At 46.1% G+C, this 72,089-nt stretch overlaps 1 long non-coding RNA gene across 1 annotated transcript; it reads left to right on the top strand.

Moving 5' to 3' along the window:
• Positions 1-5,019: 5,019 nt before the first annotated feature.
• Positions 5,020-35,817, top strand: LOC141082211 (uncharacterized). The gene is made up of 3 exons (XR_012230461.1): positions 5,020-5,080; positions 7,026-7,107; positions 35,446-35,817. It is a non-coding gene; the product is annotated as an uncharacterized lncRNA (long non-coding RNA).
• Positions 35,818-72,089: the final 36,272 nt, after the last annotated feature.

Here is a 72,089-nt window from a genome sequence, read left to right on the forward strand (position 1 = left end):
ACCTCATGGTGGAGCAAACTAATTTTTACGCTCGTCAATTTTTGGAGCAAAACCCGCGTTCAACATTTTCAAACTGGTCTCCTGTAGACACAGTTGAAATGACGCAGTTTTGGGGCCTGGTCCTCCATATGGGGATACTGAAGAAACCGGAAATTCGGCAATATTGGAGTGTTGATATTTTATACAACACTCCAGTGTTCCGAATGGTCATGGCCCGGACGCGGTTTGAGGCCATGCACAAGTTTCTGCATTATACTGATAATGCAGAGTGTCCCGCACAAGATGACCCCAACTTTGACCGTCTGTTCAAAGTTCGGCCGGTCATCGAACACTTCAACAAAAAGTTTGCTGAAGTGTACGTGCCCCAAAGGGACATCTGCGTGGATGAGTCCTTGGTTCACTTCAAGGGAAGGCTGCGATTCCGTCAATACCTGCCCAGTAAGAGGGCCAGGTACGGAATCAAACTCTATAAGTTGTGTGAGAGTACCTCAGGGTACACCCACAAGTTTAGAGTTTACGAAGGGAAGGACACCCGGATTGAACCCCCTGAGTGTCCTCCTTTCCTGGGAGTGAGTGGGAAAATTGTGTGGGATTTGGTGCACCCACTGCTGGATAAAGGTTATCACCTCTACACTGATAACTTTTATACCAGCATCCCACTCTACAAATCCCTCTCTGAGCGACGTACCGCAGCCTGCGGTACTGTCCGCAAAAATCAGAGAGGCCTCCCGAAGACGCTACTTGGGCAGATGCTCCGAAAAGGTGAGAGCAGAGCCCAATGTAGCGACCACCTGCTGGTGGTCAAGTACAAGGACAAGAGAGATGTCCATCTCTTGACCACCATACACGGTGATGGCAGTACCCTCTGCACTGTACGGGGTACCTCTACAAAGGTCCTCAAACCGACATGTGTAGTGGGGTACAACAAAAAAATGGGGGGAGTTGATCTCTCTGATCAACTCCTCCAACCGTACAATGCATTGAGGAAGGCCAAGGTGTGGTACAAAAAGCTGGCCATGCACATCATCCAAATGGCAATGCTCAACGCATTCCTGCTGTCACAATGTGCATGCCCCAGCGATACCTTCATTTCCAGGAGGTAGTGGTTAAGGCCATGATGTTTGGCGCTCAGGAAGGAGCGGGCCCCAGTACTTCAGGAACTGAAGGTGCTCGTATTGTCCCAGGTCAGCATTTTCCGGGGGTGGTCCCGCCAACCCCAAGAAAAGGTAAGCCGCAAAAAAGGTGTCGAGTGTGTTACAAAAAAGGAATACGCAGGGACACCATTTACCAGTGCGACACCTGCCCCGAAAAACCTGGCCTGTGCATGAAGGATTGCTTCAAATTGTACCACACCTCCATGCACTACTAATTTACATTAGATTAGTTGGGGGCACATCTAGATTTGTTCATTGGGGGTCTAGTATCCAAAATGATGTCATATGTGGGTTTTTTTCCTGTTTAGGCACATCAGGGACTCTGCAAATGGAACATGACGCCAGCAGACCATCAAAGTCTGCATTCCAAAACAACACTACTTCCCTTTCGAGCCCCAACGTGTGCCTAAACAGTTTTTTCCCACATGTGGGGTACCAGAGTACCCAGGACAAATTGGACAACGACTTTTGGGGTCCAATTTCTCCTGTTACTCTTGGGAAAATTAAAAATTGGGGACTAAATGATCATTTATGTGGGAACAAAACAGGATTTTATATTTTCACGCCTGGGCATTATAATCTTTAGTGAAACACTTGGGGGTTCAAAGTGCTCACCACACATCTAGATAAGTTCCTTAGGGGGTCTAGTTTCCAAAATGGGGTCACTTATGGGGGGTTTCTACTGTTTAGGAACATCAAGGGCTCTGCAAATAGAACATGACGCCCGCAGACCATTCCATCAAAGTCTGCTTTCCAAAACGTCATTACTTCCCTTTCGAGCCCTGACGTGTGCCCAAACAGTAGATTTCTCCCACATGTGGGGTATCAGGGTACTCAGGACAAATTGGACAACAACTTTTGGGGTCCAATTTCTCCTGTTACTCTTGGGAAAATTGGGGACTAAATGATTATTTATGTGGGAACAAAACAGGATTTTATATTTTCACGCCTGGGCATTATAATCTTTAGTGAAACACTTGGGGGTTCAAAGTGCTCACCACACATCTAGATAAGTTCCTTAGGGGGTCTAGTTTCCAAAATGGGGTCACTTATGGGGGGTTTCTACTGTTTAGGAATATCAAGGGCTCTGCAAATAGAACATGACGCCCGCAGACCATTCCATCAAAGTCTGCTTTCCAAAACGTCATTACTTCCCTTTCGAGCCCTGACGTGTGCCCAAACAGTAGTTTTCTCCCACATGTGGGGTATCAGGGTACTCAGGACAAATTGGACAACAACTTTTGGGGTCCAATTTCTCCTGTTACTCTTGGGAAAATTAAAAATTGGGGACTAAATGATCATTTATGTGGGAACAAAACAGGATTTTATATTTTCACGCCTGGGCATTATAATCTTTAGTGAAACACTTGGGGGTTCAAAGTGCTCACCACAAATTTGACAACAACCTTTGGGGTCCAATTTCTCCTGATACCCTTGGGAAAACAAAATATTGGGGACTAAATGATCATGCTTGTGGAAAAAATATGATTTTTTATTTTCACGCCCGGGTGTTATAAACTTCTGTGAAGCCCTTGGGGGTTCAAAGTGGTCACCACACATCTAGATAAGTTCCTTAGGGGGTCTAGTTTCCAAAATGGGGTCACTTGTGGGGGGTTTCCACTGTTTAGGCACATCAGACGCTCGTCAAACGGGGCTCCTTCCCTTCTGAGCCCTTGGGGGTTCAAAGTGGTCACCACACATCTAGATAAGTTCCTTAGGGGGTCTAGTTTCCAAAATGGGGTCACTTATGGGGGGTTTCCACTGTTTAGGCACATCAGACGCTCATCAAACGTGACATGGCGTCCAATCTCAATTCCAGCCAATTTTAGGTTGAAAAAGTCAAACGGGGCTCCTTCCCTTCTGAGCTCTGCCATGTGCCTAAATAGTGGTTCCCCCCCACATATTGGGTATCAGCGTACTCAGGACAAATTTGACAACAACCTTTGGGGTCCAATTTCTCCTGTTACCCTTGGGAAAACAAAATATTGGGGACTAAATGATCATGTTTGTGGAAAAAATATGATTTTTTATTTTCACGCCCGGGTGTTATAAACTTCTGTGAAGCCCTTGGGGGTTCAAAGTGGTCACCACACATCTAGATAAGTTCCTTAGGGGATCTAGTTTCCAAAATGGGGTCACTTGTAGGGGTTTTCCACTGTTTAGGCACATCAGACGCTAGTCAAACGTGACATGGCGTCCGATCTCAATTCCAGCCAATTTTAGGTTGAAAAAGTCAAACTGGGCTCCTTCGCTTCTGAGCCCTGCCATGTGCCTAAACAGTGGTTCCCCCCCCACATATTGGGTATTAGCGTACTCAGGACAAATTTGACAACAACCTTTGGGGTCCAATTTCTCCTATTACCCTTGGGAAAACAAAATATTGGGGACTAAATGATCATGTTTGTGGAAAAAATATGATTTTTTATTTTCACGCCCGGGTGTTATAAACTTCTGTGAAGCCCTTGGGGGTTCAAAGTGGTCACCACACATCTAGATAAGTTCCTTAGGGGGTCTAGTTTCCAAAATGGGGTCACTTGTGGGGGGGTTTCCACTGTTTAGGCACATCAGACACTCGTCAAACGCGACATGGCGTCCGATCTCAATTCCAGTCAATTTTAGGTTGAAAAAGTCAAACGGGGCTCCTTCCATTTTGAGCCCTGCCTTGTGCCCAAACAGTGGTTCCCCCCATATATTGGGTATCAGCGTACTCAGGACAAATTTGACAACAACTTTTGGGGTCCAATTTCTCCTGTTACCCTTGGGAAAATAAAAAAATTGTTGCTAAAATATTATTTTTGTGACTAAAAAGTTAAATGTTCATTTTTTCCTTCCACGTTGCTTCTGCTCCTGTGAAGCACCTGAAGGGTTAATAATCTTCTTGAATGTAGTTTTGAGTAGCTTCAGGGGTGCAGTTTTTAGAATGGTGTCACTTTTGGGTATTTTCTGCCATATAGACCCCTCAAAGTGACTTCAAATGTGAGGTGGTCCCTAAAAAAAATGGTTTTGTAAGTTTTGTTGTAAAAATTAGAAATCGCTTGTCAAATTTTAACCCTTATAACTTCCTAACAAAAAAAAATGTTGTTTCCCAAATTGTGCTGATGTAAAGTAGACATGTGGGAAATGTTATTTAGTAACTATTTTGTGTCACATATTTCTCTGTTTTAAGGGCATACAAATTCAAAGTTTGAAAATTGCAAAATTTTCAAAATTTTTGCCATATTTCTGTTTTTTTCATAAATAAACGCAAGTTATAGCGAAAAATTTTTACCACTAAAGTGAAGTACAATATGTCACGAGAAAACAATCTCAGAATCGCCTAGATCCGTTGAAGCGTTCCAGAGTTATAACCTCATAAAGGGACAGTGGTCAGAATTGTAAAAATTGGCCTGGTCATGAACGTGCAAACCACCCTTGGGGGTGAAGGGGTTAACTCCCGGTACACCACGATCGTGTTTGATCATGGTGTGCAAGGGGTTAACGTGTCGGGGGTGGTCCGTGACCGCCCCTGACACATTGTGCCGGGTGTCAGCTGTGATAATCAGCTGACACCCGGCCGCGATCAGCGGCGCTCACCACGTGGGCGCCGCTGATCGCTGTGACGTACTATCCCGTCCCTGGGAATTAAGTCCCAGGGCACATGGACGGGATAGTACGTCACATGGCAGAAAGGGGTTAAACACGGAGGTATGAATAAGGCCTTATTCAGAGACTGGGCAGTAAAATCCATCCAGTGATCCTCCAATGTCTGCTGGACATGGGATGGGGAGAGTTTCTAGTTCTGTTAGAACATAGACACCAGACTTCTTGCTGTTAACCAGTTAATGCTTTCTTGTCCACCGCACTGCAGTGTCCAAAGAGGAAGACAGTGAGACAGGCAGCGACATCGCATCAGAGAGCTCGTGACCTCAGAAGATCCCCAGATCCTGGTATTGTGACATAATATTAAGAGCAATATTCATTCATTGATATTACTCTATAGAAGGGAACCTGTCGCCTGGTTTTGCCGCTGTAAGATGCGGCCACCGCCTTTAGGGGCTTATCTACAGCATTCTATAACGCTGCAGATAAACCCCCGATCTAACCTGAAAGGTGAGAAAAAGAAGTTTTCTTACACTCACCCGGGGGCGGTCCGGTCCGATGGATGCCGCAGAGATTTTTGCCGGCAGTTTTTCCGCCTCTGCCCCGTAACGGATCACTTATGGCCACACTGCGTTCGGCCTCATTCATTCCCTGTGGGAATTATGAACATGTGCTGCACTTGCGGTTTTGAACTTGCAGTGAAACAAAAAAATCACAGCTAGCAGCGTTGTTTTCCGTTGCTGCAAGTACAGCATTTGCCGGATCTGCCGCGAATGGCAAAAATGGCTGATGTGACAGTAGCCTAAGTCCCTGACGACAGTGTCTGCATTAGTCATCCTCATCAATGGGGGGGCAGCACTAAAAGTGCCCAGGGCAGCACAAACTCTAAATACGGCCCTGAGCAGAGGCTCCTGTTTAGGATAATAAGCCAACATGATCACAGCTGCTCCAAATGAAAAGAAAATTAGTTTATTACAATGAGAGTTCGTTCACATAACTATATGATATGGTGGAGAACTATCCGATGTCTTATCAGATCGCGCTAGACCCAATATTATACCATGGGGCAGAGCAGAGCTGTACTCTGTATCTCATACTAATTCAGCATGAGAAAGAAAATCACAGCCACTGGCCACCTCCTGATGGGCACCATGAAGAATGTGACGTGACCAGATAAAGTCCATCATCACCCTGCACCTTGGCTCAGCCGGACGCGGCTCTTCTCTAGCACATGATGCTCACGAAGGAGTCACAAAAGCATTTTTTTACCAGGCAGATATTCTATATCCTGTTCAAATTGTTTTTATTGAAAATGTCCTAATTATTATACAATCCAGGTAATGACGGTCACAGAGGAGCGCCAGCTGTGCCTTCTCTGGGGAGATCAATGCAGCTCCAGCCGGGTGCCTCCAAAGAGGAAGGAGGTTGCGATGCTGGATGAACCCGGTCGGACGGAGCTCAAAGAGAGGGGAATGTAGATTTAGAATCTTCTTTTACTAATCACATTGGACTACATTAATAAAAGAAGATTGTAAATCTACATTCCCCTCTCTTTGCGCTCCGTCCGACCAGGTTCATCCAGCATCGCTAATTATTATACAAAATAGAGTTAAACAAAATAAAGGAAAAGAAAAGGAAAAAAAAGGGGAAACAAGGGAAAATAAAGGAAAATGGGAGAAGGAACTATCGCAAAGCAACAACAGTTATTCTATCTCTGATACATGTACCAAGAGATACTAAGATCAAGGGTAAGACAATGGAGTTATCATTTCTTTCACATTATCTCACCATTTTGATAATGAAACTATCACATATTATGTAAGCTATGTTCCTGATCAGGGCTGCCAAAAGGAATTTCAGGGCCCCATACTGGCAAAATTTTTGGGCTCCCTTGAGACTCCGTCCAGGCTCCACCCCAGTTCTGCCTCCACTCAAACCCCGCCTATACCCCTCAAACTTTCCACAGTCCCACCACCCACTCTTGGAAAAACTCTTCTGCCCCATCCTCACCAATCACACACTAACTGTTCCCATGGAACCATATCACATACATAACCATCAGCTTTTGTTTTGACCAACGGATTTTTTAAGCCTGCCACCACGACAAGGTAGACTCTTCTGGCAGGGCCCTACTCTACTCTAACCTATTAAACGTTTCTTAAAATATCCAATCATCTTATTAGGAATATTTTCTATTTATTTTTCTTTAAGAGAATGTGTCACATACATTTTTTAAACTAATTGAAATCCTATTGTTATAATCTTTTGTATAATCTGTATTTCTGATTGCAGATTATTGTATGCTGTTTCCTGAACATTTATGGAAGCTGCTCTCTTGCCTGTTTGGAGATATGGATATTGGACATATACATGTGTATATATATCATAACACATTATAAGGGACTCTATTTCTTTGGGAGAGTTTTCTATTCATGTTCTTACGTTTAGTGACATTACATGCAGATGTCATTGTGCAGGAAGGGGGAAGAGGTGAGCTGTGACATTACCTACTGGGAATGATGGATTCTGTTATCTCTCATTGTAATCCTGCTTGTTATGATAATGAGGTGACTGCTAATAAGGGATCTCTTCTGGAAGTGCCAGTCTATTAGAAAAGTCGTTTCTGTTTATTATTTTATGATATAAGGGGTTACATACTTTAAACTGAATTCTTGCAAAACTTTATTAACTATGAAGGATTGGCCATGTTCTGGTTATTGGTCACGAATGTGTTTGAGATGATAGGGCTCTTACTAATATGGCCTTTCTTGAATTACAGCAACAAATATGGAATATGGGAAATAGAAATATAGGCTATGCGGAATTTCTGCACTAAATGCCTTTTAATCATCTCATATAATTGTAGATTGTGAGCCCTCGCGGGCAGGGTCCTCGCTCCTCCTGTGCCAGTCGTGACTTGTATTGTTTAAGATTATTCTACTTGTTTTTATTATGTATACCCCTCCTCACATGTAAAGCGCCATGGAATAAATGGTGCTATAATAATAAATAATAATAATATACTCATTGGTTAATAATAATAACTAGAGAGTGGACAATGCCCAAAACATAAAAGCTTCATAACACATTCCCACTAAATATTTTGCTAACTAAATCTATTTTCATAAGAGTCATTTAGTTAAATCCTTTGGTCAATTACATAAAGTGCAAAATTACAGTGCCAATAACAAAAGAGAAAACAAAGAAAACAGACAAAACAAAAACAACACATATAACAATAACATATAACACAATGAAAATAAGGTCATTTTGTGAGATCAGAGAAACATAATATAAAAACAACAAAGAGTATTGCACACAATCTAAGGAACTGAAGCAGGTCCGACCCCCCCCTCTTTGCTTCTGCTCACCGGGCACCATACAGTAGTAAGGGCAGTAATGCCCTGATGGCGGCCCTGTCCCTGCCTACATGAAGTATGTAGCTAGTCTACATAGATCAAGGGATGTCAGACATCCATTCCTGGCTACCTACAGTTGCCATTTCATCTAAGTATTCAGTCAATCTATATTAAAAGGAAACTGTCACCCCCCCGCCAAGGTCATATATGACCTACTAATATGGGCACACAGGTAATAGGTACTAGTCTTACCTGTATGCCTCATATTAACGGTCTTGTTGTGGAGAAATGTTATATTCTGCCTTTACGTTAATGATTTCTTCCTGGCTCCGGGGCATTCTCTGCCTGGAAGAAATCCCTGCCCTCTCTCCTCATTACAATATTACCCTCCTCCCATCAGCGCCAGTAATAGCCCCAGAATCCTGCGCCTCTGCCATGCACCTTGTCGGCGCGCACACCAGAGATTACTGGAGCGGAAGGCGCCGGTACCTGTGCAGAAGATCCCTGAGTGCAGTACCCATAGAAGGGAGGATGAGATATGTATTTCTGGGGGAGTGCAGGGCGCAGGAGTGGGATTCCAGGGCCAAAACTGCCGTGCATGAGAGGGTGTTAGTATTACAATGAAGAGAGAAGGCAGGGATTTCTTCCAGGCAATGCAAGCCCCAGTGCCTGGAAGAACTCATTAACTTAAAAAAAATGTAACATTTCTCCATAACAAGACCATTAATATGAGGCATACAGGTAGGACTAGTGTAACATTTCTATTACCTGTATGCCCAAATTAATAGGTCATATACGTCTCGGGGGGTGACAGATTACCTTTAAAGCATAAATACACATAGATAAGAATTAATATATATAATATGATGACGACAGCCGTCCAGACCTGCATCCCACCACAAGAAACAGTCCAGAGTAATCCCTGGAGAATGCTATCATCCTCAGTGACACAGTGAGGGGCTATGCGCCCCCTTCTGAGTCTCAGGCTATTTACTCATTTAGGAGTGTCTGCTCAAACTGTTGGGGTACAGCTGTGGGACCCTATTTTCAGAGATGATGTCCTCCACCCAAGTCTCAAAAAGCTGAAAGGGTCTTCAGGAGAGGTGGGTAGTCGAGCTAGGCTATCAGACGGTCACCTCTGTAGCTGCAGTCATCCTTCCTATGGTACTATTCAGGGGTGGACATATTATTGGTACAAATTGTGAAATTGCACACGGGCCAAGAGGTAAGGGGACCCATTTCCACCTCCAAAGCAGATAAAATTGTGCATTATGATGAGTTATTGGGCTGATCTTTAGCATAAAGACATAATATATCCACAAGACCATTAATATGAGGCATACAGGTAGGTCTAGCGTAACATTTCTATTACCTGCATGCCCATATTAATAGGTCATATACGTCTCGGGGGGTGACAGATTACCTTTAAAGCATAAACACACATAGATAAGAATTAATATATATAATATGATGACGACAGCCGTCCAGACCTGCATCCCACCACAAGAAACAGTCCAGAGTAATCCCTGGAGAATGCTATCATCCTCAGTGACACAGTGAGGGGCTATGCGCCCCCTTCTGATCTCAGGCTATTTACTCATCTAGGAGTGTCTGCTCAAACTGTTGGGGTGCAGCTGTGGGACCCTATTTTCAGAGATGATGTCCTCCACCCAAGTCTCAAAAAGCTGAAAGGGTCTTCAGGAGAGGTGGGTAGTCGAGCTAGGCTATCAGACGTTCACCTCTGTAGCTGCAGTCATCCTTCCTATGGTACTATTCAGGGGTGGACATGTTATTGGTACAAATTGTGAAATTGCACACGGGCCAAGAGGTAAGGGGACCCATTTCCACCTCCAAAGCAGATACAATTGTGCATTATGATGAGTTATTGAGCTGATCTTTGGCATAAAGACATAATATATCCACAAGACCATTAATATGAGTCATACAGGTAGGTCTAGCATAACATTTCTATTACCTGTATGCCCATATTAATAGGTCATATACGTCTCGGGGGGGTGACAGATTACCTTTAAAGCATAAACACACATACATTAATTCTTATCTATCTAATAGGATGACGACAGCTGTCCAGACCTGCATCCCACCACAAGAAACAGTCCAGAGTAATCCCTGGAGAATGCTATCATCCTCAGTGACACAGTGAGGGGCTATGCGCCCCCTTCTGATCTCAGGCTATTTACTCATTTAGGAGTGTCTGCTCAAACTGTTGGGGTGCAGCTGTGGGACCCTATTTTCAGAGATGATGTCCTCCACCCAAGTCTCAAAAAGCTGAAAGGGTCTTCAGGAGAGGTGGGTAGTCGAGCTAGGCTATCAGACGGTCACCTCTGTAGCTGTGGTTCCATTCAGGGGTGGACAGGGTTGGACATGTTATTGGTGCAAATTCTGCAACTGCCCATGGGCCAAGAGGTAAGGGGACCCATTTCCACCTCCAAAGCAGATGAAATTGGGCATTATGATGAGTTATTGGGCTGCAAAGGATCCATATATTGTTCATGCACAGTGTCCCTTTTCCGCCTGTGTCTTCCAGTGGCTCCAATATATAATTAATTTCCTGCACATTAATAATTTCGAGGCTATCAAGCTCAATACAATCAATCCTATCACTACCAATACTGTGTGGGCTTTTGAAAAGTTGAGAGTAAATTATTTAACCCAACTCTGATAGACCCCATCCAGAAAAAGGGATTCCATCCCTCCTTGGATATATCTCCAGCTTTTTGCTGCAGCTCCTTTACTTTATCCATTATTGAATCATGTGCATCTTCTAGGAGCAGCATTGCTCACCTATAACAGCGCAAGTGCCCCCTTCACCTGCTAACAGGCAGTCAAGCGCCATTGTCTTCTGAAGGGCTACTATCCTCAATAGTGACATCACAAGTAGAAGCTAATGGAGGTGACGCCAACAACCAAAACATTTGGTGATATCACAAGTAGCAGCTTATGGGGGCAAAACTAACCACCAAAACATTCCGTGAAATGACAAATAAGAGCTAAAGTGGGCGGAGCCAAGAACCTCACTTCCATTGAAGTGCATTGCCCAATATACTAGAGATCAAACGCAATGAATCCTCCAGTGTGGGGGAAGATTTGACTTGCTTCACTGCATATGGAGCTAATATGTATATACATCGGTGTTGTACAAGGATTTCCCAATATTGGTTGGATTTATATTTTTGATCTGGACTGTATATTACTATATGTCTCAATAACATCCGACAATTACATAGTTATCTTCATGTTACACGTGTTCCCTTTACAGGATATAACGTTAATCTCCCAGATTTGGATGATTCTCTAACAATACATGGCCTAAAAATCGAGAAGTCGTCATGTTCCAGTTCTGGCTGAGGGGATCCTCTCAATTATAACTAATCTATGGAGCTGATGAGCAAGAAAGTCAGAAGCCAGAATCATGTGATGGATAATCGGTAAATCGCTGTCATTTCTGGGCTTGTAGATAAATCCCGTCACACCCTATACATCTCCCTTTACTATTGGTAGAAGTGCTGTAATGCTTGGACATCTCCTAATCTGAGGGGTTCACTAATTATTTTGGACCTGCTTGTATTATATAGAATAAAGACTCCATAATGAATACAAAATAAATGAGAAATAGATGATAGAAGAGAATGAAAGACACAACAAGAGACGACATAGAGCCGACTTACCGCTCTCTCCACCGTCTGCAACTGTCAGACGGAATGTTGGCTCTGCAGCTCCATACACAATGTGTGTGATGTCATAAGGCAAGGGGGCGGAGCCAGAAACCTCAACATTCCGTGACATCAGCAGCAGGAGCAGCAGTTATTTAAAGAGACCTGAGCAGGCCATACAACCCATTCATTACCATATAAATGAAATTGACTCTAATTATCCATCTTGACCTCTTAAAACTTTCAAAAAATGCCACAATGTCATTATTACCATACATTGTAATTCCGGAGTAGTTTCCACTGATGTGAGCAGTGATAAATCAACAATAATAACCCATATATCCCAGTATTACAGAAGATTAGATGATATGGATGGTTGGATGTGGAGGCGGACATGCTACTGTAGGATAAATGGCCAGTAAATAGGGGAGGACACTATAGACAATGTTACTATATACCAGGATTGGGCTATTTTCCCAAGGGGCTATATGAGAGACCATAACATATTAATTACAATTATTATTTTATATTAATAATAATTGTATAACTTAATATTGAGTAGAATTAAATATGCTGACACCCCCTACATACCATATGAACCCATATACAGCCCCCTTTATACCTCTATATACTGTAAGAGCTCACACCTAGCTTCCTACATACAGTATGAGCCCTTACATAGCCCCTCCACATACATTGTAAGAACCCACCTAGCCTCTCTATATATAGTATGAGCCCCCACATATCCTCTCTATATTCAGTATCAGTCCTCACATAGCGCTTTGTATATACAGTCATATGTTAAAGTTTGGGCACCCCTATTAATGTTAGCCTTTTTTCTTCATAACAATTTTGGTTTTTGCAACAGCTATTTCAGTTTCATATATCTAATAACTGATGGACTCAGTTATATTTCTGGATTCAAATGAGGTTTATTGTACTAACAGAAAATGTGCAATCTGCATTTAAACAAAATTTGACTGGTGCAAAAGTATGGGCACCCTTATCATTTTCATGTTTTGAACATTCCTAACTACTTTTTACTGACTTCCTGAAGCACTAAATTGGTTTTGTAACCTCATTGAGCTTTGAACTTCATAGGTGTATCAAATCATGAGAAAAGTTATTTCAGGTGGCCACTTGCAAGTAGTTCTCCTATTTGATTCTCCTATGAAGAGTGGCATCATGGGCGCCTCAAAACAACTCTCAAATGATCTGAAAACCAAGATTATTCAACATAGCTTTTCAGGGGAAGGATACAAAAAGTTGCCTCAGAGATTTAACCTGTCAGTTTCCACTGTGAGGAACATAGTAAGGAAATGGAAGAACACAGGTACAGTTCTTGTTAAGCCCAGAAGTGGCAGGCCAAGAAAAATATCAGAAAGGCAGAGAAGAAGAATGGTGAGAAGAGTCAAGGACAATCCACAGACCACCTCCAAAGACCGGCAGCATCATCTTGCTGCAGATGGTGTCACTGTGCATCGGTCAACAATACAGCGCACTTTGCACAAGGAGAAGCTGTATGGGAGAGTGATGCGAAAGAAGCCGTTTCTGCAAGCACGCCACAAACAGAGTCGCCTGAGGTATGCAAAAGCACATTGGGACAAGCCAGTTACATTTTGGAAGAAGGTCCTGTGGACTGATGAAACAAAGATTGAGTTGTTTGGTCATACAAAAAGGCGTTATGCATGGAGGCTAAAAAACACAGCATTCCAAGAAAAACACCTGCTACCCACAGTAAAATTTGGTGGAGGTTCCATCATGCTTTGGGGCTGTGTGGCCAATGCCGGCACCGGGAATCTTGTTAAAGTTGAGGGTCGCATGGATTCAACTCAGTATCAGCAGATTCTTGACAATAATGTGCAAGAATCAGTGACAAAGTTGAAGTTACGCAGGGGATGGATATTTCAGCAAGACAATGATCCAAAACACCGCTCCAAATCTACTCAGGCATTCATGCAGAGGAACAATTACAATGTTCTGGAATGGCCATCCCAGTCCCCAGACCTGAATATCATTGAACATCTGTGGGATGATTTGAAGAGGGCTGTCCATGCTCGGCGACCATCAAACTGAACTGGATTTGTTTTGTAAACAGGAATGGTCACAAATACCTTCATCCAGGATCCAGGAACTCATTAATAGCTACAGGAAGCGACTAGAGGCTGTTATTTTTGCAAAAGGAGGATCTACGAAATATTAATGTCACTTTTATGTTGAGGTGCCCATACTTTTGCACCGGTCAAATTTTGTTTAAATGCAGATTGCACATTTTCTGTTAGTACAATAAACCTCATTTGAATCCAGAAATATAATTGAGTCCATCAGTTATTAGATATATGAAACTGAAATAGCTGTTGCAAAAACCAAAATTGTTATAAAGAAAAAAGGTTAACATTAATAGGGGTGCCCAAACTTTTATATATGACTGTAGTATGAGACCAACGCTAACCAAGAAAAGGGTACACTAATGTCAATAATAATCCCAAATAGAGTGCAGCACCTAGCCTATAAACTAATGAAGCCAAAAGACACGGAGAAAAAGAAAAGGCAAATAACACGGTATACACCTCCGTATATACAAAAGTGAAAAAACCTTTATTTCATCATGGACATGGTAACTTTAAAAACATTTAAAATACACAACAAACCAATAGCCCAAAACTCCCCAAAAGGCCCAAAAGCCTTAAATACAACCCATGTAATGGGTGAATGGCAGCCCCCAGCATATGCAGAAAGAAAATACATGTGTCATACGGTCATAATGATAAATGAACCTATAACTACAAATATAAACAGAATGGGTGATGGTACATGCAGGATGCGACTAATCAACATCATTTCCCATTGCACAGGTATAAACAGTCAAAAAATAGAGTCTCCCACATATACCAAAGCATGTATGCAAAGAAGTCACCCTAAAATAGTTGTAACAATACAGATGACGTCAAAAAATGGGCATAACTGACTGAGAATGCTATAATGAAATAAAAGTATGATCACCCAAAATGAGAAAGCCAGACACTGACATGGGGGCGGCAAGAAGTCCCGAGGGGGACAAGAAGGGAGAGTGGGAAGAGGCCCCACGCGTATCGCCGCTTCGTCAGTCAGTTATGACTAAATCCAGTAACTGCTGACTACTGGTGATAGATACATAAGAAAAGAAGGAAGCGCATCACAGAAGAATATACAATTCAAGTCACCTTTATTCCATCCAGGTTAAAAATTAGAACATTCATGGTACAAGATTATTTTACGACTAAGGTCTTCAGCCAGAAACGCGTCAGAATGAACATGTTTTTAATATTGTACCATGGATGTTCTAATATTTAATCTGGAAGGAATAACTACTTGAATTCACATTCTGCTCTGCCCTCCAGTTCTTTAGAAGGAACGTGAAGCAATTCGACAGCCTTTTAGGCAGATAGGTCCAAGTTGCCATCCACTAGTCTGTGGTTAGGCTAGCTCTGCCCTGTAGGCACCACTAGGGACTGCGGTGCCAAGAGATCTATTCTGTATAAGAACCATCAGGGTCAGTTGCAGCTATTTAGTGTATAACCTATTTTCCCAAGTGAGTTACCACACAGGCATAACACCCCGATTTGCCTGAGCGACTTGTGAAGGAACGCCTCGTGTGCGCCCATTTCCACAAGTCAGCTACAGCTGCCGCCGATCTAGCAGTGCTTCTGCAGCTCTTGCAAATGCCAGTTCACACACTGGTGTGCGACGTGACCATACTCTGGAACCCCACATTACATATGTTGGCAAGTGTTTGTGAGCAGCAGAGGGCAGTAGTTAAATACGAGCTACAACATGCCGGTCAGTATTCCGATCAGTCTCCGCACTTAACAACTGACAAGTTGGCATTACCAATTACCATCGATTACCAATATACAACACTACAGAGAGAGGTTGAGCTTTGTCCTGGGTAACTATATCCCTGTAGAGACTTGTTAATAACACTATTATTTAGTCCTCTATCTCTTAAATCTGTGTAGTTATATCCTGTAAGTGAATGGTCACTGATACATTGTCTCTAAATCTGGATAATTGTATCCCATTGGCCAGATAAATACCTTATATTCCAGTACCTGGGAAATTGTATCCCAGTAGTGATGGCTCTACTGCTTTATACAGTATACCTATCCTGTTGGCTAATGGTCTGGCTAAATTTATCCCTCTACTATCAGCAACTATTGTATTTCTAATTGCACTTTAATCTTATTATTATATAATTTTTCAATAAAGGTTATATTTTAGTAGACTTTAGTTAGGGTTTATTTGCTGTCTCAGACTTTTCCCTCTCCCCATATTGTATACACATACATCCCTTCCTTGCCCCCCAAGCTGTGTATTCAAATCTACCCAACCCCTTTACAATAAATTGTCAGTTTCTTCAGTTCCGTTGGAGCACTTAGCACCGATGCTGTTTGCGCCTCTGAGGCGCCGTCGAATGACGTCAACAGGGTGATCACAAGACTTGATCACGCTGCTGACATCGCCATATCCCGGTGGTCAGGACTTCAATTGTGCTCAGTCCGTCTGAAAAATGCAAGTACAATTGATCACTGGGATACGGCGCACTTCATCTTCTCTGAGCTTGACATCCGTCTCAGAGAACAGCCGACTCATAGTCTGCCTGGCCCATAATGCAACCTCCAAGAAATCTCCTCGGACCGCCGGATGAGTCGGCTCAATGGTGTTCCCATGCCGGCTGAACCGGGGCAGATACCCCTTCTGCCCTCCCCTAGACAAGCCTCTGGGTTAAGGCTAAATAACAGAAGCAGTTGCTGTTTTCTATAAAATTTATAAAAAGCAGTACATTATAGTAATACCTTGACTAACGAGTGCATCGACTTATGAATTTTGCGAGATGCGAGCCGTCGCTCTGTCAATTTTTGCTTTATGATGTGAGCCGAGATCTGAGATACAATCGAGCGAGCTTACACCACTCACCTCGTGGTTACCCTGCCGTGCAAGCAGCTCTGTCGTTGCTTCATTCTTCAACTATGGGTCCTAAAAAAGTGAGTTGCCCTGTCAGTTCTTTTTATCTTTTCTTGTGATTCAGGACCTTACCATCTTTTGCTGCACACAGGTTTTTCGTATTACCAACGTTGCCATTTTCCTGAGGTGGACTCTATTTTAAGCACTGCATGCTGCGTGTATTTGACATGGGGCTGTTCATAGGATAATGGTTATTTTTTTGGTTCATTCTTCTGCTAATTTTGCTGTTAATGAATCTTTTTTAAAAACTCCTAATAAAGGGAATAGAAGAATCCAGGATATCTATAAACAGAAAGATAGTGAGGAAACACTTAGCTAACCTAAATGAATTCAAGTCTCCAGGTCCAGATGAATTACACCCCAGAGTACTGAAGGAGATAGCAGAAGAAAATTTTGAACCCCTCTCCATAATCTTTAAAAATTCTTGGAGAACAGGAGAAGTGCCAGAAGACTGGAGAAGAGCAAATGTTGTTCCTATCTTCAAAAAGGGGAAGAAGGTGGACCCAGGCAACTATAGGCCGGTGAGTCTGACCTCTATACCAGGAAAGATCTTTGAACAAATTATTAAACAACATGTATGTAAATACCTGGATAAGAATGAAGTGATTAAACAGAGTCAGCATGGGTTTGTAACTAATAAGTCATGTCAGACTAACTTAATTTCCTTCTATGACGGTATTACTGATTGGGTGGATCAAGGAAATGCTGTAGATATAGTATATCTTGACTTCAGCAAAGCATTTGACAAAGTCTCTCATACAATCCTTATTGAAAAAATGACTAAGTATGGAATGGACAAGGCAACTGTTAGGTGGATTCATAACTGGCTTAGTGATCGGACCCAAAGAGTGGTCGTAAATGGCTGCACATCCAGTTGGAAGAATGTCTCAAGTGGGGTACCACAGGGCTCTGTCCTGGGCCCTGTATTGTTCAACATCTTTATCAACGATTTAGATGAAGGAATTGAGGGTAAACTGATTAAATTTGCTGATGACACAAAGCTAGGAGGGATAGCTAATACTAGAGAAGAGAGAGAGGATTCAAAAAGATTTAAATAAACTGGAGAAGTGGGCAGCAACTAACAGAATGGTTTTTAACAGGGAGAAATGCAAAGTACTACATCTGGGCAATAAAAATGATAAAAGCATATATAGAATGGGAGGAATAAGGCTAAGTGACAGCACATGTGAAAAAGACTTGGGTATACTAATAGATCACAGACTGAATATGAGTCAACAGTGTGATGCAGCAGCAAAAAAGGCAAATGCAATTCTAGGATGTATTAACAGAATCATACAGTCTAGATCACGTGAAGTCATTATTTCCCTCTACTCCTCTTTGGTCAGACCTCATCTGGAATATTGTGTCCAGTTTTGGGCACCACATTTTAAAAAAGACATCAACAAACTGGAGCAAGTTCAGAAAAGAGCGACCAGAATGGTGACCGGTCTGCAAACCCTGTCTTATGAAAAAAGGTTGCAGGATTTGGGAATGTTTAGTTTGCAAAAGAGAAGACTGAGAGGAGACTTAATAGCTGTCTACAAATATCTAAAGGGCTGTCACATTGTAGAAGGATCAACTTTATTCTCATTTGCACAAGGAAAGACTAGAAGCAATGGGATGAAACTGAATGGGAGGAGACACAGATTAGATATTAGAAAAAACTTTTTGACAGTTAGAGTGATCAATGAGTGGAACAGGCTGCCACGAGAAGTGGTGAGTTCTCTTTCAATGGAAGTCTTCAAACAGAGGCTGGACAGACATCTGACTGGGATGATTTAGCGAATCCTGCTTTGAGCAGGGGGTTGGACCAGATGGCCCAGGAGGTCCCTTCCAACTCTACGATTCTATGATTCTATGATAAATGGTGTGGTTTTTGGGGGGCTGGAACAGATTAATTTCATTTCATTTTAATGGGGAAATTTAATTTGACATACAAGCAAATTAAGTTAAGAGCTCGGCCACAGAATGAATTAAACTTGTAAGTCAAGTTATCATATATGGTTTTTAGTGATGAGCGAACATGCTCGGATAATGTCTGATCCAAGCATGCTCGGGTGTTATCCAATGCCTTCAGTGTCACCAACTCCTTGCCATCCCCTTGTCCTGTCTCCTTCACTGCTCCTTGCACCTTGCCCTAGGCAAGGCTGCCCGGGCTCTGCTGCCTATCCAGGAAGTGTCCTGACTATATCCCTATGCTCTGCCCTGCTCAACTCTGACTCCACCCTACTGACAAACCTCTATGCTAACTGTACCTAACTAACACTCCTAATCTATTTTATTCTATTCCTTTTCTCTATGATGACCCCCTCTATTCTAATCCCCCTACGGTCCTATACTATCTAAGATCCTATCCTGGCCCTGAGCCTATACATCGTACATGACAGATACATCACATTACAGTACATAACAAGTATAATAACGTTAGTGAACAATGAGGTGCCGCACGTAACCATGTGAATAGCATCCAGGGGAGAGGAGGAATGTGAGGGTCCCCGCCACCTCCTTACACTCCTCCCTCCTAAAATATGGTCATCCCTGAACATGGCGGCACCTGTAAGCTTAAAACTGTTAGAATTTTTTTTAAACATATATACAGTTAGTACAGCCTATGTCCAATGCTGCTGAGGGTCAAACGTGACCCTGGCTCCACTTTGTTGGAGCCCCCCAACAAAAGAATTCAAGTTCCTTTAGTGTGGGTCCGACTGACCTCGGTCTCCTGGCTGCTGGGACCCATCTTAAAGGGAACCTGTCACCCCCCAGGGGCGTTTTTCAGTTAAAGAGCCACCTTCAGCAGCACAAAGGCTGCATTCTGTGAAGGTGGATCTTCTTTTTGTGACCCCCAGTAATGCCAAAATATTGACTTTTATAATTAGCTCCTCTTACCTGTAATGTGTCCCATAGGTATGATGTGTCCCATATATCAGCCACCTACCATCCGTCAATCATGCCTGAGCGGCGCCCGCCACCCACCATCAGTCCATCATGATGCCCCGTGCGTTGCTGCCTCCTCTTGATTTGAATCCTGACGCCTGCGCTGTGACAAGCGTTCTCGGGCATGCGTAGTGCGCGCTGCCCTAGAACCGATATCAGGCTATTTAGCGCCTACGCGTTGTGGAGGCCCCAGATCCCGCCCTGCAATGTGTTATGACATATTCACACTGCGGGGCTGGGGCCTCCACAACGCGCAGACGCAATAGCCTGATGTCGTTCTCGGGCAGCGCGCACTGCGCATGCCCGAGAACACTTGTCACAGCGCAGGCGCCGGGATTCAAATCAAGAGGAGGCAGCGATACACAGGGCATCATGATGGACAGATGGTGGGCGGCGCCGAGGTGCCGCACAGGCATGATTGACGGATGGTAGGCGGCTGATAGAGGGGGACACATCATACCTGTGGGACACATTACAGGTATGAGGAGCTAATTATAAAAGTCAATATTTTGGCATTACTGGGGATCCGAAAAAGAAGAGCCACCTTCACAGAATGCAGCCTTAGTGCTGCTGAAGGTGGCTCTTTAACTGAAAAACGCCCTGGGGGGTGACAGGTTCCCTTTAACAACAACAGTACATATAGTCCTGACCTGACTTGCTCCTCGGGTCCTCCTGTTCAGATTTTCCCCCCTTCCTCCTTTAGCAGAGTACGGACCCTTAACAAAACAAGTGGGCTGCTTTTATCAGAGGACAGTACAGGGTTAAAACAGGAAAAGTTCAGGGTTAAAACAGTCCAGTACATAAAGCAGCCACACACAGTCCATTACTGTTTCCAAGGGTGATTAACCCCTTCAGGTTTTAGTCCCGTAATCCAGCAGGGGGTGTGCAAACGTGCACAAATAAACTTGGATAAAGGGTAGAAGAAAAACAAACAACAGTCCTTCAACTGTGACCATACTGGCCACCACTGACACCAAGTCCTGGTCCCGCCCAGGGTTCACTACCCTTTCACAGATACGAAACAGTCTCTCCTGCACTTCAATCCATGCAACTAGCACATCCAGTCCATTTTAGGGGCTGCCTTCACTCCTTGCTCTCCTTGCGACTGGAATAATGGGCCGCATTCTGGTCCTGAATTATTATAAAGGTGTTGCCTGAAGACCCGCTGGAGGAGAACTCTCCGCTCTTTCTCCTGCTCCTTTCCTCTGTCAGCGGCTGATTCATGGTACCTGGAGCTTCCTACTCCCGTGACTCGATTGTGGCCACCTCTTCCTTTAAGGGCGCCTCTGACTTTCTGTAGGGACTACGATCATTGCAGACGGCTGCACGCAATACTGCGCTTCCTGTGCCTGTCTCTCTTTGATGCTGGAGACCATTTTCACCGCCACAGCATACTGTCCACGGGGCCCTTGTTCTTTACTAAATGTCACTAGGTCCCATTCCTGAAAAGGACCGTCAAAACTAAAGGACCCGGCATTCACATAGACCTTGTCCCCAGTCTCGACCTCATGGATGAATCATACAGACCCTTATATACTATGATGGTCCAACTGTCAGCACCCTATATAGTGCGATTGTGCCCCAGAGCTCCCAAAAAAGAAAAAACAATGCCTATACTCACCTAATCGAGATTCCTCATCCTCCGCAGTGTCTGTCTCTTCTTCTATCCATTCTCGCAGTGGATTCTGATGGCATGATGCAGTGACATCTTTGCACCGCCAATGTTCCTTGCTTAGTGCCGGACCCAAGCAGACCGAAGATAGAAGGGACGCCCACAGCTGGCTGGGGTAAGTGACGAAGCCAGTGACTTTGTGCTCCGTCACAACTGTTAAAAGTATGCGCATCTTGAGGAAGCCGATTCTGTTAGTAACATAGCAGATAAGGCAGCCCACAACCAGACAGGCCCTTCTGCCATTTGCCAGAATGGCAAGATGGCCAGTCCGGCCCTGCAAGGTCCTTAATCCTGCAAATCTTCTAGCGCACTTTGGTTCCGCTTGATTTTGGCTGGCCAGCAGATAGCAGTCTTTCCTCATTAATGGCACATCTTGCACTAATTTTCCAGTGGTCTCATCACTTTGTTACTTTCTTCCCCCCTTTTTGCTCGCCTGTCCTTGGGTGAGTGAATTCTTTTGAGTTTGAGGTTTCCCCACAGGTAGGCCGATGTCAGCCAACAATTGCGTGCATTCCTGGGTCTTCTGGGATCAAACAAATTCATCCTGAGCATACTGGTTAGAGGTAATCCCGGCATTGGCTCGCTCAGTCCTGAGGAGCTCTTCCTGCAGAGGCGCATTTGGGGTACTTGGAGACTCAAGCACTGGGTGTGGTAAGTCGACTCTGTGTTTGTTTTGACCTTGTTAACCATTATTCTTCTTCCTCTAAGACTGCCCATTGTGGACCTCAGCCACTTCAGTTGGGGCCCCTGCCTCGTATGGTCTTCTGGTTCAGAAGAGCAGGGTCACAGCATATTCCTGTGCAACACCTGAGGTGGCATCATCCCCTTCAGGTCTAACCTCATAGACTGGGTTTTTCAGGTGATTCTTCCTCACCACTCGGTAGAGTACCGCCTCCCAATGATGATGCAGCTTGTTTCCGGGTCGTTTGACCGGCATCAACACATGGTCCCCTGGCTGAAGTGGTCCATCTGACATCGAGGATCGACTTGAATGTTCCACTTCCTGAAGCTTCTGCTCAACAAGCTTCCTTACCGTCTGAAATCTGCGACTGTGTTCTCAGCTCCTGGCACTAGGACTACTGCCCGAACAGGAATCCTCTGCCTCCAGCTCCAGTTCAGTGGTCTCTCCGCCAAACAGTAGCATGTAAGAGGTGTAACTAGCAGTCGCATGGAAACAATTATTGCAAACCCACAACAACTTAGAGGCAAATTCGAGCCACTTCATCTTCTTGTCCTCTTCCAGGGTCCGCAACATTTGCAACAGGGTTCGGTTGACGTGCTCACAAGCCCCATTCCCCTGTGGATGATATGGTGTGGTTCGGGATTTTTTGATTCCATGGATGCAGTACAGTTTGTTCGTCACTTGCCCCTGGAAGCAGGACCCTGGGTCGTAGTGAATTCACTTTGGGCATCCATATATGCGAATGAAGTCCTGACAAATGGCTCTGGCTGTAGGTTCAGCTGTCTGATCCTGGGTGGGAGTCACCACTGCAGGGTTGCCATTAGGAATTTCGGGGCCCCATATGGGCAAAATTTTTGGGGGCCCCCTTGAAACTCTGCCCAGGCTCCACCCTAGCCCCACCTCCACCCCTCGGACCTTCCACGGTCCCACCAACCTCTCTTGGAAAAACTCCACTTCTGCACCATGTCCTCACCAATTATACATCACCAGATCACATACTGTACATAGCCAGCAGGTTTTGTTTTGGCCAAAAGATTTTTTAATCCCCCTCCACGACAAAGTAGTCTCTTCTGGCCAGGCTCTACTCTACTGTAACTTATTAAACAATTGATAAAATATCCAATACAATTTTAGGTATATTTTTATTTATCATTTTCTTAAAATGACCATTAACATCACATACAAGGGAAAAATACCACCGCACCATGACCAGATCACATATTACCACCACATAGTGACCAAATATTACCACATACAGGGAATAAATACCACCACAACATAACTAGACAATATATTACCACCACAGTGACCGAATAATAGCATGTACAAGGAACAAATACCACCACATCATGACCAGATCACATATTACCACCACATAGTGATTGAATATTACAATACTGATCATTAATAAAATAAAAACACAGTATTAATGCCATTATACACAGGGGATCTGTACTTTAGTATACAGTGTTCGTGTACAGGTAATGCAGTGATCACCTTTGACATTATACACAGGAGCTCTGTATATAGTGTCAGTGTACAGGTAATACTGTGATCACTAGTGACATTATGCACAGGAGCTATGTATATAGTATACAGTATATAGTGTCAGTGTACAGGTAACACACTGACTCACCGGTGACATCTCTAGTTAAAGTCCTTCATCTTCGCTTCTCTTCTTCATCCAGTTCAGACCACGATCACTTCTTCCAGCCAGGACTCGTCTCTGCATAAAATAACACAGTAATCTATAGTACATTCCCCGATTTTTGCCCAACTTCTATACTACGCCAGATGAAAAAAGCGACCATGTCGCCATGCATAGTAACAGGACCTCTCCTCCCCCACACTGAAAACAGTAACCTCAAAAATAATATCCTTTAATTAGCCCCTATAGTAATATCCCACATTCTGGACCCCACGTGTCCACGCATTCTGCCTCATGTCTCTGCATATTGCCCCATAGTCATCCCTAATTGTATAATGCATCCCATAGTCATATATAGCAGTATAATGCACCCCCATAGGGGTATAATATAACCCATAGGGGTATTATGCACCCCCATAATGCTCCCTCATAGGGGTATAATGCTCCCCCATAGGGGTATAATGCTTCCCCATAATATAATGCGATAGGTAGAGTTGAGCGAAACGGGTCTGTCAAGTTCATAAGTCGCTGACTTTTGCTAAAGTCGCATTTCAAATGATGCTTCCAGCACCCTTTTTCAGCCACTGATGGAGGACGCACACTGTGGGCAACGCGATGACATGGGCAGCGGTCACCACCATCTTTGAGAAGGGCATGCAAGTGATTGGCTTGCTTTGTGTGGGGTCACAGGGGCTATAAAAGGGCATGCACGTCAACCGCCATCTTACTTCTGCCGATCTTAGCATAGGGAGGGAGAGGTTGCTGCTGCTGATTCTGAATAAGGGAGAGCATTAGCCAGGGAAGAAGAACCCAAAAACTGCTTCTGCTGGTAGCGATTTCCACTTACAACACAACACTTTGTGTGCAGTGACAGGGGAGGTTCTATTTTTTGTGCATCCGCTCTGTTGGTTATTAGGCTGCCTTATAAGGCTCCCTGATAGCTGCATTGCTGTTTTCACACTGCTGTGCAAACTGCTTTTTTAAAAGCAAAAATACTTTTCTTCCTCTTTTCTGCACAGTTACCAAGCGTTCATTTTTCCACACTTTTGTGTGCAGCAGTCCTGCTTATTAGGCTGCCTGCTGCCGCCATACTTGGACTGAGAGCATCATTGTCAGCCTCCTAACATCTCTAGGGAGATTCTCCCCAATACTATATACACCTTGTACTTTGTCATACACCAGCCAATTTCAGCCTGTTAAATTGAGGTGTAATCTATAGTGGGCCTGAGATAATGGTTCAGCCTCCTAAAATCTGTAGGGAGATTCAAATTCTCCCCAAAACTATATACACCTTGTACTTTGTCATACACCATCCAATTTCAGCCTGTTAAATTGAGGTGTAATCTATAGTGGGCCTGAGATAATAGTTCAGCCTCCTAAAATCTGTAGGGAGATTCACATTCTCCCAAATACTATATACACCTTGTACTTTGTCATACACCATCCAATTTCAACCTGTTAAATTGAGGTGTAATCTATAGTGGGCCTGAGATAATAGTTCAGCCTCCTAAAATCTGTAGGGAGATTCAAATTCTCCCCAATACTATATACACCTTGTACTTTGTCATACACCAGCCAATTTCAGCCTGTTACATTGAGGTGTAATCTATAGTGGGCCTGAGATAATAGTTCAGCCTCCTAAAATCTGTAGGGAGATTCAAATTCTCCCCAATACTATATACACCTTGTACTTTGTCATACACCATCCAATTTCAGCCTGTTAAATTGAGGTGTAATCTATAGTGGACCTGAGATAATAGTTCAGCCTCCTAAAATCTGTAGGGAGATTCAAATTCTCCCCCATACTATATACACCTTGTACTTTGTCATACACCATCCAATTTCAGCCTGTTAAATTGAGGTGTAATCTATAGTGGGCCTGAGATAATAGTTCAGCCTCCTAAAATCTCTAGGGAGATTCAAATTCTCCCCAATACTATATACACCTTGTACCTTGTTTTACAGTACCATATAGCTGGTGGTATTTGGGGTACATTTTCCCAAAAATGAGGAATTATGGTGGAAGAGGCCGTGAACGTGGGCGGGGGTTGCCAGCTGGTGGTGGTGGTGCTGCATCTGCAGGTAGTGGCAAAAGCACAATAGCACCTAAGGCAGGAGGTCTTGAGCCTGCGTCATCGTCTGGCTCCACAAGGCCTCGTAGGCTCCCTTTTCTGGGAGTAGGTAAACCGCTTTTAAAGCTGGAGCTTCAGTAACAAGTTTTGGCTTACATTGCTGACACAGCCTCCAGCTCTATCGCCTCCTCTTCTGAAGTTTCAAAAAATAAAAGCACTGAGTCATCTGTGGAGGCTCCTGGTCAGGAACAACACCTTTCCTTGTGTCCTTCACCCCTACCAAAAGTGAAGGATGCGGCAGGCCACACTACAGATTTCTCCATGGAGCTCTTTTCACATACCATGCCTGGGTTATCAAGTCAAATCGTGAATTCCCCAGTCCAAGTTGAATCTGACATGGAGTGCACTGATGCCCAGCGACTGCTAGAGTTTTCTGCTGGTACATTCACTCAGAGCACTACATTGTCCTCGCAGTGTACTGAGCCAGAATCTGACCCTGATGAGACTCAGGTGCCCCTTCCCGCATACTATACCACCTCAAATCAAGACAGCAAAGATTGAGACAGAGAGACTCATTGCCAGAGAAAGTAAAAATAATCCCAAAATATTCTTTAACTACATAAATAGTAAGAAGCTAAAAAATGATAGTGTTGGTCCCCTTAAAAATAGTCTGGGTGAAATGGTGGATGAGGATGAGGAAAAAGCCAATATGCTAAATGACTTTTTTTCAACAGTATTTACACAAGAAAATCCCATGATGGATAACATGATCAGGGATAAAAATTCTCCATTAAATGTCACCTGCTTAACCCAGCAGGAAGTACGGCGGCGTCTACAAATCACTAAAATTGACAAATCCCCGGGCCCGGATGGGATACACCCCAGAGTACTGCAGGAATTAAGCACAGTCATTGATAGACCACTATTTTTAATCTTTAAAGATTCCATAATAACAGGGTCTGTGCCACAGGACTGGCGTATAGCAAATGTGGTGCCAATATTCAAAAAGGGGACAAAAACTGAACTTGGAAATTATAGGCCTGTAAGTTTAACCTCAACTGTGGGTAAAATCCTGGAGGGTTTTCTAAGAGATACTATACTGGAGTATCTGGAGAAGAATAACCTTATGACCCAATATCAACATGGGTTTACAAGAGACCGTTCCTGTCAGACTAATCTGATAAGCTTTTATGAAGAGGTAAGTTCCGGACTGGACCAAGGGAATGCAGTGGACGTGGTGTACATGGACTTTTCAAAAGCTTTTGATACGGTGCCACACAAAAGGTTGATACATAAAATGAGAACAATGGGGATAGGGGAAAATATGTGTAGGTGGGTTAAGAGCTGGCTCAGGGATAGGAAACAAAGGGTGGTTATTAATGGAGCACACTCGGACTGGGTCACGGTTAGCAGTGGGGTACCACAGGGGTCAGTTTTGGGCCCGCTTCTTTTTAACATATTTATTAATGACCTTGTAGGGGGCATAGAGAGTAGAATTTCAATATTTGCAGATGACACTAAACTCTGCAGGGTAATTAATACAGAGGAGGACAATTTTATATTACAGGAGGATTTATGTAAACTAGAAGCTTGGGCTGATAAATGGCAAATGAGCTTTAATGGGGATAAATGTAAGGTCATGCACTTGGGTAGAACGAACAAGTTGTATAATTATGTGCTTAATTGTAAAACACTGGGCAAAACAGTCACTGAAAAAGACCTGGGTGTATGGGTGGACGACAAACTCACATTTAGTGGCCAGAGTCAAGCAGCTGCTGCAAAGGCAAATAAAATAATGGGATGCATTAAAAGAGGCATAGATGCTCATGAGGAGAACATAATTTTACCTCTATATAAGTCACTAGTGCGACCACACTTAGAATACTGTGTACAGTTCTGGTCTCCGGTGTATAAGAAAGACATAGCTGAACTGGAGCGGGTGCAGAGAAGAGCGACCAAGGTTATTAGGGAACTAGGGGGTCTGCAATACCAAGACAGGTTATTACACTTGGGGTTATTTAGTTTGGAGAATCGAAGGCTTACGGGTGATCTTATTACAATGTATAAATATATGTGGGGACAATACAAAGACCTTTCTAATGATCTTTTTACTCTTAGACCTGTGACGGGGACAAGGGGGCATCCTCTACGTCTGGAGGAAAGAAGGTTTAAGCATACTCACAGACGCGGATTCTTTACTGTAAGAGCAGTGAGACTATGGAACTCTCTGCCATGTGATGTTGTAATGAGTGATTCACTACTAAAATTTAAGAAGGGACTGGATGCCTTTCTTGAAAAGTATAATATTACAGGGTATATACACTAGTCTCCTTAATATTGCGTTGATCCAGGGAGCTAGTCTGATTGCCGTATGTGGAGTCGGGAAGGAATTTTTTTCCCCAATGTGAAGCTTACTGTTGCCACATGGGGTTTTTTTGCCTTCCTCTGGATCAACATGTTAGGGCAAGTTAGGATAGGATATGGGTTGAACTAGATGGACTTAAAGTATCCCTTCAACCTTAATTACTATGTTACTATGTTACTATGTTACCTTACACGGTTACACAGAGGAAGGTGCACATGAAATTGAAGAGGAGGTGATGGATGACCCAGTTGTTGACCCAGATTGGCATCCATTGGGGGAAGAGGGTGCCGCTGCCAATAGCTCAGAAGAGGAGGAGGAGGATCCGCAGCAGGCATCAACATCGCAACAGCTGTTATCTGGCAGGCCCGTAGCAGTCCAAAAACGGGTTACAAAAACCAAAAGAGTTGCATGACAGCTTGGCCAGACGGTCAAAATAGCACAGCGTGCAAGGCTTCACAATGTCTTCCACAGTAGGAAGAGTGCAGTATGGCACTTTTTTGAACAAAATCCTATTGATCAGGCAAAGGTTATCTGTAAGAAGTGTGCAAAGACCTTTAGCCGAGGGAAAAATCTGAGAAATTTGAATACCAGTTGCATGCTTAGACACTTAACCACCATGCACTTGCAAGCGTGGATGAAATACCAAACCTCACGTACCACATGTGCACCTGCTCCAAATGAAGGTAGTCAGCAACGCTACATCGCTTCCCCCACTGTAAACCCACCGGTTAGCACACCACCAGCAGCAATGTTGAGGTGTCGTCGCAAGGCCAAAGCAGTCAGGGAATCACTATGTTATTGCTACGAAAGACTGAATCTAGGCCATCAGCAAGACCACCAACACCATCACCATCACCAACCCTCTCTCAGTCCGCCATGTCCACCGCTAGTTCCACCATATGCAGCTCTCAAGTCCAGCTCACCCTACCAGAGACTCTGAGTAGGACAAGAAAGTACTCATCCTCTCATCCGCGTACACTGTGTTTGAACGCCCACATTGTCAAACTAATCTCGTTAGAGATGATGCCCTACCAGTTGGTTGAAAGTGAAGCTTTCCGCAAGCTCATGGCCTACGCAGTACCACGCTATGACATACCCAGTCAACATTTCTTTTCTCGAAAAGCCATCCCAGCCCTCCACCTGCATGTGAAAGACCGCATTGTCCACGCACTCAAGCAATCAGTGAGTGGAAAGGTGCACCTCACAACAAATGCATGGTCCAGTAGGCATGGCCAGGGCCATTACGTGTCCATCACTGCGCACTGGGTTAATGTGGTGGATGCAGGGTCCACAGGTGACAGCTGCGGTGGGACAGTGCTGCCTAGCCCACGGTATAGGAAACGGCTGTAGGCCTTCGACCCTCCTCCTCCTCCTCCAGAAGCGAAAGGTCATCCACAGAGCGCAGTCGCACGAGCACTCCATCCGCAGCTGCCAGTGTTGCACCCGAGGTGTCCCACTATTGAACAGCTAGTGGTAAGCGTCAGCAGGCTTTGTTGAAGATGATGTGTTTGGGCGACAACAGACACACCACGGAGGTAGTGGCCGACTACTTGCAGTGACAAACTTAGTCATGGCTGGGCAGTCTACATCTTGAGGCAGGCAAGGTAGTTAGCGATACGTCCGGAATTTTGTGGCAGCCATAGCCCTTTCAAAACTCAGACACATACCTTGCCTGGCTCACACCTTGAACCTGGTGGTGCAGTGCTTCCTCAATAATTTTCCAGAGTTAACAGCCCTGCTCCATAAGGTGCGAAGACTGTGCTCGCACATTCGCCAGTCGCCCGTACACTCCAGTCGTATGCAGAAGCTGCAGCGATTGCTCCACCTTCCCAAGCACCACTTAATTATCGACGTTGCAACAAGGTGGAACTCCACCCTGCACATGGTTGAGAGGCTGTGCGAACAGAGGGAGACTGTAATGCATTTGTGGGAGGATACACGGGCAGGCAGTTTGAGGGCAGACATGGAGTTGTCTGGTGTGCAGTGGTCGAAGCTGAAAGACCTCTGTAAAGTCCTTCAGTGTTTTGATAAATGCACACGGCTGGTAAGCACAGACGACGCCATCATAAGCATGAGCATCCCACTTATGCGTCTGCTTATGCAAACTTTGACGCACATTAAGGAGCAGGCGTCTGCAGCCGAGGAGGAAGAGGAGGAGGGAAGCCTTGATGACAGTCAGCCATTGTCTGCTCAGGGAACTCTCCTGGACGAGGTGGAGGAAGAAGAGGAAGAGAAGGAGGACGAGGATGATGGGGATGATTATTTAGGGGAGGAGGATGCTTCTCAGGGGGCATGAGAAAATCTTGGCGTGGCAAGGTCAGGTACAGGGTTTGTGCATGACTGGAGGGAAGTGGATTTGCCAGAAAGTGCTCCTCCACCCAGCACTCACAGTGCATCATTGACACCGGGAACATTGGCCCACATGTCAGATTATGCCTTGCAGATCCTAAAAAGGGACCCCCGCATTGCCAAAATGATGAACGATGATGACTACTGGTTGTCCAGCATCCTGGATCCACGCTATAAAGGCAAATTCCAAAACATCATGCCACAGGAGAACCTAGAGCTAATATTGGCTAACAAACAAGCAACTCTGGTAAACCGTTTGTTTAAGGCATTCCCAGCACACAGCAGCGGTGATGGTTCTCACACGAGCCGTAGGGTGCAACATGGAAGAGGTGTTCGTGGTGCACACATCCAAAGTGGCGTTGGAGACAGGGGTTTCATGACCATGTTGTGGACTGATTTTTCAAGTACCGCTCACACGACTGATAATACTGCATCGATTGAAAGTGACAGGAGACAGCAGTTGTCATCTATGGTTACAAACTACTTCTCCCATATCGATGTTCTCCCTCACTGGTCATTCCCCTTTGACTATTGGGCCTGTAAACTGGACACCCGGGCCTTAATTGGCACAATATGCCTTACTAGAGCTCGCTTGCCCTGCTGCTAGTGTGCTATCCGAAAGAGTCTTCAGTGCTACTGGATCAATCCTGACAGAAAAAAGGACCCGTCTGTCGACCCAAAATATTGATGATCTAACCTTCATTAAAATGAACCATGCATGGGTTTCAAAGGATTTTGTCCCACCTTCCCCTGCTGACACATAGGTTGCCAGAAAAATGGCTCGCTTTTGTCCTCCTCTTCCTCGGACTTCTCCAATTCCTCCATTTGCAGCTGCTGAATGTCCAACATCAACATATGCCATTTTTTCCACCTCCCTAACTGGGCTGCCTCACCCACAGGGCCGGGGTCACCACCTGGCGCACGCACCTGTGCGAGTGCCGTTTCCCTGGACAGGTGGGTGGGCACACTCTTGGGCGACGGCACTGGCACAGGGTCCCTCATAGTACAATCAAGTGTCTCTGATGGTGGGGGTGCACACCCGCTGTCAGTCACACTGGCATACTATGAGGGGCCCTGTGCCAGTACCGCCGCCCATGAATGGGTCCCCCCTGCTGGCTCAGGGCCCCAGCACTTGCAATACTTACCTCTCCCTGCTCCACCGCTGTGTAGTCTGGGCTGTTAAATCCTTCACTGGGACTTCCACTACAAATTTGGTGAAGTGATAGATGATGGTTAAGACGTAGCTATGCCCTGTCCTGCTGGACTCTATCTTCAGATGATCAATGGCTTCGATTTGTTATGGACGTCGACTCACAATGAGATGCAGTGCCGGTTTATCATCAGCTTTCACAGTTTTCCTACCCACAGACGTGTGACATTCCAGTGCACATTTTTAAATGTGCCCTCTCATGCCAATCCAATAGAATGGCCTACAGCCTGTGGCTTCTGTCTTTTGCACTCCAAAGTTACCTGACAGATCATGATAGGCAGTGAGGACCATGTCTGCATCTCTCCTTGTGATCAAAATTTGATGGAGATGAGTAACGGTGATGGGATCAACGGTACTGCGATACAGCAACACTTTCTTCACAAAGAACTGTTTTCGCTGTCTCCACACACAAAGTAATTGAGGGTCAGCATCGCCTCTGAGAATTCTCCTGGGAGTTTTTCCCGTGATTAGTAATTCCTAAATTTCTGCAATCACTCGACTTTATGTCTGTACTTTTATCCATCTCGTTTCCTCTTGCGGAGAGTCTGGACTGTCTTACTGAGACTGAGATATAAATGAAGATTTAAAAATACCCCAACAGTGTATACTGGTGTACGCTTCAAAAACATTTCCTTTTTGTTACTTTTTAGATTGTTGTCTAATCCATACTGAGGCTGTGTCTTTGTCGTACTCCGGAAATAAACACAGAGATTTTAAATGTTTAAACTCTGCTATATATACCTGTTATCCGGAGATACTGTACCCTTTCTCAACTTTCTGCAATCTTGTCGAATCCATACTGTGCCTGAGACCGTCTGAGTCTGCCTCCTGATTACAGATGAGTGGTGTTTGAGTGGAACTGTTGGCCAAGTTCAAATTCTAGCTGTTTTGGGCGGTGTTAGATCCGTTCGTCGAACTACAACACTTTGATTAAAATTCGGCTGTTCGAGTTTCCGTTCGAGAACGTTTCATTAAACAAAAGCGCATCTTTTTTTCACATTAATAATGGTTTTCAATGATAATAGACAGTTTTAGGGCATAGTAGCAGTGTCTGGTAGCCAGCGGTGTACTACACCTGTGAAGGAGCTGCACTGTGTGTATTTCTAATAATTTTTTAATATTGTCCTGAAAATCCCTTTGGGCCTAGTAACTGTGTCTGCTACTCAGATGAGGAACCCACCCGTGAACCGAGCTATGCCGCCTGTTTATGAAAGAACCAGTTTTTGACTGCATTTACACCACTTAATACTTTGGGCCTAGTAACTGTGTATGCTACTCAGCAGAGTTGGCCACCCGTGAACCAAGCTATGCCGCCTGTTTATGTAAGAACTGTGTGCTACTCAGCAGAGGAGCCCAGCTGTTAAGCAAGCTACAGCACCTGTGGTTTGGGCACTTCATTTTTTCATATTCTTTCTGGAATGCCGTTTAGGCCTAATTCCAGAATTACGGTTGACCTGCACTTACTGGGAAATGCTTGTTCGCGGGGAAGAATTGTAATCCCAGATCCCCATCACTAACGGGGTTCAGCGTGTTATCCGCACCTGTAAGCGATACACGCTGGTCCTTTCATTGTAGCATGCGTGCAGCCCCGGACATGTAAGGGCATGACAGACCTGTTATTGGCCGATCTCGCATGCCAGAGCCTTGCGTGTCCCTCTAGTAAGCTGGACGCGGACCACGGGGGCATGGTCTGGGGCCCACCATACACTGGAGCATTCCAAAGGTTGATATCAGTCACTGGAGCAGCATTTACAGGGCCCATTATATACTGGAGCATTAGAAATGGGGCCCATTATATATGGAGCATTATTTGGGCCCATAAGACACTGGAGCTTCATCCATGGTGAACAACATATACTGTAGCATTATGTGGAGCTCATCATATACTGTATCGAACATTATATGGGACCAATGATTCTGTATGGAGAAATATATGGGCCTCATTACTCTGTATGACGCACTATGCGGTGGCCATAATACTGTATGGAGGAATATACTGTCTGTTTTTGGAGCTGTTGGAGAATTTAAAATGGATATCGGTCAACAGATTTAAGAAGTGAAGTATTTTTCATAGTACTGTACCGCTATTTCTCTGCCGTATCAGAGGATCATGAATTGTGGCATGTGTTAAAGGAGCCCAGTGACACTCTTTGGCCCTGGGCCCACGAAAATCTGGAGCCAGCACTACCCCCCCACAACTTTAGCCAAATACCCCCCAGTTTTCAATGCCTAACTATTATTATGAAGTAAATTAAGGTTCACAAGCTTAAGGAATAAGAATTGTTGTTTTTGGCATTAAAATGGGCACTGTAGGTGTGTTTCCTGTCCTCCACTCCCTGCCCACTTTTCTTCCCCATTGACTTACATTGGGTCTCGTGTTTCAGTCGGCCTTCGACTTTTCACAATAATCGGCTGATTTCGTGAAACCCGACTCGACCCGAAAAAAGGCAAAGTCGCTCATCTCTACTTCTTACCCATGGTCTTTTGAGACATTATACCTTAGTTCATAATAAAGATTTTAATAAGTTACAAATTATTCCTATTGATCATATCCCTACTCATATTCCAAATAGGATTCTGAAATTAAACAGGAAACAGGTATATTGGATCTATAAATTAAGAAGCCTCAAACCACAGGGTCTTCATGAGATCACAGAGGTTTTTATTTAATTTATTAATGGAGGTTGTTATATGTATTTATTTATATTTTTTAATATTTATGGATGTCCTTTGATATTTATTTTTCTATGGGAGTTTATAAGGAATTTCAGCATGAAATACCTGATGATTATTTAATTGTTATAAAAGATTTTATTCATGTTTTATAAGGGAAGTATTTTTAATGTGTTTTTAATATAATTATTTCCATCATACTCCTTTATGTCTAGTAAGCCCTTTAAATTTAGAGACTTATTAACTATAAGCGCTCCACAGTAATAGGATTAAACCGATGGTGCTGCGGTTAGAAAATGGGATGACTAACGCCAAGTAAGTATTTGTCCCCCTTGTTAGGTGTTCTTGGTCCTTCCTGATACATTTTACACCATAATTATATATAGAGCTTAACTCTCTCTTTTTCCCGCAGAGCGGGTAAGGGAAAGCCCGAAATACTGTTTTATCAATTTTTTTCTACTCTATCTCCACTCAGAGAAATAGTAGTTCTACAGAGCATTAACCCTCTCCTCTTTCCGGACTGTCTGTGGACCCCAGTACAATTATAAAAATGATTACTGGTATATATATATATTTTTCTAAGTTTGTTAATATTCCTCTCAGAAATATTTATATAGAACCAATCATTCCTTTGTCCTAAAGAAATCATCCCCTGACATGACTTGCTATCCTCAGGAGGTGTTAATAACGCTGCTGAAGGAGTGAGTTTTTAAACTTTGGGATGTGACTTACACCGGTCGCTGTATAATCTGACTCTGTGCGGGAGATGTAACAGCCGTGTGGTATTGGGAGAAGCGCCGTGTGCTCCTCCTGCCGTGCGATCCTGAGTATGTGCGCACTATTGCAGGTGTGGAGCACATCGTCCTTCCCACTCTGCCACTGAGCTTTTACAGATGAGTGATTCCCTTTTTTTATAATAAGCCGAACCTGAGATTTAAAAAAAATGGATATTATTTTTTTATTAATAAAACATTTATTTTTAATTGATTAAAATTTAGATCCTTACAATTTAATGTTTATCTAATGGTTTATTTCATCCTATGTCTCTTCCACATCGGATCCGCTTGCAGGAGCTTGTTAGTATAGCCGAGTGGTCTGATTGTCGGGCGGCAGAGCAGGAGGAAGCTGAGGCAGATCTCTAGGAGTTCGTGTCCGAGATTTGCTTTTCTTGCTCAGTATATATGTGTTTTTTTATTTTTCCTTATTGTTTTCCTTTTGCTCAACAACCTGTGAAATTATAATAGACATGTGAATATAAGAACAGCTTCTAACTCTTACTATGAATATTTATACTGTCTGCTAACTATGAGCTTTGGCATCTGTCATCTGACTGGAGCTCATTTTTTTTAAATCTGTGTGTACTTAATGCATCACCTGTGTATGCTTCATGTGGTATTTCCTGTAGAAGAGGTTCAAAAAACCTTGAAACGCGTAGAATAAACCACTGTCAAACTTTATTACCCTTCTGGAAGTTCATCATTTGGGCAGCACAGACGAAATCCATGTATTCCTTTGCAGAGTTATGGAAACTATTGAAGCAGGCCAAAAGTAAAAAAAATGTTTTTAAAAATATAACAGTTCAAATCCCCCGCCCCCCTTTTGCCCCATTCAAAATAAAACAAAAGAAAAAACAAACATACACAAGTTTGGTATCACCGCGTTTAGAATCGCCAGATCTATCAATAAAAAAAGGAACAAACTGATCGCTAAACGGCCAAAATGCCAGAATTTAGGGTTTTTGGTTGCCACGACAGTGAATTAAAATGCAATAACGGATGATGAAAATATCGTATCTGCACCAAAATGGGATCAATAAAAACGTCAGCTCGGCGCGCAAACAATAAGCCCTCACCCAACCCAAGATTATGAAAATGGAGCAATTTTTTTTCCAACAAATTTTGGATTTTTTTCACCACTTAAATACAAAGAACTGAGACCTGTTTGGGGTCTATGAACCTGTAATGACTTGGAGAATCATAATGGCAGGGCAGTCTTAGCATTTGGTGAATATGGTAAAAAGAAAATCCAAAAAAAGTTATGGAGTTGCACTTTTTTTTGCAATTTCACCGCCCTTGGAATTTTTTTCCCATTTTTGAGTACACAATATGGTAAAACCAATGATGTCGTTCTAAAGCACAACTTGTCCCGCAAAAAACAAGCCCTAACATGGCCATACTGACGGAAACATAAAAAAGTTATGGCTGTGGGAAGAAGGGGAGCGAAAAACAGAAACGCAAAAACGAAAAAGGGCAAGGTCTCTAAGGGGTTAAAAAAAACCCTATTTTTCCTTCCCCATTCTCCTCCTTAACCCTTTCTCCCCTTTATTCTGCCTCTCTCTTTCATGACTTTACATTTCTCTTTTTTGCTGTTGTTTGGTTCTTGTCTGTATTACTGGGTATTTATAATCTGTCTCCCCTTTTTCTTTACCCCATTTATGTAAATAAATCCTTAATAAAAACTACTTTACCATAAAAGGCGCCCGCTGTGCGCCCAAGGCAAGCGGCTGATCTGTGCCGATTTGGGGCTTTTCTCTCTAATAAAATCGCAGGTAAAAAACTGCAGAAACTTTATTAAGTGCATAATCAAAGCTTTTCTGTCCTCTAAAAAGCGCATTAAAACCGCGGCTTCACATCTGCACCAAGAACGCATCAAATAAGGGGGAGAAGATCGTTACTGTAGATGGTGCGGATCCTGCAGAAAACAAAAAACATCGTATTTCTACAATGTGTGAACACGGCCTTACAGGCACAAATAAGCCGGGTGTCGTATAGTGACGCTACATAAAGAGGAGAACGTTCTGGAGGCTACGACTGTGAATGACGGCACAAAAAATAATCCCCAGGTCCCACGCACGCTGGACCAGAGACCCATGAATCCACCTGCTCATCTCTAGTCCCAACTGTCCCGGATTTGGGTCTACGCCCTGCAGAATTTCCCTCACTACCAGCGTCCCTCTGACAACTCCTCCTGCCGGGGGAGAAAGCAGTGGTAAATGGCCGTGGATTAGGGTGAGGCCAAAATTTGCTGCTATGCGCGCCGCATGCTCTGTGCCTCTATCTGTGATTCAAATGTTGTGAGGTGTGCACAGTTACTTGTTGTAACACTGGTGGATGTGGACCCACTGCACCATCGGCCAGGCTTACCCTAGAGAGGTGTCTCCACCAGGTCTTCACTAGAGCTACTGGTGCAGAGGATAGGCTGGACAGCCGGTAGACACCAGGAACTACTTCAGGGTAGTCCCCAAGACTACCTCAGCTGATTGGTGGGTCAGAGACACAAGTGTGAGGTACAACAGGCAAAGTGAACTGCCTAGGAATCAACATCCAGCAGAGGGCGGATGGTGGAGCTGCCTAATATAGGATCTGCCGGCACGGAATAGGCTGGGGAACCTAATCTGTGAAGGACACAGCAGGGTTAAATTCCTGTAGAGACTGGCTAATCCCCCAAGGCTAAATGGAAGCAACATGCTGAGAAGCTGCAGTCACCATAGTGAATATACTTGAAATTAGTCCAAAGACCACCTATATTCTGGCACTTCAAAATATCAGAAACAAACATTTTCGGGCCAATATACCATGACGGCACCAAAAATCATGAAGAGATACAGTATGAGAATAAAATATCAAATTTTATTGAAAAAACATTAAAAATATTAAAAAAATTACAAAAATGCCCAGCAGGAGGTGCTCCAAAACATTCATGCCATTAGTTGTGATAGTCACACAGACAAATGTGAATCCTTGCACATAAGTAATTATAAATAATTTCCAACAGGAGTATAATATCTCTATAAATGTAGAGAATATTCACACCACAGTATTAAAAAATATATTGAATATAAATCAGGCCCGATATATGTAACTTAATTAAATAACCTCAGTGTCAAAATAACTGAATATATCGTGACTGAAAAAAACAAAAATAAAGTGTAGTACTAGAAACCCACATTAAATTGCACCTGAATGGTCGTGGCCCGATCTGATATATGCTGCAGGTTAAAATAAATTACCTCAATATCAGCCAGATTGAATAGTATCACAGCTGAAAAAGTGCTAGAGGATTGCTGCATAAAGCCTCAAAGGTTCAAAAAAAAAGTGTGGAAATCTGTGACAAAACTACAGGCAGCTCACTCTGAATGTAATAGAGACCCACATTAAATGGCACCTGAGTGAAGGTAACCCAGTCTGATATATGCTGCAGGTAAAAGTAAATGACCTCAATGTCAGCACGATTAAATAATATCATGGCTGAGAAAGTACTAGAGGATTGCTGCATAAATCCACAAAGGTTCAAAATAAAGGTAAAAAAGGGTAATACCTATGAAAACGCTGATGCCGGGTCTCTGGTGAATGACGCGACCTCCTTCACCCCAACGAGTGTTTCGCACTAGCTTCTTACGGGGGTGTGACCATAGTGAGTAGGGAGGCGCTGAGAGGCCATGTGAGGTCCCACCATAACACCTGGTTAGGAGCCCACTCAGATGTTTCCCCACCAGAACTGAACCCTGCGCTGCACCTCGGAGCAAATGTAATATTATCTTCACAGCAAGTGGTAAAGAAATCAGTGACACCTGTAAGATAAAAATGCCCATTACACCCTTAGATGACTTCCCTGATGGGCACAGTGTCTGAAATGGGGTCACTTTAGGGGGTTGTTTTTTGTCCACAAACATTGGGGGCTTTACAATTGGCCCCACAAGAGAGGACTGCTCCAAAAGCAAAACAGTGACTCTCCCCATTGGAGCCCGGCCGTGTGCAGTCATTCCTGGCCTCAGGTTTGGGATTAATTTCTGTGTAAATTGTGGCTCCATTTTACTCTGTGAAATTTAAAAATTTGAGTTTAAAACATTTCACCTCTTACATGTGGGTCGCCCCGTCCAAGGGCTGTGGGGTACTCGGTACCGGGCCGGTGTCAGAGGGATGTGTCACGGCGGCAGTGACCCGGTCCGTGGCCCTGGGCGCCCAAATCAATGGTGGTTTGTGATATAGTTTATGTGATGAAATAGTTTGTGACGCCACCTGTGGTGTTTGGCAAGCAAGATGTTAAGCCAACGCTGCTTGCAGATCCTCTGGGGCTGATGGTGTGTTGCAGCATAGATGGTGTAGCTCCCCACAGGTGAAGCTGTAACCCCAGGGCAGTGTATAGGCGCAGGTAGTGTAAAGGAGGATACCCAGATGTAACGGTGCTGATGGTGTTGGCGGACAATGACTGGAAGACACCAGGGCTTGTAGTTCCAAAGCTTTACTCACAGTTCGTGGTACACACTGGTGCCTGCCTCCGTGCCGTGTCCTCCGGGGCAGAGACTCAATCAACCTACTGGGCAAGTCAGGCTTCTCCTCTCCAACACTCCGCCAACATGTACCTTTCCTGAACGACTCCTCTATTGCGCCTTTTAGTGTGAAGAGCTCCAGTACCGTGGTACTCTGGAGTTCCTCCTGTCAGATGTTCCTAACAACTCTTCCTTGTACAGCAGACAGCTGTAGCCTACTTCGGGGACTCCCTTTATCCTGAGTCCCGGCTCCCTATACAGATGCTGTTGTGCCCCAAGTCTTGGATGGGAGTAGTGCATTTACAGCCAACTACTCCACCGGTGTCTGCTGCAGAACCATAAGTGTTCATACAACCTCGGGGACCGGGCCCCGGCCTTGTGCTGAGAACCTATAGGCAGGGTTCCTCTTCCAACCCACAACTCCTCTCTGTTCTCCTACTCCTTTGTTCCACGCTGTTCATTCTCTCTCTTATGGAAGCTTAGGTTGCAGTTCTACATCTTTCTCCTTCTGTTCCTTTCCCGTGCCAGCTGACTCAGGTCACTGAGGCAGCTGCAGCACTCCTTCCTCTCTCTCCTTTCCTAGGGAGCTCGTTCCACTAAGACCAGTCCTCAGCCACTCCTGACTGACTGTCTTCCTCCGCCTTGACCTCCCATCAGGCTGACCTCCTGTCAGCCTGCTCTATGACTCAGACTCATCTCCAGACTGAACTCTAATTCTAAACCTTCCCAACCTTTTATATATCTCAACTCCACCCACCTCCCAGCACATCTCGTGTTACGAAGCAAGGACCCACGAAAGGTGCTCTGCTATACTCTAAGCATGGAGCCGCAATGTGGTCAGTGCTGAACTATCCTGTGTGTGGGATGCAGGTGTTGGAGTGTGGAAAGGAGTTCCCAACTTACCTAGGTGGTGGGGCACCACACCTTAGAAGGTGCAGTACCTCTGTGGCGACTGAGCCTCAGGGGCGCCACACATGCGGCTCCGCTCCTTACACCTCGTACACACACGGCTCCGCGCCTTACACCTCGTACGCACGCAGCTCCGCTCCGTACACCTCGTACACACACGGCTCTGCTCCGTACACCTCGTACACACACGGCTCCGCTCCGTACACCTCGTACACACACGGCTCCGCGCCTTACACCTCGTACACACACGGCTCTGCTCCGTACACCTCGTACACACGCGGCTCCGCTACGTACACCTCGTACGCACGCAGCTCCGCTCCGTACACCTCATACACACAGGCCTCCGCTCCTTACACCTCGTACACACAGGGCTCCGCTCCGTACACCTCGTATACACACGGCCTCGCTCCGTACACCTCGTACACACCCGGCCCCACTCCGTACACCTCGTACACACACGGCTCCGCTCCGTACACCTCGTACACACACGGCTCCGCTCCGTACACCTCGTACACACACGGCTCCGCTCCGTACACCTCTTACACACACGGCTCCGCTCCGTACACCTCATACACACCCGGCCCCGCTCCGTACACCTCGTACACACCCGGCCCCGCTCCGTACACCTCGTACACACACGGCTCCGCTCCGTACACCTCGTACACACGGCTCCGCTCCGTACACCTCATACACACACGGCTCCGCTCCGTACACCTCGTACACACACGGCTCCGCTCCGTACACCTCGTACACACACGGCTCCACTCCGTACACCCATGGCTCCCAACCGTCCCTATTCCCGCGGGACAGTCCCGTTTTTGACACCCCCCTCCCGCGTCCGGCCTGGGATGCTATTTTTCCCCCATTGAACTGAGCGCCCACGCCCCCCCATCCACCAACGCCATGCTTGCTGTCCCAGATAGATGCTCCACAGCCTGCAATGATGTGGCTGGGCTGTGTGTGGGCAAACATAAAGGTCCCTTCATCTGGCACCATGACAACCAGCATAGCAGAGTCCTGCACACACTGAGGCCCCTGATCATGTGACCCCTGACTCCTCCCCCCTGTGACCTCATCACAGGTCCTGTGCGCACAGAGCAGCCATATATGTGGAGTGCGGCTCTGCAGGTTAGTGATGGGCAGTCCGGCTCTTCTGCCTCCTTTCCCCACTTTTCTCCCTCCTGTCCCTTCACTATAAAGCCTGGGCCTCATTATACAGCTGTACAGGGGTCTAGTGAAGGCTTTTTAGCTCTTTCCTCAGACTGTAGCTCCTGGGAACAGGCCCTCACTCCTGTCCCTTCACTATAAAGCCTGGGCCTCATTATACAGCTGTACAGGGGTCTAGTGAAGGCTTTTTAGCCCTTTCCTCAGTCTGTAGCTCCTTGGATCAGGCCCTCACTCCTGTCCCTTCACTATAAAGCCTGGGCCTCATTATACAGCTGTACAGGGGTCTAGTGAAGGATTTTTAGCCCTTTCCTCAGACTGTATCTCCTGGGAACAGGCCCTCACTCCTGTCCCTTCACTATAAAGCCTGGGCCTCATTATACAGCTGTACAGGGGTCTAGTGAAGGCTTTTTAGCCCTTTCCTCAGACTGTAGCTCCTGGGAACAGGCCCTCACTCCTGTCCCTTCACTATAAAGCCTGGGCCTCATTATACAGCTGTACAGGGGTCTAGTGAAGGCTTTTTAGCCCTTTCCTCAGACTGTAGCTCGTGGGATCAGGCCCTCACTCCTGTCCCTTCACTATAAAGCCTGGGCCTCATTATACAGCTGTACAGGGGTCTAGTGAAGGCTTTTTAGCCCTTTCCTCAGACTGTAGCTCCTGGGATCAGGCCCTCACTCCTGTCCCTTCACTATAAAGCCTGGGCCTCATTATACAGCTGTACAGGGGTCTAGTGAAGGCTTTTTAGCCCTTTCCTCAGACTGTAGCTCCTGGGATCAGGCCCTCACTCCTGTCCCTTCACTATAAAGCCTGGGCCTCATTATACAGCTGTACAGGGGTCTAGTGAAGGCTTTTTAGCCCTTTCCTCAGACTGTAGCTCGTGGGATCAGGCCCTCACTCCTGTCCCTTCACTACCTTGGATCTAATCCTTATAAACAGGGAGGAAATGGTTGAGGAGGTAAAAGTGGCTGGGACCCTAGGAGGTAGCGACCATGCTATTTTAGAATTTTGGATAACTAGAGGCGGAAGACCTGTGAAGACTCAGACGTCAAGGTTAGATTTCAGAAAGGCAGATTTTAAGGGATTCAGAAAGAGAATTGGAGGGATCCAATGGCTGGATATCCTTAAAGACAAAAATGTCCAGGAAGGATGGGAAATCTTGAAAAATGAAATTCTCAAAGCACAGTTGTTAACAATTCCGAAAAGAGGGAAGAATAGGAAGCATTTAAGGAAACCAGGATGGATGAACACAGAACTTAAGCACATGCTAAAAAGGAAGCAAAAAATGTTTATAAAATGGAAAGAAGGAGGCATATCTAAAGAAGAATATAATGCTGTCTGCAGAACCTGCAAGGCACAAATCAGATTATCTAAAGCTGAAAATGAATTGAGGCTTGCAAGAGATGTCAAAAGCAATAATAAAGGATTTTGGGGATATGTCAAAAGTAAAAGAAAAGTCAAAGATGCTATAGGATTTTTACAGGATGAAAATGATGAAATGGTAAGACAGGATGTTGAGAAGGCTGAACTTTTAAATTCCTATTTTGCATCTGTTTTCTCTCAGAAAGGAAATGTAACATCAACTGTTATTCACTGTCCTATTAAGGGAATAGAAGAATCCAGGATATCTATAAACAGAAAGATAGTGAGGAAACACTTAGCTAACCTAAATGTATTCAAGTCTCCAGGTCCAGATGAATTACACCCCAGAGTACTGAAGGAGATAGCAGAAGAAATTTTTGAACCCCTCTCCATAATCTTTGAAAATTCTTGGAGAACAGGAGAAGTGCCAGAAGACTGGAGAAGAGCAAATGTTGTTCCTATCTTCAAAAAGGGGAAGAAGGTGGACCCAGGCAACTATAGGCCGGTGAGTCTGACTTCTATACCAGGAAAGATCTTTGAACAAATTATTAAACAACATGTATGTCAATACCTGGATAAGAATGAAGTGATTAAACAGAGTCAGCATGGGTTTGTAACTAATAAGTCATGTCAGACTAATTTAATTTCCTTCTATGATGGTATTACTGATTGGGTGGATCAAGGAAATGCTGTAGATATAGTATATCTTGACTTCAGCAAAGCATTTGACAAAGTCTCTCATACAATCCTTATTGAAAAAATGACTAAGTATGGAATGGACAAGGCAACTGTTAGGTGGATTCATAACTGGCTTAGTGATCGGACCCAAAGAGTGGTCGTAAATGGCTGCACATCCAGTTGGAAGAATGTCTCAAGTGGGGTACCACAGGGCTCTGTCCTGGGCCCTGTATTGTTCAACATCTTTATCAACGATTTAGATGAAGGAATTGAGGGTAAACTGATTAAATTTGCTGATGACACAAAGCTAGGAGGGATAGCTAATACTAGAGAAGAGAGAGAGAGGATTCAAAAAGATTTAAATAAACTGGAGAAGTGGGCAGCAACTAACAGAATGGTTTTTAACAGGGAGAAATGCAAAGTACTACATCTGGGCAATAAAAATGAAAAAAGCATATATAGAATGGGAGGAATAGGGCTAAATGACAGCACATGTGAAAAAGACTTGGGTATACTAATAGATCACAGACTGAATATGAGTCAACAGTGTGATGCAGCAGCAAAAAAGGCAAATGCAATTCTAGGATGTATTAACAGAAGCATACAGTCTAGATCACGTGAAGTAATTATTTCCCTCTATTCCTCTTTGGTCAGACCTCATCTGGAATATTGTGTCCAATTTTGGGCACCACATTTTAAAAAAGACATCAACAAACTGGAGCAAGTTCAGAAAAGAGCGACCAGAATGGTGACCGGTCTGCAAACCCTGTCTTATGAGGAAAGGTTGCAGGATTTGGGAATGTTTAGTTTGCAAAAGAGAAGACTGAGAGGAGACTTAATAGCTGTCTACAAATATCTAAAGGGCTGTCACATTGTAGAAGGATCAACTTTATTCTCATTTGCACAAGGAAAGACTAGAAGCAATGGGATGAAGCTGAATGGGAGGAGACACAGATTAGATATTAGAAAAAACTTTTTGACAGTTAGAGTGATCAATGAGTGGAACAGGCTGCCACGAGAAGTGGTGAGTTCTCCTTCAATGGAAGTCTTCAAACAGAGGCTGGACAGACATCTAACTGGGATGATTTAGCGAATCCTGCTTTGAGCAGGGGGTTGGACCAGATGGCCCAGGAGGTCCCTTCCAACTCTACGATTCTATGATTCTATGAAGCCTGGGCCTCATTATACAGCTGTACAGGGGTCTAGTGAAGGCTTTTTAGCCCTTTCCTCAGACTGTAGCTCCTGGGATCAGGCCCTCCTGTCCCTTCACTATAAAGCCTGGGCCTCATTATACAGCTGTACAGGGGTCTAGTGAAGGCTTTTTAGCCCTTTCCTCAGACTAGCTCCTGGGATCAGGCCCTCACTCCTGTCCCTTCACTATAAAGCCTGGGCCTCATTATACAGCTGTACAGGGGTCTAGTGAAGGCTTTTTAGCCCTTTCCTCAGACTGTAGCTCCTGGGATCAGGCCCTCACTCCTGTCCCTTCACTATAAAGCCTGGGCCTCATTATACAGCTGTACAGGGGTCTAGTGAAGGCTTTTTAGCCCTTTCCTCAGACTGTAGCTCCTGGGATCAGGCCCTCCTGTCCCTTCACTATAAAGCCTGGGCCTCATTATACAGCTGTACAGGGGTCTAGTGAAGGCTTTTTAGCCCTTTCCTCAGACTGTAGCTCCTGGGATCAGGCCCTCACTCCTGTCCCTTCACTATAAAGCCTGGGCCTCATTATACAGCTGTACAGGGGTCTAGTGAAGGCTTTTTAGCCCTTTCCTCAGACTGTAGCTCCTGGGCACAGGCCCTCACTCCTGTCCCTTCACTATAAAGCCTGGGCCTCATTATACAGCTGTACAGGGGTCTAGTGAAGACTTTTTAGCCCTTTCCTCAGACTGTAGCTCCTGGGCACCATGTGATCTCACCATAACAATAACAAGCTAATTAAGGTGTGAAATCTTGGTCAAAATTATCTCAGTACACAAATCTCCAAAGGTGCCCAAAGTTTTGTATCGTCCTTTTTCCTTTTTGCAATTATGAAATTGTAAAAAATGTCTATATATATATTTTATAATTTTTTTTGCCTAAAATACAAAGGACATGTGTCATCTTAGAGGTTCGGCCTTTTAGAGATCATTTCATCTTCATCTTGCGTAACTGTTCACAATAAGTCATTTTGACCCGGGGCGCCCACACTTTTACATGCCACTGTAAATGCTTCATCCCGCTGGTGCTCAATATTTAATAGGGTCTCGCCATTAAACTTAATGAAAAGTTCGTTGAATTTATTTGAGCTGTTATTACTCCCCCAAAGAAATGCCACCCCACACCATTACTGACCACTGCCAAACCGGTCATGCTGAAGGATGTTGCAGGCAGCAGATCGCTCTCCACGGCATCTCCAGACTCTGTCACATGTGCTCAGTGTGAACCTGCTTTTATCTGTGAAGAGCACAGGGCGCCAGAGGCGAATTTGCCAATCCTGGTGTTCTTTGACAAATGCTAAGCGTCCTGTACGGTGTTGGGCTGTGAGCACAACCCCCATCTGTGAACATCGGGCCCTCAGACCATCCTAATGGAGTCAGTTTCTAACCGTTTGTGCAGACATATGCACATTTGTGGCCTGCTGAAGATCATTTTGCTGGTCTCTGGGAGTTCTCCTAATGTTCCTCCTTGCACAAAGGTGGAGGTAGCGGTCCTGCTGCTGGGTTGTTGCCCTCATATGGCCCCCTCCACATCTCCTGGTGTACTGGCCTGTCTCCTGGTAGCGCCTCCAGCCTCTGGACACTACGCTGACAGACACAGCAAACCTTGCCACAGCTCGCATTGATGTGCCATCCTGGATGAGCTGCACTACCTGAGCCACTTGTGTGAGTTGTAGAGTCCGTCTCATGTTACCACGAGTATGAAAGCACAACCAACATTCAAAAGTGACCAAAAGCATTGGTACTGAGATGTGGTCTGTGGTCCCCACCTGCAGAACCACTCCTTTATTGAGGGTGTCTTAATAGTTGCCAATAATTTCCATCTGTTGTCTATTCCATTTGCATCACAGCATGTGAAATTGATTGTCAATCAGTATTGCTTCCTAAGTGGACAGTTTGGTTTCACAGAAGTTTGATTTACTTGGAGTTATATTCTGTTGTTTAAGTGTTCCCTTTATTTTTTTGAACAGTGTATATAGATAGAGAGAGATTGTTTTTTTTTCTTTGCGTTGGAGGGTCCAATTCCAGCTGTTGCTGTGGGATCTGTGATTTCTATCTACTCCACTGTGTACAGGATAATAGAGTATAATAAAGTAGTTATGGATGTGACGTAACTAACATTGTGCAGTGACTCTGCTTTCCATATAGTGACAGATATTTCTTGTTGCTGTAACTGTGATATTTTTCCCCCTTTAAACCTTTTTTAAACCCCTCTGATCATTGCTTTTGTGGAGCCCCTGAGGCTCAGTCGCCACAGAGGTACTGCACCTTCTCCTAAGGTGTAGTGCCCCACCACCTAGGTAAGATGGGAATGCCTTTCCGCACTCCAACACCTGCACCCACACACAGGATAGTTCAGCAATGGACCAGATTGCGGCTCCATGCTTAGAGGGTAGCAGAGCACCTTTCGTGGGTCCTTGCTTCGTAGCACGAGATGTGCTGGGAGGTGGGTGGAGTGGAGATCCATATAAAAGAGTGGGAAGGTTTAGAATTACAGGTCAGTCTGACAAGAGTTCAGTCTGAGGTCAGTCTGTAGGTCAGTCAGTCAGGAGAGTCTGAGGACGGGTCCGAGGAGAAGGAGTGCTGCAGCTGCCTCAGTGATCTGAGCCAGCTGGCACGGGAAAGGAACAGAAGGATAAAGATGTTGAACTGCAACCTAAGCTTCCATAGAGAAGGAACAGCGCGGAATGAAGGAGTAGGAGAACAGAGAGGAGTTGTGGGTTGGAAGAGGAACCCTGCCTATAGGTTCTCAGCGCAAGGCCGGGGCCCGGTCCCCGAGGTTGTAAGGACACTTATGATTCTGCAGCAAACATCGGATATAGTTGGCTGTAAATGCACTACTCCCATTCAAGACTTGGGGCACAACAGCAACTGAATAGAGAGCCAGGACTCTGGAGAAAGGAGTCCCAGAGAGAGGCTACAGCTGTCTGTCATACAAGTAGAGTTGTTAGGAACATCTGACAGGAGGAACTTCAGAGTACCACGGTACTGGAGCTCTTCACACTAAAAGGCGCAATAGAGGAGTCGTTCAGGAAAGGTACATGTTGGCGGAGTGTTGGAGAGGAGAAGCCTGACTTGCCCGGGAGGTTGATTGAGTCTCTGCCCCGGAGGACACGGCACGGAGGCAGGCACCAGTGTGTACCACGAACTGTGAGTAAAGCTTTGGAACTACAAGCCCTGGTGTCTTCCAGTCATTGTGCGCCAACACCGACAGCACTGCTACATCTGAGTACCAACATTCCTCACACCGCCTGCGCCTATACACTGCCCTGGGGTTACAGCTTCATCTGTGGGGAGCTAAACCATCTATGCGGCAACATACCATCAGCCCCAGAGGATCTGCACGCAGCGTTGGCTTAACATCTTGCTTGCCAAACACCACAGGTGGCGTCACGAACTATTCCATTACACCATTACATTCCCTCATTACTTGGGCGCCCAGGGCCACGGACCGGGTCACCGCTACTGTGACACATCCCACTGACAACGGCCCGGTACCGAGTACCCCGCAGCCCTGGGAGGGCGACCCATGATCATACAACATACAAGCCTCTGATGGCTCCGGTGATGCCCTGTACTACTGTAGTGCCGTGTATCATCACTTCCTGTCAGTGTAATACTAACGGCCCCATACACATGAGATCAGAGTTGGCTGAACGGTCATTTGGCAGACGGTGATCTCTCCCGACCCCCCCCTTACACACAAATATTCCAGCTTTCCTGTGGTCTGTATGAGAGAGTTGCCTCCAGACTCCTCTAGAGGAGGATTATCTACAGGAAGAACAGACGGATTATCCTCTGAAATTCAGGATGCTGGATCCTTCTCTGCCCTGACATCATCTGTCGGGAGGCCCCCAAATACATTATATGGTCGGCCAAACCCCCCGAAATCAGTGCTTTCATGGAGCTTTAGTCTAATGTGTATGGGGGCGTTATAAGGTAACTTATTGGACGCTGCTTCTGGCCCGGCCTAATAGTCCTTCATACATTGCAGCCCAGACCCCATTATTAGGCATGTAAGTATCGGAGTAACTAGGCCGCCTCATACTATCGAGTACTTGGGGGCGGGGGGCATTCAGCCGAACTTTGTCACACCTTCTTAGATGCCATGTTTGCTTTTCAGGGTTTTTGTTGAAGCCTCATCTGTGCCGTCCCTGCGGTGTACATCTATGTTCTGGGGCACAGAGATTAATTTCTTTTTAATAAATCTTTATCATGTTTAAAAATTATACAATGTGTCTTCTGCTATTTGCATATTTTTTTCTTCTTACAAGAATTGTTGGAGCCAATTTTTCTTTAGAAACATTTTAATATCGGCTTTTTCTGGAGTTTTTCTTGTAATATAGGAAAACCAAAGGCCAGAAATAAACCCCATAAATCATTGTACATGGAGACTTTAGGATCAGATCATTTCTGTCTGTTGTGTTTGTGGAAGCAAAAAATCTTTTCTAAAAGCCTCAAACTTCTATGTGTGACTCAGAGTCGAGATCTAACGTGAGAGAAGATTCCAGTGCGGGGAAGACGGGAAACCTTCATATAGATGGCCGGTGGGGATGGAGGCAGTGACCGACTCTGGCCAAATCTGTCTCTAGAGCCGCAGTAGAAGATGAAGATGTCGTCCTCATCATGAAGGAGTTATTTCTCATGTCGTGTGTAATGAATATCTCCTGCAGTATTGCTAATGCCGATTCCAGTGTCGGTAATGAGACGAGAATTAGCGTTATGGAAGATGAGTCTATGAGGAACGTGTTCAGCTGCCGACTCCGAGGAGGAAACTGCTTGTTGTCTGTGGCCTAAATATATAGGTTTTATTAGTAGATGTCAGGGAAGAAAACTAAACCCTGTAAAATAATAAATCTCCTCATATGTTTCCCTTATTATCTCCAGTAATTGTATTATTATACAGGATTCTTATGATGTTACATCGGATCATCTTCTTCTCATTCACGTCTCTACAATATCGGATCCTCTCAGTGAAGATCTTTTACAAAAGAGAATTTTCCTGATTTACCCATTAAGGTTGGATATGGACAGTGACATGGTGGCGGAGAGGATATTACACCTCACCCTAGAGATTCTCTTCCGTCTCACTGGAGAGGTGAGAGATTCTGATGACGTCACATTACTGTCATGATCCATGCTGGATCAGGACATATAAAAGCACTGGTAACCTTTTTTTCCCTAAGCTGTCCTTAAGTTTGTTTTTTGCCCCCGGTGGTGAGCGTCATTGCAATCTAGTTTCTTTAGTTAAGTGCACATGATTATAATGCAGGTGTGTTTGCTGGCTCTGCTATAAAAGAGTCACAGGTGTTGCAATCAGTGTTGGTGATAGTGTTCATATCAACCATCCTTGGTGGAGGAAGGATCTAGAGAGAGGTCCTGGCAGCACTGTCTTAGGCCTGGTGTGAAAGGAGTCATAGGGGATTTCCTTAGCTCTGACAGAGCTTGGAGGCAGCGATTCAGGAGGAGAGCTGCATGCTGGTGGTGGACTCTGTTGCCAAGAGCAAGTGCAACAGAGTAAAGCTAAGTGGTGTTTCCCTGTTTGTGTTTTTCCTTAGTGTGTATTAGTACAGCGGGGGGGCCAGTGCCTGCGCCACCCAGCTCCCTAGCAAGGGATAGGTGTAGGGTGTGCTAGGGCGACAGGTTCCTGATTGGCTCCCGGTGCGGAACCGGCATAGGGAACGTTAGGAACGTTAGGGACACTGACTCAGGGGAGTGCAGGAGGTCTCCACGTCCCCTTTCCTTATCGCAGGGCCCACCGTTGTAACTGTTTCCCTACCCCTTGTCTTGTTGTTTTAGTTACCAGCCTGCGAGCCATGTCACACAGGACTGGTCCACGTGACAATTACATCATTCTTATCTATGGGAATAACAGATGGACCGAACTGGAGAGATGAGGACTCTGGAAATGTCTGTAGTGATTTATTAATGTTTCTCTCCATAACCGGGATTACAAAGTGGTGAAGAAGACCTCTAGCGATCGCTGTCAGGACCCTGTGTCTGAGGGATGTGGAAGACCCCTGAGCCCAATCATGGGGCCTGCACCTCACCCCCTGATCCATGAGTACATCAATCACCAGAAGAACCTAGACCTCATCTACAAGATGATTGAGCTGCTGACTGGAGAGGTGACACTGCTGGGAATGCTGGAACATTATTATTATTTATTTATAAAGTACCATTGGTTCCATGGTGCTGCACATGAGAAAGGGTTACATACAAATTACAGATATCACTTACAGTAAGCAAACTATCAATGACAGACTGATACAGAGGGGAAAGGACCCTGTCCTTTCAGGCTTACATGCTACAGGATGGTGGGGAAGGAGACAGTAGGTTGGGGGGATTGCAGCAGCTCCAGTGATGGTGAGGTGATATCTCCAGTAGTGGTGAGGAGGCAGCGGGGATCATTGCAAGCTGTAGTCTTTCCTGAAGAGGTGGGTTGTCAGGTTCCATCTGAAGGATCCGAGTGTGGATGATAGCCGGACGTGTTGGGGCAGGGAATTCCAGAGGATGGGGGCTATTCGGGAGAAGTCTTGGAGGCAGTTGGGTGAGGAGCGAATAAGTGTGGAGGAGAGAAGGAGGTCTTGGGAGGACCAGAGATTACGTGATGGTAGGTATCGGGAGATTAGTTCAGAGATGTATGGCGGAGACAGGTTATAGATGGCCTTGTAGGTTAGTATTAGTAATTTGAATTGGATACGCTGAGGGAATGGGAGCCAGTGAAGAGATTTGCAGAGGGGAGAAGCGGAGGAGTAACGAGGAGAGAGATGAATTATTCAGGCGCAGAGTTAAGGATGGACTGGAGAGGTGCAAGGGTGTTAGCAGGGAAGCCACAGAAAAGGATGTTGTAATAGTCGAGGCGGGAGATGATGAGGGCATGCACAAGTAGTTTAGTAGATTGAGGGTTGAGGAAGGGACGGATTCTGGAAATATTTTTGAGCTGGAGGCGAAAGGAGATGGAGAGAGTTTGGATGTGCGGTTTTTTTTGGTTTGGAGAAAAGGGTAGAGTCAAGGGTTATTCCAAAGCAGTGGACCTCCGTTAGGGGGGAAAGCGTGATGTCAATTGTTATAGAAAGGTAGGGTAAGGAAGATCTGTGAGATGGGGGGAAAGATGATTAGTTCAGATTTGTCCACGTTGAGTTTGAGGAAGCGAGAGGAGGAGGATATAGGTGATAGACACTCCGGGATTCTGGAGAGCAGAGAGGTGATGTCTGGGCCAGAGAGGTAGATCTGAGTATCATCGGCATAAAGGTGGTACTGGAATCCATGGGACTTTGAGTTGCCCCAGGCCAAGTGTATAGATTGAGAAGAGTAGGGGTCCTAGAACCGAGCCTTGGGGGACTCCAACAGAGAGTGGGTGGGATGAGGAGGTAGTGTGGGAGTGGGAGACGCTGAATGTGCGGTTGGAAAGGTATGAGGAATTCCAGGATAGAGCGAGGTCTTTGATGCCGAAGGAGGAGAGGATCTGTAGTAGGAGGCAGTGGTCAACTATGTCGAAAGCAGAGGACAGATCTAGATGGAGGAGTATAGAGTATTGTCCGTTAGCTTTGGCTGTAAGGTCGTTGGTAATTTTGGTCAGGGCTGTCTCAGTGGAATGATAGTGGCAGAAGCCAGATTTTAGATTGTCAAAGAGCAAGTTAGATGAGAGGTGGAAGGAAAGTTCAGCATGGACATGCTGCTCCAGGAGTTTAGAAGCGAATGGGAGCAGCGATAATGGGCGATAGCTGGATGTGGCTGTTGGGTCGAGGGTTGGCTTTTTAAGGATAGGCGTGATTGTGGCATGTTTGAAAGGGAAGGTACCAGAAGTTAGTGATAGGTTGAAGAGGTGGGTTAGGGATGGGATAAGTGGTGGTGAGGTTGGGGAGGAGGTGGGATGGCAATAGGGTCAAGTGCACAAGTGGTGAGGTGTGATTTGGAGAGAAGATGAGCAAGCTCCCCTTCAGTGATGTTAGATAAGGAGGTTATGGGGATTGGGCATTGGTCTGGTGTGCAAAAGGGTTGTGGTGGTTGAGCAATAAAGACTTGCTGTGTTTGGTCTATCTTGTTTTTGAAGTGTGCGGCAAAGTCCTCGGCAGAGATGAGGGAGGTTGGAGGGGGCAGTGGTGGGCGGAGGAGGGAGTTAAAAGTATTCAACAACTGTTTGGGGTTGTGGGATAAGGAAGATACAAGGGATGTAAAGTAGGCCTGTTTAGTAGAGGTGAGGGCAGATTTGAATGCAAGTGTTGCTTGTTTCAGTGCAGTGAAGTCGTCTTGCGAATGTGTTTTCTTCCAGCGTCGTTCTGCAATTCTGGATGCTTGCCAAAGCTTTTTAGTGGTGTTATTGTGCCAAAGTGGTCTATTGATTCGTCACACTCTGTTATGCATGATAGGGACGATCGAGTCGATGGCTGATGCAAGAGTGGCATTGTAGAAAGTAGTGTCAGTGTCGTGGAGTGAAGATATGGAGGACAGTGGTAGAATACAGTCAGAGAGTGTGCGAGTGTCTAGATGTGAGGTTTCTGCGGGGGTGCGCATGCTGCTGTACATGGGTGACAGGAGGAGGACAGGGATGAGAAAGTGCGTAGATGGTGGTCAGATAGAGGGAGAGGGGAGGTGGTGAAGTTGGAAAGAGCAGACGCGGGTGAAGACCAGGTCTAATGTATGTATGTCCATCTGTGTGGGTGGCTGAGGAGGACCACTGAGTAAGTCCAAAAGATGAAGTAAGGGACAGGAGTTTGGAGGCTGCTGAATGGTGGGTGTCAATGGGGATGTTGAAGTCACCCATGATGAAGGTGGTAATGTCAGCAGAGAGAAAGTGAAGGAGCCAGGTGGAGAATTGGTCAATGAAGGCAGTGGTCGGGCCTGGAGGTCGGTATATGACGACCACTTGGAGGTTGGAGGGAGAGTAGATGCAGACAGAGTGGATTTCAAAAGAGGGGATAAGGGAGGGTAGAGGTGGGATTGGGTTGAAGGTGCAGTTGGAAGAAAGGAGAAGGCCCACTCCTCCAGCATGTCTGTTGCCAGGGCGAGGAGTGTGGGTGAAGTGGAAGCCGCCGTAACACAGCGCAGCAGGGGAGGCTGTGTCGGAGGGTGTCAGACATGTTTTGGTGAGGCCAAGGAAGGAAAAATTATGAGAGGTAAAGAGGTCGTGAATCACATGGAGTTTATTGCAGACGGAGCGGGTATTCCAGAGTGATCCAGGGAGTAGGAGCAGGGTGGTGGGTGTAAAGGGCATGGATTTGAGGTGAGAATGATTCCTGGTGTTTGTGTTGGTTTGGGAACGATAGAAGGGGGTAATAATGGGAGGTGTGGGCTGTTGGGGTCCAGGGTTGGGAGATATGTCGCCAGCAATGAGGAGAAGCAGAAAGAGGGAGAGCATGCGGGAGAAGGAGGGTGGGTGGCTTGTTTTGTATTTTATTAGGACAGCTCTGAGGTCGAGGAGCAGGTCAGCAGAGGATGTCAGGTGGGGAGGCAAGAGGGAAGAAGAGATTATTATTTGGTTAGCAGGTGCTGGGGTTGCGGATAGCGAAGGAGAGTGAGGAGTAGTGGAGCCAAAACTGTTTGTGCGTATGTCAGCATGGTGAGAGTAATTTTGAAGGCAAAATAAATTTAGAACATGTAAACGCAGCGGTTAGTCGTACCTTCTGGTCACTTCAGGCTCATTTCAGATGTTATCCTTAGAAGACATCCTTGGAATAACAGACCGAGGTCAGGCAGACCTCTTAAGCCCCCATTACACACAGCGAGATCGCTAGCGAGGGCGCTGCTGAGTCTCAAGTTTTGTGACGCAACAGCGATCTCATCAGCGATCTCGCTGTGTGTGACGTATCAGCGACCGCCCCCCCCCCATCGGGTATCGCTGATTGTGCTCGAATGCCCTGGACATGTTTTTGATCGTTGGTCTCCTGCTGGCCAGCACGCATCGCTGTGTGTGGCAGTGGGAGATGATCGATCAGCGAGCTGGAGCTGGTATCCAAGGTAAACCATGGGTAACAAGCATGCACGTCACTTAGTTACCCGCTGTGTACCTTGTTTACCAGCTCCCAGCGCCAGAACGCTGCTTTACAAGTTACACAGCGAGTAACTAAGCGACGCGTATGCTTGTTACCCGCGTCGTTGCTGGTTCTGCTCGCTGATGAGATCTGCCTGTTTGGCAGCTCACCAGTGATCATGTAGCAACACACCAGCGATCCTGACAAGGTCATATCGTTGTCGGGATCGCTATTTCGTCGCTATGTGTGACGGGAGCTTTAGTCTGAATTTATACTAACTTAAAAGCACCTGAAAGGGCCCAGGTGTGATCAGAAAGTGAGGAGCAGCAGGGAGGCTGGACGCAGACACAGGAGATGATTAATTAGAAGTCACAAGAGGAAATGCAAAGGGAGATAGTATTGCAGCCATAACATATACCAGTGGATGAAGCAGATCGATTGTCAGAGTGATAGTAATAGTGAAGCATAATAATAATGAAGCATCTATAGCAGGGAGTCATTTTAAGGCATATTTCAGATGTTATCCTTAGAACGACATCCTTGGAATGACAGACTGACATTATACAGTAACACTATGAAGGGATCGGGGGATGACGGTATCATTGTATGTGTCAGGTTCCTATAAGGTGTCAGGATGTCGCTGTCTATTTCTCCATGGAGGAGTGGGAGTATTTAGAAGGACACAGAGATCTCTACAAGAACGTCATAATGGAGGTTCCCCAGCCCCTCACATCACCAGGTAACAGGACTAAATACACACGGCTATAATTATCTGTATGTAGAGAATGAATTCAGTCCCTGTATGTGTTTCCTCCAGATCTATCCAGTAAGAGGACAACACCAGAGAGATGTCCCCATCCTCTTCTTCCACAGGACTGTAACCAAGAAGATCCCAGTGCTCCTCAGGATCATCAGGTAGATGGAGAGAAGGTGTCAGGAGATCTCCCCTATGATGTGTAGACGGCTGTGAAGGTCTTGTGCTCAGTCTTGTTTTATCCACCAGTATTATATGTTTTATACTTTTGTAGTGAGAACGGTGGAGATGGCAGGATTAGAGGTGACACCAGTGACCGGAGATAAACTTTTTACCTCCGATCACAGCTGAGCGGTCATGCTGTGTTCTGACAGTGTGGGAACCACGGCTCTGTGACCGGCGGAGATGATTTTACCGCCAATCAGAAGTGCTACACCGGAGTTTACCACACTGCCACACTGCTTGGGAAACACCGGCTTTTGTGTTGTGCATGTTCGGCTATATTCTGCGATTAAATCAGCAAATATTGCAAATTCGGCGATCGTGAACCGAGCATTGAAATATTCGCTCATCTCTCGCCATAATACTGTGTGAGGTGCTGTGGGGCCGTCATACTGTGTGGGGACCTCATACTGAGCTACATGGCCACACAGGAGAACAATTTCCTTGTGATGAGTCAGATAGAAAGTGAGAAATCCAGGCCTTTGGGCTATTGATTGCAGTCCTCCTGAATTGATATGGTGTTGTGTGCCAGGAGGGAGACATCAGATAGTACGTTCTGAAGGAAAGCAAAGATATAATGGCAGTGGGAATCTGGATTCCAGGCAGGGGACATAGCAGAGACAAAGAGCAGGAAAAGGTCAGTAGCTCAGGTTTGCTGCACTATTGTGGCTTATAGCAAAGGTTATGTACTGCCGCATGTCACCGGAAAGTTCCTGACTACATAATGCAGAAGACGCATTCGTAAAGTGTTGTGCCTGCCATCTGATGTGTATGCTTCTCATCAAGGTCTTGTTAAGTGAAGGAAAGTCTGTTTTTGAACTTTGGTCTCCCTCATTCATCTCCATACCATGTGGTCTGGTCCTACAACAGCAGCATGCAATCTGCGGAGTCGGGAGTTATGACTCTGCCAAATATATATGTTCGGGCGGTGTAGAAAATTGCTTTGGAAAGGCTTCTGGGATCGACTTTGGGATTGTCCCTTGCAGACCTGGGGGGCTGGACCCTCATCTGACCTTGTTTTCCATGGGCACACCGCTGGTGAAGGTTCCGTCTCTGCCTGCTGCACGCGCCATCTTCCTACTCTGTGGTGACGTCACCGCTACCCGGTGTTCGGGCGGTGTGGAGATTTCCTACTGAATAGCATCTGCATCGTGCCTTAGGCTTGCCCCTTGCCGACTGGGGGGTTTTCACCCTCCTCTGCTCAAGTTAAGGCAGGCCACATCGTTGGTGAAGTTCCTGTGGAGGACTGCTGCGGGTGCCATCTTCCTCCACCTTCAGTGATGTCCCCAGGCGCGACCAATCAGCGACGCGGGATTTCCGTTACAGACAGACAGAATTACACAATTTTATATATAGCTGACCCGTGGAAGCGCTGTTAGGCCATCGTCAGAGTTTGCTCACTCCTTTCTTCAGCCTCCCGGCCACGAAGTTTTACACTTTTGCTACAAATAAACTACGGACTTTCAGTATGGATCAGTGAGTGCTGCAGTCCTTACTTTCTTTGATGAAATTATATATATAGATAGATATGTGTATGTATATATATATTTGGCAGAGTCATATCTCCCGACTCTGCAGATTGCTGCTGTCGTTGTATTATTACACAGGATTCTTATGATGTTACATCGGATCATCTTCTTCTCATTCAGGTCTCTACAATATCGGAGCCTCTCAGTGAAGATCTTCTACAAAAGAGAATTTTCCTGATTTACCCATCAAGGATGGATATGGACAGAGACAAGATGGCGGAGAGGATGTTACACCTCACCCTAGAGATCCTCTTCCGTCTCACTGGAGAGGTGAGAGATTCTGATGACGTCACATTACATCATTCTTATCTATGGGAATAACAGATGGACAGAACTGGAGAGGTGAGGACTCTGGAAATGTCTGTAGTGAGATTTATTAATGTGTCTCTCCATAACCAGGATTACACAGTGGTGAAGAAGACCTCTAGTGATCGCTGTCAGGACCCTGTGTCTGAGGGATGGGGAAGACCCCTGAGCCCAATTACGGGGCCTCCACCTCACCCCCTGATCCATGAGGACATCAATGACCAGAAGATCCTTGAACTCACCTACAAGATGATTGAGCTGCTGACTGGAGAGGTGACACTGCTGGGAATGCTGGGACATTATACAGTAACACTATGAAGGGATCGGGGGGATGACGGTATCATTGTATGTGTCAGGTTCCTATAAGGTGTCAGGATGTCGCTGTCTATTTCTCCATGGAGGAGTGGGAGTATTTAGAAGGACACAGAGATCTGTACAAGGACGTCATAATGGAGGTTCCCCAGCCCCTCACATCTCCAGGTAATAGACAGGACTAAATATACACGGCCTATAATTATCTGTATGTAGAGAATGAATTCAGTCCCTGTATGTGTTTCCTCCAGATCTATCCAGTAAGAGGACAACACCAGAGAGATGTCCCCGTCCTCTTCTTCCACAGGACTGTAACCAAGAAGATCCCAGTGCTCCTCAGGATCATCAGGTAGATGTAGAGAAGGTGTCAGGAGATCTCCCCTATGATGTGTAGACGGCTGTGAAGGTCTTGTGCTCAGTCTTGTTTTATCCACCAGTATTATATGTTTTATACTTGTGTAATGAGAACGGTGGAGATGGCAGGATTAGAGCTGATCATAGATGGGACTTCTCCATCTGTCTGTGACTTTTACAATATTTGTTTCAGGGTGAAGATCTGACCCATATTAATACTACAGAGACATATGTGAGAGATGATGAGTGGTGTAAAGAGGAGATTCCCACATATGACTACCCAGGTGAGTAGTGACCACTGAATGCAGAGAAGTCACAGATTCCTCTCAGTCACCGGCTGTGGCTGCTTTATCGGTGGTGTAGTCCGGCCGTATTACCATGATCACCATTTTGCCTCTAGACCATAACATTCTCCTCCACCCAAAACTTTTCAAATGACTTTGGGCATTGAAAGCCCTTTTCTATAGAACTTACAACCTGGAGGATCCACCTACCCCCTGGAATTAGTGTGAGGGTGATCCCTTAAAGCGAGATCTATATGATTGCTTGTACCTGGCCCAATATAGGCTGAGTGCGCGCTTAGAGTCACACCGAACACAGAGATAGGCTGGAATCACACTACCGTGTGTGATGCAAGAAACGCATGAGTCGCTCGCATCAACATCCGGCGCTGCTGCCGGTACTCAGGACCGGAGCTGCGGCTGCATAGAAATACATGGCTGTTGATGCGAGAGACTCGTGCGAGTTTCTCACATCACACACAGTAGTGTGATCCCGGCCTTACATGTCTACTCCTTTCTCAGTAAAGGCTTGCACACAACTGAAGTTTATTCTCAAGACAAAGAGACAGGAATTAGCCATTCTCTCCTTCACATTAGGAGACGCTGACCATTACCTGCCCAGATCTGTAACTATAAAGCCAAATGACAGCGTACGTAGAATGTGCTGACAAGATAGAAAATCACTTGTAGAAAAATCTTATGCTGGGCCTGTAAGAGAAAGCGGAGGGTAATGATGCTGTTGGCTTCCTAGATCCCTGAGATCTTATCGGATGAATCTTCTCTCCCTTCTGTGCTGCTGAATGTCTCATGGTCCCTACAAGACCAGGTCCAGTCTTTCTGGCCAAACTTCCCTTTTATGAGCGACAACAGTAAATGTGCAGTGAGGCCAAGTGTGAATTTCTGTCCAATAACAGCAGAGTTTCCCTTTATCCTGACTTTTCAATTTGTATTAAAACCAACTAACTTCAAGGAGGATTGTGATAATCTCCAGGACAAACATTCCACCTGTGCCATGATAGATCTCTAAGCTGTGCGTGGCTGAGGGCTGTAATATACATTTATTCCCACCTGCAGGAGATGTGTTGGCTCCAGCCCTGGTGTCATGGATTCACTCCACGTCATACATTACATTGTTTCTGATCCTAAGGAATTCAGATTACTGCACAATCTCTCCTGAAATGGGGAGCAATATTATTCTCTCTAATCTTCTGCTCAGGATCCATAGTAGCTCCAATGGTCCACCATAAATGAGGGCAACTCTGGTTTACTGTTGTGTAATCTGTATTTGTAGTTTTCAGTTAATGAGATTCTCGTGTTCTGGGGCGGGGCTGTGGGTGGGGCTGTGGGCGGGGCTTTATGTGGTGCTCTGATTACATATTCATCTGTATTGGCTTATGACAGGTCGCTGACCCCTCACTGACCTGCCCCCATTATTACATAATGCATACAATAGCATTGATATTATTGTTGACTAGAGGTGTGCCTGATGTTATCGCATTGAGAGGGAAGTGTGTGTGTGTACATGTGGGTGTGTGTGTACGTGTGTGTGTGTCCCGCAGCAGCCTGCGCACCCACCTCCATGCAGTCACAGCCGGCAGGAAAGGGTGGTTTGCGACCTGTGCTGGAGATGTGTGTGTGTCTGTGTATGTGAGTACGTGTGTGGGTTGCCCCCCCCAGGGCCGTGGGGTACCCGGTACCGGGCCGGTGTCAGGGGGATGATGTGTCACAGCAGAGGTGACCCGGTCCGTGGCCCTGGGCGCCCAATTAAATGGCGGTGCATGTAATGGTTTATATGAATAGTTCGTGACGCCACCTGTGGTGTTCGGCAAATGAGATGTTAGGCCGACGCTGCATGCAGATCCTCTGGGGCTGGTGATGTGTTGCAGCCTAGATGGTGTAGCTCCCCACAGGTGAAGCTGTAGCCCCAGGGCAGTGTAGATGTGGAATTACAAGAGAGGCACGAGCGGTGTAGATGCTGGTACCCAGATGTAGCGGTGCTGAGTGTGTTGGCGCAAGAATGAAGGGAAGACACCAAGGCTTGCAGTTCCAAAGCTTTACTCACAGTCCGTAGTACACACAGGTGCCTGCCTCCGTGCTGTGTCCTCCGGGTCCTGGGCTCAGTCAACCTCCAGGCAAGATAGGACTCTCCCTTCCATCACTCCGCTAACATGTGCCTTTCTGAACGACTCCTCTATAGCGCCTTTAAGTGTGAAGATCTCCTAGTACTGAGTTACACTGGAGTTCCTCCTGACAGATGTTCCCAAGAACCTTACTTGTACGGCAGACAGCTGTAGCCTGCTTCGGGGACTCTCTACTCCTGAGTCCCGGCTCTCTATCCGTGTTGCTGTTGTGCCCCAAGTCTTAGATGGGAGAAGTGCATTTACAGCCCACTACTCCACCGGTGTCTGCTGCAGAACCATAAGTGTCCATACAACCTCGGGAACCGGGCCCCGGCCTTGCGCTTAGAACCTATAGGCAGGGTTCTCTCCTAACCCACGTCCTCTCTGTTCTCTTTACTCCTTCGTTCCGTACTTGTCTTTCTTTCTTATGGAATCTTAGGTTTCAGTTCTACGTCTTTCTCCTTCTCTTCCTTTCCCTGTGCCAGCTGGCTCAGGTCACTGAGGCAGCTGCAGCACTCCTTCCTCCATCCCTCTTCCAGGGATCTCCTTCCTCACTGACCTCTCGTCACACTGACCTCTTGTCATCCTAACTTGCTGACTGCCCTGAAATCCTAAACATCCCCACTCTTTTATGTATCTTAACTCCACCCACCTCCCAGCACGTCCAGTGTTCCAAGCAGAAAACCACCAAAGGTGCTCTGCTACCCTCTGAGCAAGGAGCCGCAATGTGGTTGTGCTGAACTACCCTGTTGTCTGGGATACGAGTGTTGGAGTGTGGAAAGGAGCTCCCAACTTACCTGGATGGTGGGGCACTACACCTTAGGAGAAGGTGCAGTACCTCTGTGGCGACTGAGCCTCAGGGGCGCCACATGTGTATGTGAGTACGTGTGTGTGTGTGTGTGTGTGTGTGTGAGTACGTGTGTGTGTATGTGAGTACGTGTGTGTATATGTACATGGGCAGGCAGCGGCGGGTCCAGCGGCGGGGTGGGGTTCTAGCAGCGGCCAGCTGGCAGGAAAGACCGCGGCTTGTGGCCTGTGCTGGAGATGGGGTGCAGCGTCACCAGAGGGCGCCCGCACCCCATCTCCAGCACAGGCCGCAAGCCGCGGTCTTTCCTGCCGGCTGTGATAGAGGTGGGTGGGCAGGCAGCGGCGGGTCCGGTGGTGGCGGGAGGGTCCCGGCAGTTTCCCACTGGTGGTACTGTGGAAGGGCCTGGTATCACCAGCAGGTGCCATATTGGAATACTCATCACTTTGGTATTCCAATATGGCGGTTGGCGTACTTCCGGTGCGGCGCGGTGGATTGTGGGTTTCGAGGACATCCAGACGGAAGTGGATGACAGACAATTTAAGGTAAATATATATATATATATATATATATATATATATATATAGATAATGCCTATAATATTGTGGCTATTGTGAGGCTTAGAAAGAAAATTACATCCAGTAAAATGTCACCAGCGGCCCCTGTCCAGTAGCCTCTGTCTCTTACTTATAGATGCTACTGTGCAGGCGCCGCCATCACCGGTGACATTGTGCTGGATGTCATTTTTTTTCTAAGCCTCACAATAGCCACAATATTATAGGCATTATCAACAGTAATATCAATGCTATTATATGCATTATGTAATAATGGGGGCAGGTCAGTGAGGGGTCAGCGACCTGTCATAAGCCAATACAGATGAATATGTAATCATAGCACCACATAAAGCCCTGCCCACAGCCCCGCCCCAGAGCACGAGAATCTCATTAACTGAAAACTACAAATACAGATTACACAACAACCACAAGACGGATTTCATCACCAGGTATCATTGTAATCAGTATAACGGCGCTGACCTGACAGTGTCTGTAGGTTACTGAGCACAATCCTGCTGACAGGTTCCCTTTAAGGCTGCTTTCACACATCCGTCTTTTTGAATCCGGCACGATGCGGCGAAAAGTGTGAAAACCAGATCCGGAATTGGATCCAGTTTTGGCACATAGAATTTAATGATCGCTGCATCGTGCCGGATGGACATGTGGCGCCTCCGTTTTTAGCTGGAACCGGCAAACCTGTGCCATCCGGTGTCAGCAAAAAACGTTGCCTGCAACGTTTTTTTGCAGTGCCGGAACAGCTTTTTCTACAGCGCATGCGCGGACACTGTGAGGTTTAACCCACAAGTGCCCGGCGAGCGCACGTGTATCTCTCTCCCCCCCCCACATACCGCTGCCTCTCTCGTCCCCGGTGTGGCTCCTTTAAATGCTTTCCAAGCCGGATCAGTCGCCGCATCTGCATCCGGTGTCACCGCTGCAGGCCTGGTCCGGCGGTCCGCCGCACGCCGCCGGAACAAACACACCGACTGTGTGAAAGCAGCCTAAGACATCTCGACATCTTCTCTTTAAATGTGTAATATTTCTTCTTGAAACTCATCTGACAGAAAATATTGGACTTTACGATAGTTTAGATTGTGACGTCACCGAGCCCAATACGCTAATTACCCCAGAGAGGTTTCACCACTAGCTGCTCATTTATTACTGATGGAGACTGTGGAGTTTGATCATTTCAGTAGTTTCTAATCAGGCCCCATTTTTAATATCTGACGTGTGTCACTTTATGTGGTGATAACTTTGGAATTCTTCACAAAGGATAATAGAAAACAAATGGATCTTACAAATTATTTCCCAGCTTCGCACTATACCCTACATACGGTTGCACACTACTGTCTGGGCACATGGCAGTGTTCAGAAGGGAAGGAGCGCCATTTAGCTGTCATGGTCCCGGCTGCTGCGCGCTCCTCTGTCATGGTCCCGGCTGCTGCGCGCTCCTCCCGGCGCGTCCCTGCACCCCGGCGTGTCCCCGCACCCGGCTTCCGGGTTCCCCGGTGTCGGGCACCTGCGCACTGTGGAGACCCCGGCGCTCTGCCTCTTGGGAGTGATGACGCGGTGGCGCCGCCCCCAACATGGCGGCATCCACCGGCTGTTTAGGATTGGTGTATAGTCAGGTAAGGTACCTGACTGTCGACTTCGGTGACGCTGTCTCTTGCAGCGTTCACTGTGTCCCAGGCCTTACTTCTTGTCTGCGTCTCCAGCGCTCTTTCTGTGTCTGCCGCTGTCTCGCCTGTCTGCTTTGTTGCCATTGTCTCCTGTGTCTGCCGCTATCATAGAATCATAGAATCATAGAATCGTAGAGTTGGAAGGGACCTCCTGGGCCATCTGGTCCAACCCCCTGCTCAAAGCAGGATTCGCTAAATCATCCCAGTTAGATGTCTGTCCAGCCTCTGTTTGAAGACTTCCATTGAAGGAGAACTCACCACTTCTCGTGGCAGCCTGTTCCACTCATTGATCACTCTAACTGTCAAAAAGTTTTTTCTAATATCTAATCTGTGTCTCCTCCCATTCAGCTTCATCCCATTGCTTCTAGTCTTTCCTTGTGCAAATGAGAATAAAGTTGATCCTTCTACAATGTGACAGCCCTTTAGATATTTGTAGACAGCTATTAAGTCTCCTCTCAGTCTTCTCTTTTGCAAACTAAACATTCCCAAATCCTGCAACCTTTCCTCATAAGACAGGGTTTGCAGACCGGTCACCATTCTGGTCGCTCTTTTCTGAACTTGCTCCAGTTTGTTGATGTCTTTTTTAAAATGTGGTGCCCAAAATTGGACACAATATTCCAGATGAGGTCTGACCAAAGAGGAGTAGAGGGAAATAATTACTTCACGTGATCTAGACTGTATGCTTCTGTTAATACATCCTAGAATTGCATTTGCCTTTTTTGCTGCTGCATCACACTGTTGACTCATATTCAGTCTGTGATCTATTAGTATACCCAAGTCTTTTTCACATGTGCTGTCACTTAGCCCTATTCCTCCCATTCTATATATGCTTTTTTCATTTTTATTGCCCAGATGTAGTACTTTGCATTTCTCCCTGTTAAAAACCATTCTGTTAGTTGCTGCCCATTTCTCCAGTTTATTTAAATCTTTTTGAATCCTCTCTCTCTCTTCTCTAGTATTAGCTATCCCTCCTAGCTTTGTGTCATCAGCAAATTTAATCAGTTTACCCTCAATTCCTTCATCTAAATCGCTTCTGCCTTCCCTTGCCGTTGATGTCTCCTGTGTCCCCCTCTGATCGCTTGCCTTCCGCCGTGACTCCCTGTCTGTGCCTTATCCATTGTCCCTCTCTATTGCAGCCTCCCGTCTGTGCCATCCTCTGAGTCTGCCTCACAGCCCCTCCTCCACTGTTCCAGGTCCATCTCTGCATTTTCCCAGTTTATCTGTTTATCCTCTCCAGGCTTACCCCAGTCACCCCTTTGGTTCCTGCCGTCACGGTTCTACCCTCCGTGGGCCTGCCCCTAACACTCCCTGTATAGGGGGTGGCCACACCTGGGCCGCTCGCCCTCGTGGGGCTCTGGAGCCGTGACCCAGAGGGTCCACTTCCAGGTTGTTCCTCATCACCCATGTAACAGCAACCGTAACAGTACAGTCAGGCCATGCACCCCGCCGGAGCCTCGGCTGCGCAAAAAGAATTAGTTTTCCTTCGGGAGAATCAGACGCGTATCATGTCCTTCATGAAAACCATGGACTCGCGTCTGTCCACCCTCCAATCCTCTGATCCCGGTAACGCCGCCCAGTTGGTGGGTTTACAACAAGAATTAGCTCAGCAGCGTGATACTCAGACCCATATTCTCAGTTACATGGCGTCTGTAGACGCCCGATTACTTTCCCTGCAGTTGGCCGCCTCTGCCTCCTCCCCCGCTCCGGTTTCTCACCCACCTCCGCGGTTAGCCAAGCCACCTCGGTATAATGGTGACGCTAAATTATGCCTGGGTTTTTTAAACCAGTGCCGTCTCCATTTTGAACTACTGCCCCAGCAATATCCAACAGACAGGGCCAAGGTGGCCTTCATCATCTCCCATTTGGAGGGGGACGCCTTAGCTTGGGTCAATCCCCTCTGGGAGCGTGACGACCCTGCGGTCACCCAGCTATCCGTATTTTTGGACACTTTTTGGCGAGTTTTTGACGAACCAGGCCGTCTTGCCTCCACCACTGAGGCACTGTTCAACCTTTGCCAGGGTTCTCAGACTGTGGGTCAGTACGCCATACAGTTTAGGACCTTGTCCTCTGATTTAGGCTGGAATAGCGAGGCACTGGTGGGCGCTTTTTGGCTAGGTCTCAAGGGTCGTATTAAGGACGAGCTGGCTGGTTGTGACACCCTATCAGCTCCGAAGATCTAATTTCCCTGGTCACCCGGATTGATCTCCGGTTCCAGGAACGAGCCCGGGAGAGAAGGGTTTCCCGTCCTATATCCTCTGTTCGCAGACCGCTCAGTCCCCGACCGAGGACCTCCGCTCCTGCTTCCGTACCCGAACCCATGCAGGTGGACCGCCTTAAGCTCTCGGACCAGCGTCGTAGGGAGAGAAGTCTCCAGGGCCTTTGTTTCTATTGCGGCAGCAACTCCCACCTACTCCGATCTTGTCCTGAGCGTCCGGAAAACTTCTCCGCCTAGGCCAGGTAAGAGAGGCCTCCCTAGGCGTATGTGATACCTTTCAACCCCTCACTTCATCTGTCCTCTTGCATGTTGGTGGGAAGCGGCCTTCTCTAACGGCCTTCTCTAACGGCCTATGTGGACTCGGGCGCCGCCGGAAATTTTATTAGACTTGAGGAAGTTAATAAATTTTCAGTCCCTGTGAGGGTCTTGGAGAACCCCCAGGTTCTTGCGTCCGTTGATGGCCGACCCCTACAGGAGGCTGTTACTCATGTTACTCTAGAGGTAGAATTGCAGATATGGGCCCTGCACAAAGAGAGAGTTACATTTTTTGTCTTAGCAGGGATCTCCCATCCTATCCTCCTCGGTCTCCCTTGGCTGCGACTCCACGAACCCATGTTGGATTGGCATATTGGCAACGTCTTGCGCTGGGAAGAGTCCTGTCGGGCTCGGTGTCTGCTGTCGGTGCGTCCCGTAGGTAATCCCTCTCCTTCCCCCATTCCCGCTGGGTTTCCGTTGGCTTACACTGTATTTTCTGATGTCTTCGACAAGAGAGAAGCTGAGGCTCTTCCTCCGCACCGTCCCTACGATTGTCCCATCGAGCTCCTTTCAGGAACCACTCCTCCTCGTGGTAGAATTTATCCCTTCTCATCAGTAGAGACTCAAGCCATGTCTGAATACATTCAAGACAATTTATCCAGAGGTTTTATTCGGAAGTCTTCGTCTCCTGCTGGAGCAAGCTTCTTTTTTGTGAAAAAGAAGGATGGGTCTCTACGTCCGTGCATTGACTACCGTGGCTTGAATCGCATCACGATCAAAAACAGATATCCCCTGCCGCTCATCTCTGAGCTCTTTGATTGCCTGAGGGGAGCATGAGTGTTCAGCAAGCTTGATTTACGTGGAGCCTACAACCTCGTTCGCATACGCTCAGGGGATGAGTGGAAAACCGCGTTCAATACGCGAGACGGGCACTATGAATATTTTGTTATGCCGTTTGGTCTCTGCAACGCCCCTGCAGTGTTCCAGGAACTCGTTAACGACATCTTTCGAGATCTTCTCTACTCTTGTGTCGTGGTCTACCTGGACGATATCTTGGTCTACTCCCCCGATCTTGCCACACATCGTTGAGATGTTCGCCAAGTTCTCCAATGTCTCAGAGAAAACCACCTTTTTGCTAAGTTGGAGAAGTGCATTTTTGAGCAGACTTCTTTGCCTTTTCTTGGATACATCGTCTCGAGCTCGGGGTTAGAGATGGACCCTGAGAAAGTCTCCGCAGTTCTCAATTGGCCACGTCCTCTTGGTGTAAAGGCCATTCAATGTTTTTTGGGGTTTGCCAATTGTTATAGGCAATTTATTCCCCACTTCTCGTCTTTGACTAAACCTATTACCGCGCTTGTCCACAAAGGAGTCAATCCCAACCTCTGGCCTCCTGATGCGCAAGATGCTTTTGAAGCTTTGAAACAAGAATTTGCGAAGTTGCCAGAACTCCATCGCCCGGATACCAACAGGCCGTTTATTCTCGAAGTTGACGCATCCTCAGTGGGAGCTGGAGCTGTTCTGATGCAAAAGTCTTCTTCCGGCCAAACTCTCACCTGCGGGTTCTTTTCGAAAGCTTTCTCCGCTCCCGAACGAAACTATGCTATTGGAGATAGAGAACTGTTGGCCATAAAGTTGGCTCTCGAGGAATGGCGTCATCTACTCGAAGGAGCCATCCATGCGTTCACCATCTTTACGGACCACAAGAATTTGGCTTACCTTCAGTCCGCTCAAAGGTTTAATCCTCGCCAAGCCAGATGGTCACTGTTCTTCGAACGTTTTGACTGCGAACTCCACTTCCGGCCCGGGGACAAGAACATCAAGGCCAATGCCCTATCACGGTCATTCTTTTCAGTGGATAAGGAGGAGGGTCCTGCACATCTTATCGACCCTGCCAAAATCCTTACTGTGACTCCACTGAACGTGGTGTCCCCACCGTCCGGTAAAACCCTTGTTCGAAGTAAAGACAGACTGAAGGTTCTGCGTTGGAGCCATTCGTCTAAATTCTCTGGTCATGCAGGAGTTAAAAAGACTCTCTCTCGTCTCCCGTCATTATTGGTGGCCTTCTCTCTTCGCAAGGACGTCTTAGACTTCATCGCCTCTTGTCCTTCCTGCGCCCGAAATAAAGTCCTTCGACATCCTCCTTCGGGTCTCTTGCATCCATTACCGGTGCCTGCCAAACCTTGGACCCATGTTGCTATGGATTTCGTCACCGATTTGCCTCCGTCTTCCAGATGTACGGTGATATTAGTGGTCGTGGATAGGTTTTCCAAGATGGCCCACTTTATAGCTCTGCCAAGCCTGCCCACTGCTCCCGAGTTGGCGAAGATCTTCCTACTCCATGTTTTCCGCCTCCATGGCTTTCCTCAGCATATCTTCTCGGACCGGGGAGTGCAATTTGCCTCTCGTTTTTGGCGAGCACTCTGCGGATTGTTAAAGATAAATCTGGATTTTTCCTCCGCCTATCACCCCCAGTCTAATGGTCAAGTGGAGCGAGTCAACCAGGCTCTCACAGCATACCTTCGGCATTTCACCAATGCTCACCAAGACGACTGGGTCTCTGCTTCCTTGGGCTGAATTCGCCTATAACAACCATTCCAGCGAGGCCTGTTCCAAGTCTCCTTTTTTTGTGGGTTTTGGCCAACATCCCGGCATTCCTCTCCCTGTTTCCCCTACCTCGGGTGTGCCGGCAGCAGACTCCTTGTCCACAGACTTTTCCCAGATTTGGAGGGAGACTAAAGTTGCCCTCGAAAAAGCCAGCCTCTGGAAGAAGAGGTATGCCGACAAAAACGGTTAGACGCTCCTCCGTATAAACCTGGAGATAGGGTCTGGTTATCCTCTCGGCATATCCGGTTAAAGATTCCTTCCTATAAGTTAGGTCCACGATACATTGGTCCCTTTGAGATCCTGAGTCGTATCAACGACGTAGCCTATAAGTTAAAATTGCCCCCCTCTCTGAAAATTCCCAATACCTTTCATGTATCCCTCCTCAAGCCGGCAGTATTCAATCATTTTCACTCGGCGTCAGCTAAGACTTCCCAACCCTGTAGTTCAGATAACATTTTCGAGGTGCAGGACATTTTGGCCATGAAAACAGTCAAAGGAAAAACTTTGTTTTTGGTTGATAGGAAGGGTTTCGGCCCGGAGGAGAGATCTTGGGAACCCCGGGAGAATATTAATGCTCCTCTTATGAACCGATTTCTCTTCAACATTAGGAGGGAGGGGAGTAAGGGGGGGTACTGTTATGGTCCCGACTGCTGCGCGCTCCTCTGTCATGGTCCCGGCTGCTGCGCGCTCCTCCCGGCGCGTCCCCGCACCCGGCTTCCGGGTTCCCCGGCGTCGGGCACCTGCGCACTGAGGAGATCCCGGCGCTCTGCCTCCTGGGAGTGATGACGCGGTGGCGCCGCCCCCAACATGGCGGCATCCACCGGCTATTTAGGATTGGTGTATAGTCAGGTAAGGTGCCTGACTGTCGACTTCGGTGACGCTGTCTCTTGCAGCGTTCACTGTGTCCCAGGCCTTACTTCTTGTCTCCGTCTCCAGCGCTCTTTCTGTGTCTGCCGCTTTCTCGCCTGTCTGCTTTGTTGCCATTGTCTCCTGTGTCTGCCGCTATCGCTTCTGCCTTCCCTTGCCGTTGGTGTCTCCTGTGTCCCCCTCTGATCGCTTGCCTTCCGCCGTGTCTTCCTGTCAGTGCCTTATCCATTGTCCCTCTCTATTGCAGCCTCCCGTCTGTGCCATCCTCTGAGTCTGCATTGCAGCCCCTCCTCCACTGTTCCAGGTCCATCTCTGCATTTTCCCAGTTTATCTGTGTATCCTCTCCAGGCTTACCCCAGTCGCCCCTTTGGTTCCGGCTGTCACGGTTCTACCCTCCGTGGGCCTGTCCCTAACACTCCCTGTATAGGGGGTGGCCACACCTGGGCCGCTCGCCCTCGGGGGCTCTGGAGCCGTGACCCAGAGGGTCCACTTCCGGGTTGTTCCTCATCACCCATGTAACAGCAACCGTAACATTAGCTATTTGAATGCAGATCTAGCTGGAATAGTTTACAGACACAATGTATTCAGAGAACTGTTCATGGTCACCTGGCAACTCAAAAGATGTCCACCATGAACATGCTTGGCACTATCTTCTCTACTTTCCACATCCCAAGGATTGCCTTGCTCATCGCCCTTTAACACCATTACATGGATCTGACCTTACACAGGGACCCCTAGGCTTGGACCATGGTGTTACCTGCTATTCTGTGGTGTTAGATGGCAAGAGGAATAGTCAGGTAGCTGGGTCAGAACCAGGACAGAATACAGAATCAGAAGACAAAAGAGTAGTCCGAAAACTGGCCACGGTCACAGCAGGAAACAAATACACAAGCCACAAGCTGAGCACAGAGGACTGAACCAGAGGAGATCAGCGCTGTTTCTGGCCGATTCCAGCCATGTGCTTTGCGCTTTAGTAGGGTGTGGTACTTTCCAATTGGCTGAAGTAGGGAGCAGATTACTCCAGCTGGACAGCAGAAACAGATCCCAGATGAGATTGGACACACCATATGCAGAAGCCCTAATATGACTAAATGACAGAAAACCAGAATAATCGAAATCCTAAAAAAGTGATTCCATTTTATAAATTAATTCACTGAGGGCTATAATCTATACACACGTGGTCAAAATTGTTGGTACCCCTCGTTTAATGACAGAACAACCCACAATGGTCACAGAAATAACTTGAATCTGACAAAACTAATAATCTATCAAAAATCTATGAAAATGAACAAATGAAAGTCAGACATTGCTTTTCAACCATGCTTCCACAGATTTTTACAAAAAAAATAAAACTCACAAAATAGGCCTGGACAGAAATGATGGTACCCCTGAAAATAATGAGACAAAAGGGACATAGTAAATCAAGGTATGTCCAGTAATTAGCATCACAGGTGTCTACAATCTTGGAATCAGTGAGTGGCCTGTATAGAGGCTACAGATACTCACTGTGCTGTTTGGTGACATGGTGTGTATCACACTCAACATGGACGAGAGGAAGCGAAGGAAAGAGTTGTCTCAGGAGATTAGAAAGAAAATTATATGCAAACATGTTAAAGGTAAAAGTTATAAGACCATCTCCAAGCAGCTTCATGTTCCTGTGACTACAGTTGCACATATTATTCAGAAATTTAAGCTCCATGGGACTGTAGCCAAGCTCCCTGGATGTGGCCGCAGGAGGAAAATTGATGACAAATCAAAGAGATGGATAATACGAATGGTAACAAAAGAGCCCAGAAAAACTTCTAAACGGATTAAATGTGCACTTCAAGCTCAGGGAACATCAGTGTCAGATCGCACCATCTGTCATTGTATGAACCAAAGTGGACTTCATGGGAGATGACCAAGGAGGACACCATTGTTGAAAAAAAAATCATAAAAAAGCCTGACTGGAATTTGCCAAACTACATGTTGAGAAGCCACAAAGCTGCTGGGAGAATGTCCTATGGACAGATGAGACAAAAACAGAACTTTTTGGCAAGGCACATCAGCTCTATGTTCTCAGATGGAAAAATGAAGCATATCAAGAAAAGAACACTGTCCCTACTGTGAAACATGGAGGAGGCTCTGTTATGTTCTGGGGCTGCTTTGATGTGTCTGGCACAGGGTGCCTAGAATCTGTGCAAGGTATAATGAAATCTCAAGACTATCAAGGGATTCTAGAGAGAAATGTGCTGCCCAGTGTCAGAAAGCTTGGTCTCAGTCGCAGGTTATGGGTCTTGCAACAGGATAATGACCCAAATACGCAGCTAAAAAC

This window comes from Dendrobates tinctorius, unplaced genomic scaffold (assembly GCF_039654945.1).
Source record: "Dendrobates tinctorius isolate UK_male_01 unplaced genomic scaffold, ASM3965494v1 ptg000017l, whole genome shotgun sequence".
NCBI classification, from domain to species: Eukaryota; Metazoa; Chordata; class Amphibia; order Anura; family Dendrobatidae; genus Dendrobates; species Dendrobates tinctorius.